Genomic DNA, 72089 nt, shown 5'->3' on the forward strand with positions numbered 1-72089 from the left:
ATCTTTTAGGTAGATTGTGTAAATTCAGCCTCTTATAGATTTAAAAAGAAAACAATTTTGAGGTTTCTTATCACCATGGGCAGCTGTTAAACCTCCAAATGGAATTTCCTAATGAGTGTGGAAACAAAGCCTGTTTTTTTTTTTTTTTTTAATTTCCCAGATATTCTGCGTTTGCCTAGCTACTAACCAACACTGACCAGCTGCTTCTCTCTATTCTGCAGCGACCTGGTCTTATTGCTGACATTTGAGTTTGGAAGCAGTACCCGCTTCTAAGTATTCAAATATCGTCCCTTATCTATTGTGACTGACTTCTGGATGGACCATAATAGAAAATGTCAAAATCTTCCAGGCCTTTCCACAAGACACATTGAAGTGCTTGGAGGGTCTCATTGAAGTGATTATTTCTTGCTGTGTATCCTATTCCACTTTCCATGTAGAGGTTGACAAGCTTGAAGTTATATTTCCCAGACTTTCTTGCAGTGAGGGTTATGGAGGTGATGATACAGTTTGTCTAATTAGATGGGAACATTGAAGAAAGCAGAACCATACCTTTTGCACCTTCTGCTGTGTCTACTGGCAAGCAAGATCCAGAAGGCTCTGGGATTTTCTGCAGCTACTTTAGCAGTTTCCGTAATTAGGCATCAGGTTTGTGAACTGAGAGACAAGTAAGGTAGTTAAATGTTGGCTTCCTGATTCCTGAATGGAATTTGTGGAGCCAATAGTTCCTGAGGTGACCTCCCACTTCCTAGTCTTTATTTTTGTAGGCTCCACTAGTAGGTTCAGTGTACAGTGTTGCTGTGAGCCTCATTCCCAGAGACTTAGGTTCCTGGTCTTCCAATGATTTTGTAAGCCTCTAATTCCCATCATTAAATGCCATCGTGTTTAAAATATCTGTATTTCTTTCTGTTATTTGCAACTGAATTCTGACTGATACAATCATGCTCAAACCAGAGATATTGAGTGAATTATTTCCTTGCTTGGATACCAGAAATTAACTATAAAATATAAAGGCATGCTATTAATACTTTTAAAAAATATTTTTTCTTTATGTTTTTACTGCCTTGCACAATTATAAAATATTTCTGGTATAAACAAAGCATATGAAAAATAAGGTAACAGATCTTTGTGTATTCACTGTCAGATTGATCAAATGTTGACATTTGGATATATTTGTTTTAAATCTTTTTTTACTAAAATATTACAGATATATCTAAATCCCTTTCCTATTTCAATTGTTTCCATATCCTCAAAGGTAACCAATGTCTTGTGTGTGTGTGTGTGTGTGTGTATACACATACATACATTGCTGTTTTTGTTAGGTGCTATTGAGTCGGTTCCGACTCATAGCGACCCTATAGGATATCACCTGCATATTTTTATAGTTTTACTACACACACATATATAAATTTGTACCTGTATATATTGTTTTTTTATTATTGTATTGTATATAAATGATTTCAATTGTATAAATCATTCTATAATTTTCACATTTAATTCAACACAGTGTTCTTGATATTTTTCTATTTTTATGCATATTGATCTAGCTAATTTATTTGACCTGATGTCTGATTTTCCATTGTCCAATTATACCATTTCCCTCCTGAGGTTGCTTCCAAGGATTTATTTTCTAATAACATCTCAAAATCAATTTGTTAATAATTGAATTTGAATTTTCCTGACCCTTCACATTTCCTCCTATAATTGGTTTCCTTGTTTTTGTTAATGGCATTTACACCCCGAATTCTTTCAGCTTCAAAACTTTGGTAACATCTTGACACATTATTTTCACTGTTGGTGAACTCATTGAATGCTGGGTCCTTGTCAACCTTTAAATCTCAGCTGAAATGTCATCTTCTGTGAGAAACCTTGAGTTCCTGGGTGGTACAAATGGTTAGCATGCTTGGCTGCCAACTGACAGGTTGGCTTTTAAATCTACTCAGGGGTGCCTTAGAAGAAAACCTGTTGATCTACTTCTGGAAAAAAAATCAGCAATTGAAAACTCTACTGAGCACAGTTCTAATCTGAGGCACGCGGGATCACCATGAGTCAGATTCAACTTGACAGCAATGGATTTTTGTTTGTTGTTTTTTAAAAGAAGTCCCCCCACCTTGGGTCACCTTACCCCAGCAACCTGCTCGTCCTTCCTATCAAACCATTTATCACAATGTGTAATTATTGTTTACTTATACGCTGGTTGGTTTATTTCTTGTCGTTTTCATTTGGCTACTATTGCTGCTAGCTGCCGTGGCGTTGGGTCTGACTCATGGTGACCTTACGTATCACAAAACAAAACTTTGCCCTATTCTGTGCCATCGTCATGATCTTTGATATGTTTGAGTCCATTGTTGTGGCTCTTGCGTCACTCCATCTCACTGAGGGTTTCCCTTGTTTTTACTTTCCCTCTACTTTACCAGACATGATGTCCTTTTCTAGATTGGCCTTTCTTGATGACATGTCCAAAGCAAGGTGAAGTTTCTCTGTAAGCTCTATAAAGTCTGAGATTAGGTCTTTATCTCCAGTGCTAACTCCGGAGTGTGATAGCAGCTTAGTAAGATATTTGATAAATAAATGCATTGCACCACCCACCCACGGCATCCTAAATTAAGCCAGGCAAGTTCTGCAATTTTTTTTTCTTCAAAACATCAATAATGTTAGTATAAGCAAAGGGAATTTAGAAACAAAAGAAATATAAAAATAAGCTAATACTTTTAGAGCCTGTTGCCTAGTATTAAAAATAGTAAATATTTTATGCATATAAAATGTTGTTTCTTTTTATTTAGTATACAAATAAAAAAAATCCATGGAGTTGATTCCAACTCATCACCCAAAATAAGATCTCATCTTATCAAATATGTGATCACTTAATTATAATAGTTTAAATTTTTACAAGAATAGTTTCCTATTAATAGCATGATTTTTAAAATTTTAATTATATAACAGTTCATATCATTTCAAATATGCACAAAAGTGCAAAAATAATATACAGACACCTATGTACACACCACCAAAATTAAACAGATGTTAACATTTTGCCATATGTGTATCAAATCTGTCTTTAAAAATAGGAAATAAAATGTTACAAATCAGGCTAAATTCTCCTCCTTCTCTCTCCTTCCCCCCTACAAGTAACCAACATCTTAAAGTGGTTGCACATCTTTCTTGTGCCTGGCATGTCCTGCATCTCAATACAGTATCATTATGTTTTATGTGTGCATCCTGGGGCCTTAAGGAAAAAAAAATTAAAATATTAAACTAGGTGCAAAGGTAAATATTTGTTTAGAACCAGAAAAGGAATCATGACACATTTAAAAATGTAAAAAGCTTCTATTTAAAAATGTAAAAAATGCCACAAGCATCATAAAATCCACTAAAGGAGAATATTTTTTAAATAAATTGCCTGACTGGCCTAACTCTATATTTTCTCTATATTTGTGACTGCATACTCTTTGATCGCCTCTTCCCATCACATTTTTAAATATTCATTTCTATAGAAAGACTAGAAAGAAAATTGTTTTTCCTCTAGTGTCAAAAAACCAAAACCAAGCTGGTTGCCATGGAGTTGATTCTGACTCATAGCGACCCTTTGGACAGAGTAGAACTGTCCCATACGGTTTCCAAGGAGCAGCTAGTGGGTTCGAACTGCCAGTCTTTCAGTTAGCAGCCAAGTTCTTAACCACTGTGCCATCAGGGCTCCAATTTAGATGATCTAAATTTATTTATTATTTATGCTTGAGATGCTTCAAACTTACAAATTCACACATGGGCTTTCTTACTTGTACTCTTAATATAGGTTTATGTCCAACATACACAGGGATTTGTAATAAAGTAACTCTTGCTAGCAGAAGTCATTAGCACACTAAAGGTCAGCATTAAATGAGGCAGAGACTGACCTGTCTCAATAAGGTATTCCATGCCTATAGCCCACTACCATATTTCCTACTTAGCTTGTTAAAAGAAATAATGTGAATGTTGTGTGTACAATCAGTAATCTCTCTCCATATTGCCTATCCTTTAACACCCTGAAATTAAGGATTTTTTTGGTTAACCTCAAGTTAATATGTAGAAAAAAAAAATCATCCCTGGGAATAGGCCTATGCAAGTGGAAATTCCTGAAGTTTAAGGTGCAATAGCTCCCACTCAGCTACTAACTGAAAGGTCAGTGGTCTGAACCTACCGGCTACTCAATGGGAGAAAGAAATGGCAGCCTGCTGGTCTGCTTACATAAGGACTACAGACTTGGAAACCCTGTGGGGTAGTTCTACCCTGTCCTATGGGGTCTCTATGAGTCAGAATGACCCAATGGCAATGAGTTTATATATATATATATACACACACACACACATTTAATTTAGAATTCTACTCAAGGCATCTATGGGTGGCACAAATGCCTAACATGCTAGCTGCTAACCGAAAGAAAGGTTGGAGGTTCAAGTCCACCCCCAGAATCCTAGGTAGAAAGGCCTGGTGATCTATTTCCCCCAAATCAGCCATTGAAAACCCTGTGGAACACAATTCTACTCTGTGTCACATGAGGTTGCTATGAGTCAGAAATGTCTCCATGGCAACTGGTTTTCAGATTAGTTCACTCAAATTTTGCTTTTGAGAAATCATGTTGATGTATACTGATGTAATTTACTTACTTTAACTGCTATCAAGAACCCCACTGTGCTAATCAACTGCATTTAATTTTTTCCATTCCTATTTCAAGGGATATTTAGATTTATTCAATTTGTTTGCTGTAGGAAAAGCCTTATACGTGTCTCCTTGAACATGTGTAGCACAATCTCAAAAGTGGCCAATTAGAGTGAAATTTGGGTTTTAAGATGCACCTACCTCAAGGAAATTAATAATTGAAATGGTGCTAATACTTTATATTCCACTAAAAATGTGTCTGTTACAATTTCTTGAATAGTAGGTCTTTTCATTCTTATTAATTTTAAAAGTCAGTTGTGTGTGACCAACGTTCTTCTTCTTGTTCTTTGGTGCCATTGGGTCATTTCTGACTCATAGAGAACCCATGTACAACAGAGCAAAATGCTATTTAGTCCTGTACCGCCCTCACAATCATTGCTATGTTTGAGCCTGTTGCTGCACCTGCTGTGTCAGTCTATCCTGTTGAGGTCCTTCCTCTTTTTCACTGACCTTCTGCTTTACCAAGCATGATGTCCTTCTCCAGGAACTAGTCCCTCCTGATAACATGTCTAAAATACATAAGATGAAGTCTTGCCATCCTTGCTTCCAAGGAGCATTCTGGCTGTACTTCTTCCCAGACAGATTTGTTTGTTCTTCTGGCAGTCGGTGGTATACTCAATATTCTTTGCCAACACCGCAGTTCAAATGCATCAATTCTTCTTTGATCTTTCTTATTCATTGTCTAGCTTTCACATGCGTATGAGTGATTGAAAATACCACAGCTTGGGTCAGGTGCACCTTAGTCCTCAAAGTGACGTCTTCGCTTTTCAACACGTTAAAGAGGTCTTTTGCAGCAGAATTGCCCAATGTAATGTGTCCTTTGATTTCTTGGCTGCTATTCCTGTGGGCATTGATTGTGGATCCAAGTAAAATGAAATTGTTGACACCTTCGATACTTTTTCTGTTTACTATGACGTGAAGGAGCCTTGGTGATCTATTGGACGTTGTAGAAATGCCCCATTGTATTCCCGAGTCTGTCAATCTTTACAGAAGCAGACTGCCACATCTTCTCCTACTGAGTGGTTGGTGGGTTCGAATCCCCCATCTTTAAGTTAGCAGCCAAGTGATTTAACCACTGTACCACCAGTACTCCTTTCCACATAATTAAACAACAACAACAACAAAAATCCAAACCCGTTGCCATTGAGTCAATTCTGACTTATAGAGACCCTATAAACCGAAACCAAAACCCAAACAAAAACAAACCCACTGCTGTCGAGTCGATTCCGACTCATAGCAACCCTACAGGACAGAGTAGAACTGCCCGATAGAATTTCCAAGGAGGGCCTGGCGGATTCGAACTGCTGACCTTTTTGGTTAGCAGCCGTAGGACTTAACCACTATGCCACCAGGGTTTCCATAGAGACCCTACAGGACAGAGTAAAACTGCCCCCTAGGGTTTCCAAGGCTTTATTCTTTATGGAAGTGAACTGCCATATCTTTCTCCCATGGAGCAGGTGGTGGGTTTGAACATCTGACATTTCAGTTAGTAGGTGAGTGCTTTAACCACTGTGCCACCAGGGCTCCTTTTCACCCATATAATTAGAGCTCTGTTATTTAATATTCCTTCCTTTGGCCACTGATTTATAAAGGCAATTCATTCCTTCCATCAGGATTTAAATCCCGACTCCACGCTTACTAGCTGTATGATCTTGTGCAAGGTACTTAACATTTGGCATTCCTCAGTTTTTACAGCTACAAATAATGCACACATCCTAGGGACACTGCAGAAATTAAGTGAGTTAACAAGTGTAAAAAAACTTAGGTAAGCTCTCGGCATGTATTAAACACTCATAATTGCACTTCAGTAAATTACTTCCTTCTTCCTTTCCCCTGCTCAAGTTCTATGTACTTTTGACAACTAAAAGAGTAAAGATGGAGGCAAAATATTTTTTATTGTTAAAGTTAAAGGGGATACAGCTTGCAGGTGGAGGCTACAACATCTGCTTATAGCGAATGTGAGCGTTAGGCAGGACTATTCACTTATTTATGGGCAAGGCTACAGTAGGGCAGACTTACTATGTGGAAGGACTACCTAGGTTATATATATATGTACATATATATATAACCTATATGTATATATATTACCTATATGTATATATTATCTATATGCATAGATCATCTATATGTATGTACATGTATATATATATATACATTGTGTGTGTGTGTGAGTGTGTTTTAGGTGCTGTTGTACACCCTGTGTACAAGAGAATGAAACACTGCCGGGTCCTGCACCATGCTCACCATTATTGATATGTTTAAGTCCATTGTTGCCAATCTTTTCTCCATTTATTATATATATATATGTATTACCTGTATGTACATATTACCTATAATGGGCTCAAAGGTAAGAATGATTATGGGGCTAGCACAGGACCACAGGACCCGGCAGTGAGTGTTTCATCCTGTTGTACATAGGGTCACTATGAGTCAGAACTGACTTGACAGCAGCTAACAACGACAGCAAACATATCTACCTATACGTATATATGTATATGGAAACCCTGGTGGCGTAGTGGTTAAGTGCTACGGCTGCTAACCAAAAAGGTCGGCAGTTCGATTCCGCCAGGTGCTCTTTGGAAACTCTATTGGGCAGCTCTACTCTGTCCTATAGGGTCGCTATGAGTCGGGATCGACTCGACGGCGCTGGGTTTGGTTTTTGGTATGTATGTATATATTACCTATGGTGCACAGGTTAAAATCTCAGGCTGCTAACCAAAAGGTCAACAGTTCAAACCCACAAGCCATTTCTTGGAAACACTTTACAACAGTTATATTCTGTCGTATAGAGTCGCTATGAGTCAGATTGACTCGTCGGCAATGGGTTTTGTTTTGTTTTTTTTTTGTATGCATAGGTATAAGGAGTCCTGGTGGTACAATGGTTAACTGCTTGGCTGCTAACCTGAAGACTGGGGGTTCAAACCCACCCGTCAATCCAGGAAAGAAAAGACTTGATGATCTGCTCCCATAAAGATAATAGCCTAGGAAACCCTATGGAGCAGTTCTACCCTGGTCTATAGGGTCTCTGTGAGTCAGAATTAACTTTGCAGCACATGACAACATCATATATTACATATATGTATATATATTTATATATATATATTACCTATACGTATGTATTACTAACTTTTTTGCTAGTATTTTCTTTGAAAATTTTCATTCATGTTCATAAATAATATTGAGCTATTTATTTCTTACATTACCATTGTCAATTTTAGTTATTAAGTTTATACAAAGATTTTCTTTTTTATTCAACTAAAAGGGGAGTTTTAGTTATCTTTTTAAAATTTATATCATTGTATTTGATTATAGAACAATATTTGGTTGAAAATTTTTCTTGTAATTTTTTAGACTTTCTCTGTATCCTAGTACATGCTCATTTTAGGTAAACATTCCACAATTACTTGAAATGGAAATATATTCTCTGTCAGTTACAAGGCTTTATATATCCAAATATATGTCATTTCCAACCTATTAATTGTATTTTTAAAATCTATTCCTTCATTAAACAAGTGTTGAGTCCCTTCTATGAGCTCGTCATTTTTTCTAAGCATTGGGGATGCATCCGTAAGCAAAATAGACAAAATACATTCTCTCATGGGGCTTACATTCTATGGGGAAAGAGAGACAATAAACAAGTGAATAAGTAAATACATTTGTAGGTTATATGATAATAAAGGCTATGCAGAAAAATAAAACAGTGAGGGTTGGGATGGAGAGGGTGGTTGTTATTTTTTAAGGATTTTTTTTCTTCAGGTAAAAGGAAGAGCCCGGAACTGAGGAAGAACTAACAAATGAGTCTTAGAAAGAGTCGGCAATGAGGAATGAAACTATTATTTTCCTATAAGCCAAGCAGAGTTGGACCAAGAGTTAGGAGATCCCAAGTTCTTTATCTTGGGTTTTATTGCTAACAATCTGGGTAAATTTGGAAAGTTTATTTAATATCTTTGATCCTGAAACTTCTTACCCAGGGGTCTTCCCAACTCAAAATTTTTTAACTAATAGGGCTGCATTATGATAACTGTGGGATAGAAAATTATAGGTAGTCTCTGACTTTCTATGGGGTTCTGTTATAATGATGCTGTCAAAAGTCAGTTGCGACATAAGTTGTATACCTTGTTTTTTCTAAATTTTCATTATTATTCCTTTTTATTATAAGTATATTTATAACTTCAATCTTTATTTGCCTTGGGAGGTTAGAAACATTACATAGAAACTTACAGACATATTTTAATACATACATACATAAAAAATACACCAATCTTAAAAAGAAGATGGTTTTAAGTGTGGTTTGTTGTTAACTTGAATACCTTGTAAATCAGGGACTACCTGTAATTCACCTTGGAGAGACTGATTTTTGGACAATTTTTAAAGTTTCTCTGCTGTTCTAAGAAACTGAGGAAGAAGGTGGCCTGTTAGGTGGCTGCTTTTAATTTGCTAACACTTGAGTACTCAGAATCGACTTGACGACGAGTCTGTTTGTTTGCTTTTGAGTACATAACAATAGAGCAAATTTTATGGTTTTGTTATTGTTTGTTTAGAGACTATTTGAGATAGTAAAGTCTTGGAGTTTTCTCAGAGATGTTTGAGACTGAGAGTATATTCTCACACCTGAATTCACTGTGCTGCAATTGTATAGTCCAATGGAAAACCCCAATCCAGTACACGATACTGACTGTGCAAACAGTTGAAAAGAAGAGGTATAGGTCCAAATTTGAGGCCCAAACAGTTGATTCAGGTGCCCAAACTTACTAGGCTGTGTACAAAATGACTATGAAGGAGAGTTGGAGAATCATCTGGGTGTGTCGGCAAAGTGCGTTTCACTGGCATTTCCATTCAGGGTTAACAGGATTCAGTTTCAACTCAGATTTGTACTAAAACCTATACTTTTATGTATGTTATTCTAACAATTACAATGAAAAACAACAGTAACCTGACACTGTATGTTTTCCCTGATTTCTGTCACATAGGAAATGAGTTTTGTTTTTTAAGCTTTTTGTGATATTTAACTGTAAACAACATACATACACTGATATTCTTCATTTTTCTATTTTAGATACTTTCCCATTTCCTCTTCTCGTGGGTGGTTCCTAGCAGCATACAAACATGCAAGAACACTCCAGATTTAAAGAAACAACAGCACCAAAACACCTCATATTGATCCCAAGTTTTCCACCAGCCACAACGCTCTTTCTTCATTTCCCATGGTAGCAAAACTTTTTACTTGCTGTTTCCAATTCCTCACTCCTATTCTCTCTAAAACAGAGCTTTTGTTCTTACCATTCCACTAACATTAGTGAAAGTTATCAATAGCGTCCATTCATAAACCCAGTGTTCAACGTTCAGTCCTTGTATTTCTTGATCTGAGAGTAATATTAACAGATCACTTGGGGGCTCTCTGATACATTTTTTTTTTTTTTTTACTTAGTTTCTAACTTACCATAGTTTCGTATTTTTTCCTCCTGACTTTCTTATGGCTGTTTGTATTCTTGTTTCCTTCTCTTCTCCTTTACTTGTCAACTTTGGATTGCCTCAGGGCTAAATCCTCAAACCACTTCTCTCTCCCCAGTGAACTCCAGTTTTATGGCTTTAAATACCATGTATATACTTCCAAAAAAAAGCCCCCAAATGAAATTTATATATCTATATATTCATATGTGTATATATACATGAAAATATGAGTGTCTATGTGTTCGTAAACATGCATATGCTCACATTTTTAAATATATAGAGTGAATGCTTCTGTCCATCTATCTGTCATTGCCTCAAATATATCCAACTGCTTACTTAACATCTCTACTTGCATGGAAAATAGACTTCTCAAATTAAAAATATCTAAAACTGAACAACTAGTGTTTTCCTAAAAATCTGCTCCATTTGTTAGTCTTCACAAAGTTAGTTGATGATAACTCCATCCTTTCCTTTATAGTTAGCAGCAAGAAGAATGAACTACTGACACATGCAACAACTTGGATGGATCTCAAAGTGCTGGGAGAAAGAGGTCACCTTCAAAAGGTTACAAAATATATGATTCTATTTATCTGACATTTACAAAAAGATAGGATTATAGTGTTGTTGTTTGGTGGTGTTGAGTTGGTTCGGACTCATAGCGACCCTATGTATCATAGAACAAAACACCGCCCGGTTCTGTACCATGCTCACCATCGTTGTTATGCTGGAGCTCGTTGTTGCAGGCACTGTGTCAATCCATTTCATTGAGGGCCTTCCTCTTTTCTGCTAACCCTGTACTTTACCAAGCATGATATCCTTCTCCAGGGACTGATCCCTCCTGAAACATGTCCAAAGTATGTAAGACGCAGCCTTGCCATCCTTGCTTCTAAGGAGCATTCTAGTTGTACTTCTTCCAAGACAGATTTGTTCATTCTTTTGGCAGCCCATGGTGTATTCAATATTCTTCGCCAACACCACAATTCAAAGGCATCAATTCTTCTTTGGTCTTCCTTATTCATCATCCAGCTTTCGAATGCGTTATGATGTGATTGAAAGTACCATGGCTTGCGTCAGGCACACGTGAGTCTTCAAGGTGACATCTTTGCTTTCCAACATTTTAAAAAGTTTCATTGCAGCAGATTTGCCCAATGCAATGCGTCTTTTGGTTTCTTGACTGCTGCTTCTATGGGTGTTGATTGTGGATTCAAGTAATGGAGAACAAATCAGTAGTTACCAGGGGTTGGAAATAGGGGGAGTGTGGGACAATACAGGAATATGATGTGGGAATATTCTTAGGGTGATGGAACTGTTCATATCCAACTGTGGTGGTTATTACATGAATATATGTTTTAAATTTCATAGACTTACATACACGTGCAAAAGTCAATTTTATTGCATGTTAACTTAAAAATTGTAATTAAAAAACTTATGAGATGCAGCTAAATCAGTTCTAAGAGGGAAAATTGTAGAACTAAATAATTATATTAGAAAAAGAGAAAAGCTTAAAATCAATGATTTAAGCATCTACCTTATGAAGTTAGGAAAAAAAAGAGAAAATTAAAACTAAAGTGAAAAGAGTATCTATTGATTTTCTGCTATGGGAAGCTCTTTTACATTCACGTGCACAACCCCGTTTACCCCAATTTGTTCTGGCATGACAAGATTCTCTAGGCTCATCGTATGTATTTCCTGTCCCAATCCTAATCCAGCTATTTCTCCAAGGAGCCCTGATTCCTTTTATTGAAGAATGGTATTAGAAACCAAGATGTGGGCACTAGGTATGCTCAATACTACCAGGACCACCACTGTTTCGTAATTGTTGTTATTGTCATTAGGTGCCATCATGTCGGTTCTGACTCATAGCGACCCTATGCATGACAGAATGAAACATTGCCCAGTCCTGCAACATCCTCACAATCGTTGTTATGCTTGAGCCCATTGTTGTAGCCACTGTGTCAATCCATCTCCTTGAGGGTCTTCCTCTGTTTCCCTGACCCTCTACTTTACCAAGCATAATGTCCTGCTCCAGGGAGCAGTCCCTCCTAATAGTATGTCCAAAGTATGAGAGAGGTGGTCTCAACATCCTTGGTTCTAAGGAGAATTCTGGCTGCACTTCTTCCAAGATGGATTTGTTCGTTCTTTTGGCAGTCCATGGTATGTTTCACATTTTTCACCGACACCACAATTCAAAGGCATCAATTTTTCTTCTTCTTCGGTCTTCCTTATTCATTGTTTAGATTTCACATGCAAATTGGTGATTGAAAATACCATGGCTTGGGTCAGGTGCACCTTATTCTTCAAGGTGACGTCTTTGCTTTTCAACAATTTAAAGATATTTTTTGCAGCAGTTTTACCCAATGCAATGCATCTTTTGATTTCTTGACTCCCACTTCCATGGATGTTGATTGTGGATCTAAGTAAAATGAAATCCTTCAGGCTTTTCTCTATTTATCATGATGTTGCTCATTGGTCCAGTTGTGAGGATTTTTGTTTTCTTTATGTTGAGGTGTAATCCATACTGAAGGCTGTGATGTTCTATCTTCATCGGTAAGTGCTTCAAGTCCTCTTCACTTTCAGCAAGCAAGGTTGTGTCATCCACATAACAAAAGTTGTTTATAAGTCTTCCTCCAATCTTGATGCCCCATTCTTCTTCATGGAATCCAGCTTCTCGGATTATTTGCTCAGCATACAGATTGGATAGGTATGGTGAAAAGATACAACCTTGACACATGCCCTTCCTGACTTTAAAACACACAGTATCCCCTTGTTCTGTTCAACCACCTGCCTCTTGATCTATGTACAGTTTCCTCATGAGCACAATTAAGTGTTCAGGAATTCCCATTCTTTGCAATATTATCCAAAATTTGTTATGATCCACATAGTCGAATGCCTTTGCACAGTCAATGAAACACAAATGAACATCTTTCTGGTATTCTTTGCTTTCAGCCAGAAAGCCAGCTGAAACCTGTCTGCCATGGATGACCCTGCTGGTGTTTGAATACCGGTGGCATAGCTTCCTGCATCACAGCAACACAAGAGCCCCTACAGTATGACAAACTGACAGACCTGTGTCAGCGACTCTAAAGTGTTGTATCCTTATTTTTTCTTATTATGATATTAGAAAATACAGAATTATGTATACAGGGTTTTTATGCATATATATAGACACAATATACAGTTTTATACCTTGTTCTTTTTTCTTACTTTCAAATAATAACATCATTTATAATGGCAATATCATACTCTATGAACATACCCAATATATTTAATTACATTTGTGAGTCTTAAATACTTAGATTCTTTTAGTTTTTAACGTTTTAAATGGAAAGACCATCCTTTTTAAATTTATAATTGTTGTTTAGGATAGAATTTTCTGATCAAATGAAATGTAATATTTAGTGCAAAATATATTTTGTAAATTTATTTTTCAAAGGACAGCAATGTTTACTTCCAATACCAACGTATGAGACAGCTTATCTTTCTTTACGCTAGATGTCAATGCACTATAATAGTTTTTAAATGTTAATTGGATACCTGTTGCCAGAGAGTTGGCTTTGACTCATAAATACCCTGTAGGACAGAGTAGAACTTCCCCATAGGGTTTCCAAGGAGTGGCCGCTAGATTGGAACGGCTGAACTTTTTGTTAGCAGCTGAGCTCTTAACCGCTGTGCTACCAGGACTCTAGGTATTAATTGGATAGACAGAAATATTATCTAATTATAGTTTTAAATTGCATGTGTTTTCTTTTTTAGAAGTGTGGATACTGTTTCATTCTTTGTTATATACAAATGAGTAATTCAAATATTAGTTGTACCCTCCACCTGTTATTCTTTCACTGGCTTCCAAAAAATTTCACCTGGACATTTCATCAGCTCAGAAACTATACTGGAGATTCCGATGATCCTAAGAAGAGGACATATTGCATAGGTAGACTGTACTATTGTTGTCTCCACATCTACACTTACCAGTCCTCATCCTTGTCCTCCATCTCCTTCTTACTCTTCTCCCAGGATTGGTTTAGACCACATCCAGGTTTTTTGGGGGTCTCATCTTGGGCTATAAGTTCCTTTCAGGATATTTTCTACGTGAAATTCTAGTGAATAAAGTTCTTCCATTTCATAACGTCTATAGATTCTCTTTTTTGAATTTTGTGTTGGGCCTTTTAGTGTATAATATTTCGAAAATGAATAAGTACTACTTATTTATTTAATACTAGCATATTAATTTATTAGACATCACCTATATGTCAGGCACAAAACTCAGCACCGGGGACAGAAATAAAAAACTACATGTGCTTACCTTCAAGTTGTTTACAGCCTTATAGGAGACAGTTACAGCTTTGTGACCATTTTGAAGAAAATTAATTAACTTAATCACAAGAAGCCATGAAGTTTATGTTAGAAGTGCCTCTAGAAAGGGAATGTGGGTTTTGCTTTAATAACTCCCCATGGAAACCAAGTGAGAACACACTCAAAATGTCAAAAAGACTAGGAATGAAAAAGGCCTATAAATAGAAAGGGACAGAGAAGTGGGAAAAGGAATGGAGGAAAGAAAAGGAAATACCAGCAGAGACAGGAAAAGACATGTGTAATCTTAAAATACATTATTTTGATAAACTGGGACATTCAAGAAAGAACTAGAAAGACCAGAATACTTATATATTTCAGACCTCTGCAATATCTTTATTTTTCTGTTTTGCATTTTTTTTTTTTTTTTTTTTGTCTTAAATATAGGAGTATTTCCAAATCCTGGTTACAATTCCCTGGAAAGTTTCTTAAATTTATTATCTCATTTTCCAGCAATAACCCACACAACCTAGACTCAGCCCTTTACTCCTCCTTTGTGGGCAATAAACATCCAGGGCTACACTGGGCACCCATTTTTGTCTTCCCTCAGGCCTCAGACGTTCACCTGACTGCTCCCTCCCGGCTGCCACCATCAACTCTTCCATCTGCATTATATTCCACTTGGCTCTCCCTGAAGCAATGTTCCAGTCCCTAATTTCTCCCCATGCTGCTGTCTTTGAGATAGCCACACAGATCCTTCTGAGCTTCCTAAATATTTCTTTGTTTTCTTGTTTTGCTTTGTTATTAATAGTAACTAAACGAAAGCAAGTGGCAATAAACCATTAATAAACTATATCACTACCTCGTAATGGTAATCATTATTAAATTCTAGGTTTCAGGCTTTGGAATAAGACCCTTGTATTTAACATCCAGTTTAATGCTAACAACAATCTTACGGGGTAGGTGTTTTGTTTTATCTCACTCTGGAGAGGAGCAACTTAAGTCATAGTGTCATAGAAAGTGACAGAACCAGAGTTCCAGAACTACAGAAACCTTAAAAGAGTAAAAAATTCTGTTTTCACTGTTTTCATTCAAGTTTAAATAGCACTTGAGCTAGTTTCTTTTACTCTCATTCTATTATGTTTGCTTTTTGAAGTAGAACTTATTCTGCCCCTCCATCCTTTATTTTTTTTTAATTTTTTGAGATGTTACACTAAAATCTTCCCTTTTTTACTGTTGCTATTGACTTCATTCATTCAATTTATCCATTTAACAAATCTATTGAGTTCCATTGAGAGCTACGGGCTGTTTTAGCTGCTGTGGGTACAACACTAAACAAGATGCTATCCTGACCTTTCAGAAACTAGACTCTAGTAAGAAGAAAAGGAGAAGCCCTAGTGGTGCAATGATTAAAGCACTCGTCAGCTAAGTGAAAGGTCAGCAGTTCAAACCCACCAGCAGCGCCTTGGGAGAAAGACGTGGCAATCTGCTTCTGTAAAGATTACAACCACGGAGACCCTATGAGGCAGTTCTACTCTGTCCTATGAGGTTGCTTTCAGTCGGAGTTGACTTGATGGCTGTGAGTTTTATTTTTGAACAAGAAAGCCCTAGAGGCACAGTGGTTAAAAAGCTCAGCTACTAACCAAAATCAGCAGTTCGAACCCACTAGTGGCTTCATGGGAGAAAAGACTTGGCAATATGCCTTCGTACAGATAACAGCTTGGAAGCACTATGGGGCAGGTCTACTCTGTCCCATAGGGTCGCCGTGAGTTGGAGTCTACTTGGCCGCAATGAGTTTTTTTTTTTTTTTTTTAAACAAGATAGCCCTTGTGGCACAGTGGTTAAAGTGCTTAGCTGGCAACATGCCTCTGTAAAGATCGCAGATTTGGAAACCCTCGGGGGTAGTTCTACTCTGTCCTATAGGGTCACTATGAGTCAGAATCGACTCAATGCCACACAACAACAAGATGAAAAAGTTAATCAGAAAATAATGCTTCAACTAAATTATCATTTATTTATCTTATTAGTGTCATGAAGGAAATAAATGAGTGATCCTGGTAAGTAATCATAGGTGTGACTTTCTCTGAAGAGAACAATCTTCTTTTTTTGAGGAGGTGGTATTTTTACTAAAGCCTGAATAAATAATCGGAAGGCACTAAACATGAAATTTTCTGGTGGAAGAGCATTTCTTCTAGAGGGAAGAGTAAGTGCAAATCCCTGGGATAGAGAAAGAGTTAGAGAAAAGGTCAGAGAGCTGAGAAGAGCCAGATCCAAAGGGCTCTTGCAGGCACTGATAAAAGAATTCAGGATTTGATTGGGATTGCAAAAGAGAAGCCATTGGTGGGCTTAAGCAGGGAAATGATATGATCTGATTACCTTTTTTTTTTTTTTTTTTAATGTTTTAAACACACTACAGATGCTGTGAGACCAAGTGAAATTTTAGGTGCCAAAGAGTGGGTGATTCAAATTCTACAAGGCTCATATGAGTTTTATTTATAACCCAGAAGAAAACTCCATATTCTCAGAGTTCTTTTGTTTCTTGCAAGAAACTTAAGAAAACTCGTGACTATCCCTTTCTCCTAAAAACAGATCACTTTGTTTTTATGCATTTTAAATTTCCAGGGAAGGCAGACGATATTCCATGAAGGGAATTAGTGATCATGTTGGTAGATTCCTAGATTCCATGTGCCACTTGAATTCCTGTCAGAACTGCTTTCTTCCTAAAGTTCGGACCCAATAGCTTGCTTGATTTTAGGGCTTTTAGGAGCATAACCTGTCGTGCACATGAGGCAAAGAGTTGCAATCCCACTTCTCTCCAGCCATGTGGCTTTGGTTCATGCACAATGTCTTAGTCATCTGGTGCTGTTATAACAGAAATACCACAAGCGGATGGCTTTAACAAAGAGAAGTTAATTTTCTCACAATAAAGTAGGCTGGAAGTCCAAATTTAGGGTGTCAGCAACAGAAGGAGGCTTTTTCTCTCTGTTGGCCTTCTTATCAATCTTCCCTGGGACTAGGAGCTTCTCAACACAGGAACTCTGGGTCTAAAGGACTCACTCTGCTCCCAGCACTGCTTTCTTGGTGGTATGAGGTCTCTCTGTCTCTCTGCTTGCTTCTCTCTTTTATATCTCAAGAGATTGCCTCAAGACACAATCCAGTCCTGTAGGTTGAGTCCTGCCTCACTAACACAACTGCCGCCCATTCTCCCTCATTAACATCATAGAGGCAGGATTTACAGCATGTAGGAAAATCATACAATACTGGGAATCATGGCCCAGTCCAATTGATACAGACGTTTTTGGGGGTACATAATTCAATCTATGACACATACCATCTCCCTCGGCCTTAGATTAATCAGATGTGAATTGTGGAAGTTGGTCTAGAACAGAGCTTTTCAAACACAGCACTATTGACATTTTGAGTCAAATAATTTTTTTTTTTTTTTTACTATGGGGGGTTCCATGTGCATTGTGAGATACTTAGCAGCACCCCTAGCTTCTATTCATTAGATGCAAATAGCATCTTCTAAATAATCAAAACTGTTTCCAGATATTGCCACATGTCCACTTGGGGGACAGGCAGAATTACCAGCAATTAAGAAACACAGGTCTAAAAGGAGTTTTTAGCTCTCTTTAAGCTTAAATTTTAAATGCATCAAAAGGCTTGGCAATAGTCAGAGACTCTGCTGTACCTTTGATATTTTAAGTTATTTAGGAAGACATTTTCTGGTGAGAAATGTTAAGATTTATTTTTTCCATTCTTCTTCATCACTATGACACCAAATTACTGCTCTGAAGTGACTCTTGCTACAAAGAACACCATGCTAAAGTCAAAGTGGATAGAATATAGTGTGCCAAAGGTTGCTTGTTCTTCAGGTATGTACATTTTTATTGTCTCTTTAAATGCCACCATCATTCATCTGTCAGTTTGTCATACTGCAGTGGCTTGTGTGTTGCTGTGATGCTGGAAGCTATGCTATCAGTATTTCAAATTCTAACAGGATCACCATTTTGAACAGGTTTCAGCAAAGCTTCTAGACCAAGACAAACTAGAAGAAGAACCTGGCAATCTACTTCTAAAAAAATTGGCCAATGAAAACCTTATGAATAGCAGTAGAACATTGTCTGGTATATGCTGGATGATGAGCCCCTCAGGTTGGAAGACACTAGAATATGAGTGAGGAAGAGCTGCCTCCTCAAAGTAAAGTCTACCTTAATGACATGGATGGGGTAAAGCTTTCAAGACCTTCATTTGCTGATGTGGCATGACTCAAAATGAGAAGAAACAACTGCAAACATCAATGAAATATGAATCTAGGAAAATTGGAAGTCATCAAAAATTAAATGGAATGAATAAAGACCTATATCCTGGGCTAAAATGGACAGGTATTGGCCATTTGAATAGGATAATAATCTGGTCTACTATGCTGGGAATGACAAAATGAAGAGAAATGGCATCACATTCATCATTAAAAAGCACAGTTCAAGATCTATCCTGAAGTACAATGCTGTCAGTGATAAGATAATATCCATAAGCCTACCAGGAAGATCGGTTAATACAACTATTCAAATTTACACAGAAACCACTAATGACAAAGGTGAAGAAATTGAAGATTTTTACCAACTTCTGCAACCTAAAATTGATCAAACACGGCAGTGCAATTGATTAATTGTGTTGGCCTTTCTAGCCTTGGTCTTGTAACTCCCACCCAGGTGACTGGGCAGGACCATGTGATAGGGTAATTATGGCCCACAAAAGGGATTAGTTAGTTTTGCTATCCTGTTGGGCTTGAAATGGGCAAGCCAGAGACAGGAAAGGGAGAAGAGCCCACCACCACCAAGAAAAGAGGGACCGGCAGCAAAGACCCAGCAGCAGAGACCTGGCGGCAAGGAGATGGCGTGGTGGGCTTCCCAGCCCATGGAGAGAGAAAGCTCAGTGCCTTTGAGGAGAGTTCTAGGGCCAGGGAAAGTTGTTCCTATGAGCATGGCTAAGAAGAGGCTGTCCTGATGAAAAAACTATCCTTGAGTGTTTCTGAGCCTGAATTACAACCTTTTTTTTTTTACTCCTCTAATAAGCCCTATAATCATGAGTGTTGTCTGTGAGTTCTGTGTGGCCATAGCAATGAATTATCAAACCAAACAGAAAAGAAGATAGTGCTGTGGGAGGGACAGTTGGTGTCAGAATTGGTAAGAATGGCAGAGAGGGGAGGCATATATGACCCTCGTCTCATAGGAATCAGCCTTGGGCTGTTGATCTTGATTCTCCTTCCCCTTTGTGAAGAAAGAGGTCAGAACTGTCCCCGCACTATTGTTACAAACATGCAATCAAGATGCATTGATAATTACTGGTGATTGGAATGAGAATGTTGGAAACAAAGAAGAATCATTTGTAGTTGGAAAATATGGCCTTGGTGATAAAATGATGCCAGAGATTGCATGATAGAATATTGTAAGGCCAATGACATTCATTGTAAATACCTTTTTTCCACAACATAAATGGAATAGGAACTACATACGTGGACCTCGGCAGATGGAATATACAGAAATCAAATCAACTACACCTGTGGAAAAAGATGATGGAGAAACCCAACATCATCAGTCAGAAAAGGCCAGGGGCTGACTGCAGAACAAACCATCAATTGCTCATTTGCAAGCTCAAGTTGAAGCTGAAGAAGATTAAAACAAGTCCACGAGAGCCAAAGTATGACCTTGAGTATATCCCACCTGAATTTAGAGACCATCTCAAGAATGGATTTAACACATTACACACTAATGGCCAAAGACCAGACTAGTTATGGGATGGCATCAACAACATCACACATGAAGAAAGTAAAATGTCGTTAAAAAGAAAAAAAAAAGACCAAAGTGGATGTCAGAGCAGACGCTGAAACTTGCTCTAGAACATAGAGTAACTAAAGCAAATGGAAGAAATGATGAAGTAAAAGCTGAACAGAAAATTTCAAAGGGTGGCTTGAGAAAACAAAGTAAAGTATTATAATGAAATGTCCAAAGATCTGGACAGTTAGAAAACCAAAAAAGAAGAACCCTTGGTATTTCTCAAGCTGAAAGAACTGAAGACAAAATTCAAGCTTCAAGTTGCAAATGAAGGATTCTGTATTGAAAATATTGAAAGACAAAGGAACCATGAAAAGAAGATGGAAAGAACACAGAGTTGCTGTAAAAAAAAAAAAAAAAGATTTGGTTGATATTCAACCATTTTAGGAGAAAACACCTGATCAAGAACTGATGGTATTGATAGAAGAAGTCCAGGCTACACTGAGGGCCTTAGCAAAAAAAAAAAAAAAAAAAAAGGCTCCAGGAATTGAATGGAATACCAGTAGAGATGTTTCAACAAACGGATGTAAAGCTGGGAATACTCTCTCACCTATGCCAAGAAATTTGGAAGACAGGTACTTGGCCAATCACTGGAAAAGATCCATATTTATGCCTATTCCAAGGTAAGGTAATCCAACAGAATGCAGAAATTATCCAACAATATCATTAATATCAAATGCAAGTAAAATTTTGCTGAAGATAATTTAAAAATAGTTGCAGCAGTACATCAACAGGGAACTTCTAGAAATTCTAGCCAGATTCAGAAGAGAATGTGAAAGGAAGGATATAATTGCTGATTTCAGATGGATCTTGGCTGAAAGCAGAGAATACCAGAAAGATGGTTACTTTACTTCATTGGCTATGCAAAAGCATTTGACTGGGTAGACCACAACAAATTATGGATAACATTGCGAAGAATGGAATTCCAGAACGCTTAATTATGCTCACGAGGAACCTACACAGAGACCAAGAGGCAGTCGTTTGAACAGAACAAGGGGATACTGTTGTTGTAGGTGCCGTCGACTCGGTTCTGACTCATAGTAACCCTATGTACAACAGAATGAAACACTACCCATTTCTGCACCATCCTCACAATCATTGCTATACTGGAGCCCATTGTTACGGCCACGGTGTCAATTCAATTCATCGAGGGTCTTCCTCTTTTTCATTGACCCTCTACTTTACCAAGCAAGATGTCCTTCTCCAGGGACTGGTCCCTCCTGAAAACATGTCCAAAGTATGTGAGATGAAATCTCACTATCCTTGCTTCTAATGAGCAGTCCGGCTATACTTCTTCCAAGACAGATTTGTTCATTCCTCTCGCAGTCCATGTGTGGTTTAAAATCAGGAAAGCACGCCAATCTTCTCTAGAGAAGAGCATCATGCTTGGTGAAATGGAGAGTCAGTGAAAAAGAGGACAACCCTCAATGAGATGGATTGACCAGGTGGCTGCAACAATGGGCTCAAACATAGCAATGATTGTGAGGATAATGCATGACCAGGCAGTGTTTTGTTCTGTTGTACATAGGTTCTCTAGGAGTAGGAACTGACTCGACGGCACCTAAGAACAACAACAGCAATTTAAATGACAATAATTCACTAAGAGAAGAAGAAAAAGTTGTTTGTACATTTGAGTCATAGAAATAAAAAGCAAATCTAAATGAGGAAAGTTAACATTTCTAAATAGCTACAATTTTATTCAAATTGAACTTTTCTATTTATTATTCTTCCAACAGTGTGGAAAAATATGCCAACTAGGGTAACTCAGTCTTCACAATATTGTGTTTCATACTTGGGCCAAATTTCTGAATTTTCTATAATACTTCTCTAAGTATCCCAGATGGGTCACTACCCACACAGTCCTTTAAATCCCATCTGGCCACTCTCACCTTATGCCTTGTTACCTGGGAGTCTTTGCTCACACTACTCTTTCTTGGAAGGCTTTTCATCCATTCTCTGGATCAGCAAATCCTACTCATCCTTCAAAATTTAAATTAACCACCAACTTCTGGGAGTCCTTCCTAACCCCAACATTTTGGCATGATTTTGATATTAGTGCTTTGTGCTCACAAATATGTTGTGTCTAGCAAGAGAAGTTGAAGAGCTCAGTTTAGGGACTATAAAATTTTCAAGCAAAAAATAATGAATTGGATTAGGGATGTGTTAAAAGTATTGGTAATAAGCATATCAATTCAAGATACAGTGAATATGTAGAGCCAAGTTGGTAAAACTTGGTTGGGGATTGAGTATGGGGTTAGGGAAAGGAAATATGTCCTTGTATTTTTTTTTTTCTTTTTATGGAGACTTAACTGATTTTTTAAATTTCCCTTTGCTTTGATGCACCAGAAAAATAGAATACAAATATTTCCCTCTACTCTTAGGAGTAGAATTAATAGTTATTGCAAATCTAATACATTGGTCTGTGTTTAATCATCTGTAAAGGTATAGAGTGAAATAAAAACAGGTTTTCCAGGAAGGAATAGGAAGTCAGAATTGCTGTGGAAAATACAGAGGCTGGAGTCAGGGGGCAGGAGGAATATGAAGCAAGAGGACTATTAAGTCATCCCATGAGTCCAGAATCTGATATCAGAATATTTGCCATATAAAAGGGCACTTTGGCTTGAAAGCATTAGTAGAATGGCCTTGCAGAAACTCACTGTAAGGAGCATTGTTATAGTGTCCTGGAGCCTTGCATAGCCACATCATGATCCAAAAGCAAGCCAGACTTCCTCTGAGAAGAAACATACTGTCATATGCACCAAGAAACCATACCAGGTGCACCCCCAATAGGCACCTGGTGAGGGCTTCTTTCTCTCTGTTACCATTCAGTATTCTCCTGCTTAATTTCCTAATAGGAGAATGATGAATATTTGCACACAAATCTTTGCTCAGAGCACATTTGACTACTTTGAGTAAACACTCTTTCTCACAATGACCTAATCCTCACCTGTAATCCTACAAAAAATGAGTAGGGTCATGTACTATAGTGAGAAATTGTTGGAAATTCCTCCATTTTTTCTTGGAAATGGTTGAGCTGAAAATGCTGGAGGACTCCTGAGCTGGGGCAGTGGTTAATTAGAACAAAAAGGAAAAACCAGGAAAACCAAACCCATTGCCGTTGAGTTGATTCTGTCTCAATGACCCTAAAGGACAGAATGGAACTGCCCTGTAGGGTTTCCAAGGCTATAAATATTTACGGAAGCAGACTGCCACATCTTTCTCCCACAGGGCAGCTGGTGGGTTCAATCACCAACCTTTTGGTTAGCAGCCAAGAACTTAACCACTGTGCCACCAGGGCTCTGATTATTTGGTGATGCCTTCACTAAATGGAGTTTACACTGGTTGAAATGGGGAAACTTGAAAGGACAAGGCTTGGGGGAGAAAACTGTGTAAATATTGATTTATTTTTTTCCCCTTTTCACTAGACTGTGAACCTTTTGCAAGTAAAGAACGTATCTTATTCAAGTTTATGTCACTGGCACCTGAAACTCCACCTGGGATTGAGTAAAATCAGTAAATATTTGTTGAATATTTCATATATTAATAAAGTTATTTGTTCTTTCATTCAATAGCTGTATGTTGACTGCCTACCATGTGCCAGGCATTGTTTTGGACATCACACTGAGATAATGTAGTAAACAAGGCAGACTGCACTCTCCCACGTAGCTTACAAAGCAGCAAAATCTCTGGTCAAAGAAAGTATATTGAAGCAGTGCTGCCTGAACTTCTCCTACTCCACCAACTTTAATGGCCACATTTTTTTATGGCATTTTAGAGGTTCAAAAAATAACATCTCTCTTCCTTATTGTCCCTTGAGCGCAGAAGCACCTAACTGCCCCAAGACCCTTGCTCTAGAACTCTCTTCACCCCTGAAACTATTGCCCTTAAATAATCTTTAAACCTTAAACTGAAAACATCCCCTGAAGTCTTCTTTATGTCAAACAATACTTTAGCTTAATTAGTTAAAAATGTCCATCTTGAGCGTTGCGCTCTTTCAAGGAATTATCTACATAGGATGAAATTGACAACAGAAACTCGAAAGGTTAGATAAGAAGCTCAGGGGGCAGTGAGTTTACATTAATGCCAGAGAAATAATTTGAAGGGGGACTAGTGAGAATGACTGCACAACTTGAAGAATGTAGTCGTTGTAAATGAATAGTACTTGTAGAGGTTGTTGTTGCATTGGTATATGCTTTGCTGTGTATATTTTCACCAAAAAAAAAAAAAAAAAAATTTTTGTTAAAAAAAAGAACACTTCTCAGAACTCTCGTCCTCCAGAGATCCAGATGGCTTGCTGCCACCTTCTCAGAACAGCCTACACTGACCACCTCTGCCATTTTCCATAAACCCTATCTGCTTTATTTTTCCCCATAGTACTTTTCACTTTCGAACATACTATACTTTTAATTATGTTAACTATCTATCTAATATACTATATAATTTACTTTTAATCATGTTAAATTCCTTTCCCCACACCATATATTCTGCATGGATGCTTGGATTTTCTACATTATTTTTGTCACGGTTGTATCCTTAGCACATAAAATATTATTTCTTACATAGGAGGAATTCAATAAATGTTTGTTGAATGAATGAAAGCACTCCTTGTCTAAGTGATTTAGATGGAGACCAAATCCTTTTTATTGCTGAAGAAGATAGTGCTATTATGTTGCTTAAATATGCTGTCAGATGTATTTGCTTCTACTTTTCCCCTGGATTAGGGAGACCTACACACCCTGCTTTAGGCAAGACTGGGCAATTTCTGGCCTCCCCTAGGTATAAAGTTGGCCTGATAACACTGGCTTAGGGAGCAAAACAAAGCGCATACCTCTGTTCAGGAAGGCAGGTATTGGAGAGGAAGAGAATAAAACAAATCTTATCCAGTTTATTGTTCCAAATGTGCTATTTAGATAATTCACTCACCAAGGCCAACCAGAAATGTGACTCTGCCTCTGTCAAAAGGAAATCAGGAGTCATCCCAGCAGTCTCACTCTGTCTTAGCCAGGGTTCTCCAGAGAAACAGAACCAAACAGAAGTAAATAAAATATTTTTAGAGAGAGAGAGATTGATTTTAAGGAATTAGCTCACACGAATGTGGGGCTGGTAAGTTCACACTCTCTACGTCAGATGACAAGCTGGAAACTCTGAAAGTCTTGAGTCTGGAAGCAGTAGACAAGCATGAGAGGCTGGAAATTCCAGCAGGATGTCTATTTACAGTATTGAGGCAGAGTTCTGCTCCCTTAGCAAACCTCATTTTTTGTTCTTAAGGTTTTCAATTCACCAACTATATTTGAATGTTTTGTGATGATTATCCTATCTTTCATTTTAAATCTGCCCAGATTTTTTGTAAACAACTGACAAAACTGTGCTAATCGTAATCTCTGTTTACTGGCTACCACAGAGCCTTCCAACAGTTGTAATATGAAATGGGTGGTAGCATGAGGCCTAAATTTGATTCCTTTAGCCCTTAAGTTTCCTGGGAGAAATCTGAGGTGGCCAGAGTTCTTGGGTTTGTTGAGTCTCACATGAGAAGCTTTGTCCCTTTATGCCAACATGTTGTACAAATAGTGTGTGCTATGATTTGAATAAGGTTGGGAAGTACTGCTTTAGTATTTTCTGGATCTTAGTTCAATCTAGTGAAGTCAGAGTTAGGTCTCTGAGACCTTGCCATTGTTGAGACCTATCACTGAGTGATTGGCAACACTTAGAAGTGTTCCTCTCTTTCCTATCATTTTCTTCTAAAAAATTTAGACCTGGCTTCATCTTCTCCCTTTTCGATCTTCCTATCCAGGCTTTCAAGATTCATTATCTCCTTCATTTCTATAATTTCTATCCTCTAATATATGAATTTTCTCCTCCAGAAAATGCTTTCTTTCTCTGGTTTAAATAGCTTATCATTCTTTATTTTTTCTAATTCTCTCACTGTTTCCATTTTAAAGTAAAAATGTAAGCATAAGGACTTATAATGTGAGCCACATTTTTCATTCTGCATCTGCGTCTACTTGTTTTTCTGAGTTGTCCTGCTTCTTAGATTTGGAATATTTTAGACATGAGCCTTTTAAGTTTCCATTTTAGTCTGTGGATTTGCAATGATTTTATTATTTCTGGGCCTCAACCATTACCCAAGAAAATGGCAATTTTAAAAATAAAAGTCTTTCCTTTCTTTAAAATTTATTCAATTATGAAGTACAACATCTTCCTGTTGGTGAAACCAAAGTCTGGGTCTCTGATAGCTAAAGCCAATTGTTTAAGTAATTAAACAAACCCAGACATGATTTGAGACTACATGGTAGGAAGTTACTTTCAAGACTACGTATATGTCCTTTCCCTCCAAGAGTTAACTCCTCCTTGCCAGATGCAATTCAAACAACACGAAGAGCAGTGGAATATGGGCAGACAGTCTTGGCCTAGCACAAATAATTTGTAACCGGAATGTCAATCATTAGCACTTCCTAGTCCGTGTGAAATATACCTGATTTTTAATTTTTCAGTCTTTACCTGCCCAAGTGAATAATATACACTATAAAATGACGACTATGTTTCCTCTCCCTGGACTAAAAATATTTAATCCTTGACCCAACCTTGTCTGCAATACCAAGTCATACTGGGTAGTTTAAGGTCAAGCTCTGGTATCCCATGTGCTAAAGCCAACATAGCTTATATTGCTAAGGTTTAAAGTCAGCATTTTCTAATTTCTTAAAATTTCATGTTTGGTAAGGACTTAGAGCTCATTTGCTAGAGCCTGAGCATCTTGTATTTGCCAAAGTCTATGCCTATTTTTAAAAACCCTGCCTGTATAAAATAGCCCTTCACCTGTGGACACAGTCACCAGAGGCTACACTGACTCTCCAAGGTCCAAGCCAGAAATGATCCTAATTTACTAGCGTGGTCCCCGTTTAATAAAACCATCCACCTCACACCAGAATCTTTGCTTTCTGAAGGTTTTATATTGGCCCTGGAAATCCATCACTCATATGCTTCTCAAGGTTTCTGGAAATTAAAAAAAAAAAAAGTTGAAGTTTAGGGGAGTTGATAAATAATATGCCTTTCCTGCCTGAGCTCTGAACCAATTAAAAGACTGAAATGGGAGACAGAAAGATAGATGCCAAAGCGTCGGTTTATTAAGGATGAAAGCATTACTGGAGGATGAGTTTTAGAGGAACATACTAATACTCCTCTCCTGAGCTAAGCGGATTTAGCCTGAGTTAAAGTGACTTAGCCTTAGATTGTCATTGTAGTAGCTCCTGTCAGGTAGATCCCAGCTCATGGAGACCTCACACACAACAGAATGAAATGCTGCCCAGTCCATTGTTCTGATAATGAACAATGTTCAATCGTGTCCATAATTGATTGAATTAGACAATATTCTCTTGTGATACATAGGGTTTTCATTGATTGGTTTTCAGAATTAAATAGCTAGGCCTTTCTTCTTAGTCTGTTGTAGCCTGGAAGCTCTATGAAATCTGTTCAGCACCATAGCAAGCCACCACTGACAGACAGGCGGTGGCTGTGCGCGAGGTGCATTGTCTGAAAGTTGAAACCAAGTCTCCCACATGGAAGACAAGAATTCTACTATTGAGCCTCCAATATTTCAAGCTTTAGGTAGCACTTGACAACTCTAGGTCTACTTGGCTATACTTTCCACATCGTTGAGAGGGCAGATCAGAAAGCATCTTCTTAGCATTCTGGCAGATCCAAAAAGAAGAGAAGGCTGGAGGCTGAGCCAAGATTGTGTAGTTTCTTTTCCCATTTTCACATCATACACTTCACTTCTCCTTCTTCCAGGTAAGGGGAGATGTTAGACATAACAAACATAACCTAATACTCCTTACCATAACCTAATCCTGCCTCATTAACATAACAAACACAACCCGTTCAAAAATGGGATTATAACCACAGGCAGAGTTTAGGATTTACAACATATTTTTGGCAGACGTGATTCAATCCATAACATTCCACCCTCTGGTCCCCCCAGATTCATGTCTTTTCCACATGCAAAACAAATTCACCCCATCATACCATCTCAAAAGTCAAAAATCAACTCCAGGTCTGAAATCTCATCGTCTGAATTATCTAAATCAAATATGGGTGAGACTTTAGGTGTATTTCATCCTGGGGCAAAATTGTTCTTCATCTGTGAATCTGTGAAATCTAGAATACTAGTTACTTGCTTCCAAAGTACAATGGTAGAATAGGCATACAGTAGACATTTCCATTACAAATGGAAAAAATTGGAGGGAAAGAAGGAGTAACAGGCAGTAAACAAAGCCGAAACCCAGAAGAACAAATTTCGTTAGCTCTCAAGCCTGAAAATAATCATCTTTTCTTTGAGACCATCTAGGCAATGGCCCTGCCCTTCAGACCCTGGATGTTGGCCATGATTCCTGGTTTCAGGATGGAGGACCCTCAGCTCTGCCTTCCAGGCCTATTGAGATGGCAACTCTGTTCCCTTGACTTTGGGTGACCCATTCTCCTAGTCCATCTGAGTGGTGACCCCCACCCCCTCAGCCCTGACCTGTCCCATTCTTCTGCCCCTTGGGCATGGCAGCCCCACCCCTTCGGTTCTGGGTGGTGGCCCCATCCCCCTCGCACACCTTAACATCAGCCCCATACTCCAGAACCCAGTTGGGAAAGATCCAATTCTTTAAAACTTAAAAGGCTATGCCCCCACCCTTAGAGATTAAGGAGACTGTGAACCCATCTTTTGAAACCGAAAAGGCCGTGCTTCCAATGCTCCTTCCAACAGTTCTGCTGATCTCCAAGCCGCTCCAGGGAAGATCCTTTTCTTTTCTTGGAGGACAACAGACCTAGCTACTTTGGCCTGTTTCCTGCCTGTAGAATTCCAAGAGGCAGCCAGTAGTCTTTCCTTTTGTTCTTTCTCTACCTTCTTTGGCCTAAGCTGTTGAATTTTCTGCTGTGGTAGTTTGTTAGATTGATCAGTCACAGGCTTCATCTCTTTAACAAAAGATTGGGTAGCCACCTCTTCGGTGAACATTCTAGGACATGTGTCCTTAGATTGTACAACATAATTTCCCAATTCCTTAAGTTCTGTTTTCATTTTGAACAGTTCATTTATAAGTCCATCTCCTTCCTCTCCAATTTTACTGTAAGTGGCAAGGAGAAACCATGTGGCCCCTTTACAATCTGGTGTAGAAATCTCATCAGCCAAATATTCAAGATCATCACTTACAAGTTCTATCTTCCATCAAACATTTGAAAATAGTCCAGAGTTTGTTGCCACAGCATAAAAAACATCACCCTTCTTCCATTGTCTATGCGCATGTTCATCATTTTTTTAAAGCTTCACCAGAAACACATTAAACCTACACATGTCCAGTAACAGTCTGTTGCGGGCACCATCTGTATTTTCTAAGACAATAGAGACTTTCTCTATAGCTTTCTTTGCTCCCTCTAAGCCCTCATCAGAATTACCTTTGATGCTCATAATTCCACCAACAGTCTTTTCAAGGCAATCTGTTGTTGTTTTTAGATACCATTGACTTGGTTCTAAGTCACAGCAACCCTATGTACAACAAGAAAACACTGCCCAGTTCTGTGCCATCATCACAATCATTGCTATGTTTGAGCCCATTGTTGCAGCCACTGTGTCAATTCATCTTGTTGAGGGTCTTCTTCTTTTTCACTCACCCTCTATTTTACCAAGCATGATGTCTTTCTCCAGGGACTGGTCCTTGCTGATAACATGCCCAAAGTATATGAGACAAACTCTCCTCATCTTCACTTCTAAGGGGCACCTGGTTGTATTTCTTCCAAGACAGGTTTATTTGTTTTTCTGGGCAAAACCAAAAAACCTAACTCATTGCTGTCCAGTCAAATTCCTACTCATAGCAATCCTATAGGACAGGGTAGAACTGCCACATCAGATTTCCAAGGAGTGGCTGGATTCAAACAGCCTACCTTTTGATTAGCAGCCATAGCTCTTAACCACTTCATCACCAGGGCTCCGTTCTTCTGGCAATCCATGGTATATTCAATATTGTTCATCAACACCGTAATTCACATGCATGAATTCTTCTTCAGTCTTCCTTGCTAACTGTCCAGGTTTCGCATGCCTATGAGGTGATTGAAACTACCATGGCTTAGGTCAGGTGCATTTCAGTCCTCAAGGTGAAATCTTCTATTTTTAATACTTTAAAGAGGTCTTTTGCAGATTTGCCCAATGCAATACATCCTTTGATTTCTTGACATCTGTTTCCATGAGCATTGATTGTGGATCCAAATAAAATGAAATCCTTGACAACCTCAATATTTTCTTCACTTACCATGATTTTGCTTTTTGGTCCAGTTGTGGAAATTTTTGTTTTCTTTTTGTTGAAGTGTAGCCCATAATGAAGCCTGTATCTTTGATCTTCATCAGCAAGTACTTTAAGACCTTTTCACTTTCAGCAAGTAAGGCCGTATCATCTGCATATAGCAGGTTGTTAATGAGTCTTCCTTCAATCCTGATGTTCTGTTCTTCTTCATACAGTTCAGCTTCTCTGATTATTTGCTCAGTATGCAGATTGAATAAATATGGTGAAAGCATACAACACTAAAGCACACATTTCCTGATTTTAAACCATGTGGTATCTCTTTGTTCTGCTCAAACAACTGCCTCTTGGTCTATGTACTAGTTCCTCATGAGCACAATTAAGTGTTCTGAAATTCCCATTCTTCACACTGTTATCCATAATTCGTTTTGATCTACATAGTTGAATGCCTTTATATAATCAACAAAACACAGAAAACATCTTCCTGGTATTCTCTGCTTTCAGCTAAGATCCATCTAACATCAGCGATGATATCCCTTGTTGCACGTCCTCTTCTGAATCAAGCTTGAATTTCTGGCAGTTCCCTGTCGACATACTGCTGCAGACACTTTTGAATGATCTTCAGCAAAATTTTACTTGAGTGTGATATTAATGATATTGTTCAATAATTTCTGCATCTGTTGAATCGCTTTTCTTTGGAATGGGCACAAACATGGACCTCTTCCAGTCGATTGGCCAGGTAGCTGTCTTCCAAATTTCTTGGCATGGATGAGTTGGCCTTTCCTGTGTTGCATCTGTTTGTTAAAACATCTCAAGTGGTATTCCATCAAGGCAATCTAGGCTTTTATTATCAGGCACCTTATAACTCTTCCAACCTCTAGCCATTATCCAATTCTAAAAACTGTTTCCACATTTTAGGTATCTGTTAGAGGAGCACCTCACTTTTGGTACCAAATTCTATCTTAGTTATATAGTGCTGCTATATCAGAAGTACTACAAATGGGTGACTTTAAGAGTCGGAAATTTATTTTATCACAGTTTAGGAGTCTAGGAGTCTGAATTCAGGGTGCCAGCTCTAGGGGAAGGCCTTCTCTCTCTGTGGACTCTAGAGGAAGATCCTTATTTCTTTTGAGATCCTGTTCCTGAGCAATCTTCACGTGGTTTGCCATCTCTCTTCCTCTGCCTCTGCCTCTGCTTGCTGGCTTGCTTAATTTCTTTTATAGCTCATAAGAGACTGACTCAAAATAATCCCGTCTCATTAACATAATAAATGTAACCTAATCCTCATTAATATAAACACAATCCATTCATAGATGGGATTATAACTAGAGGCTTAAGATTTACAACACATTTTGGGGGACACAATTTGTCCCAGAGAAGAGTCTCCAGATCTTAAACCAGTGAAAATATAGAGGATTTATTAAGCATTCAAGAGTACACTTGAAAAGGGAGCTGCAGGTCCGCTAGAGTGAAACCAAACGGGTCCAAAATGGAGGAGCAATGAACACATTATTTTTTTCTTCTTTTTATTATTGCACTTTAGATGAAGATTTACAGAACAAACTAGCTTCTCATTAAATAATTAGTGCACATGTTGTTTTGTGACATTGGTTATCAACCCCACGACATGTCAGCACTCTCTTTTCTCGACCTTGGGTTCCCTATTATTAACTTTTGTGCTCCTCCTACCTTCTAGTCCTTTCCCCTAGGCTGGTGTGTCCCTTTAGTCTTGTTTTGTTTTATGGGCCTGTCCAATCTTTGGCTGAAGGGTGAACCTCAGGAGTGTCTTCATTACTGAGTTGAAAGGGTGTCCAGGGGCCATTGAAATGGTGTCTCTGTCAGGCCAGTAAGTCTAGTCTTTTTTTACAAGTTAGAATTTTGTTCTATATTTTTCTCCATCTCTGTCTGGAACCCTGTATTGTGATCCCTGTTAGAGTAGTCAGTGGTGGTAGCTGGGTACCATCTAGTTGTGCCAAACTCAGTGTGGTGGAGGCTGTGGTAGTTGTGGTCCCATTAGTCTTTTGGACTAATCTTTCCCTTGTGTCTTTGGTTGTCTTTATTTTCCCTTGCTCCAGATGTGGGTGAGACCAGTGGAGTATCTTAGATGGCCCCTCACAAGCTCCAAAGACCCCAGACATTACTCACCAAAGTATAATGCAGAACATTTTCTTTATAAACTATGTTATGCCAATTGAGCTAGATGATCCCCAACACCATGGTCCCCACAGCCCTCAGCCCAGTAATTCGATCCCTCTGGATGTGTCTACGGAGCTTCCATGGACAAGATGTGCTTGCTTCCCCAATATTGAGTACTGTCTTATCCTTCACCAAAGTTACCACTTATCTATTGTCTACTGTTTGATGGTTATAAGGGAGGGAAGGGATGAGGATGGAAAAGCAACGGACACATATTTAAGGAGTTGGAAAAAAGAACCTAAGTTTCATCATTTGATTGGAGGCTATAAACTTTGATCAAAATAAGTCATGGTTACTGGAATCAGGGTCTAGGATACGACTGATCTAGAGTACATATGTGCTCCCCAGGAAACCCTGGTGGTGTAGTGGTTAAGTGCTACTACTGCTAACCAAAGTAGTCAGCAGTTTGAATCTGCCAGGCACTCCTGGGAAACTCTATGCGGTAGTTCTACTCTGTCCTATTGGGTCGCTATGAGTCAGAATCGACTCGAGGGCACTGGGCTGGGTTTTGCTGGGTATGTGTTCACCATAGATTGGCTACAGGTGATGACTGTAGGGGTATATCATAGGAAGGGCCTATGGGAGCAGGGTGGTTTACAGAATATTCCTCTCTTAGGAACAGCTTGCACCAAGTAAAACCTTTCTTGTAAGCGGTTGCCAGGGAGACTCAGATAAGAGTGGTGCCAAAGAATTTTCCTGAGACATTATTTCTGTGTCTTTATCACCGTAGAAAGATTTCTTGAGACCATTTGGTAGAAATGATTTTAGTAGACCTTGAGGAATAGTTTATCAACATTCTTCCAGCTTGCCCGCAGAGAAAATATCTCCTTAATTACCCATGGTTGCTGACCAGACAAAGGAATCAAAGGTGTACATTGTTAAAAGTCTCAATTTGATTTTGCTGAATGTATTGGGGATTTGGGCTAGTTCACACATCTTACTTTGGTCAAAAGGGATTCGGGGTTTCTCCTTTACAAATTCAGTCCGTAATACTCACTTTTACAAATTCTGCTTAGGATTCACATTTATGTTCAAGAGCAAAGAAAGTATCTGTTGTTGATGTTTAACTACAGAAGAAGTTAATGTTACCCCTTAAACCACCGCCCTATGGGACAGTTTTATTCTGTCGTATATGGTTGCTATGAGTCAGAATTGACTCAATGGCAAGGGGTTTGGTTTTTTGGAAGCCACCAAACCTAAGAGTTGTAATAGTTAATACTGAAGTCAGAAATGGTAGAAATTTCTCCTGGTCTCATTTGGGAAATGGGCAAGGAAATAAGTTTGAATAGTAATTTATACAGATAGATATAATCTAATAGAAAGACGTACTAAGCCAGGGCCTGCCTTATATTAGAACTTATAGGCCGGGCCTGCCTTATATTAGAACTGCCGGTCCAAAAGTTGAAAAATCCTAAAAGCCAGAAGGCTTCTTTTGCTTTTCTAAGTTCTTCAAGGCCCTTCTAGATGAGATCCTGGATATCAAGTAAATGAGATAAATTATACAACCCTTAAATCTAACGTATCAGAGCAAAGCCTCTAAGCTTTGTTTGGAAATTGAATCACTTTGAAAGAAAACTTTACTTCTCCAGGGCTTACTAAACTTTCGGGCCACAGAATCATGAATTTCCACCCATATCTTATTCTCAGGTTAATGCCTGCCACATGAACTGTAGGAAATACTTGATCAAAATAACATTTACTTATACAGGAACCATTCCCAAAGCCAACTCTTTAGACAGCGATTGGACTGGACTATGGGATAGATAATGATACTGGTGAAGAGTGAGCTTTTTGGATCAAGTAGACACATGATACTCTGTTGGCATCTCCTCCCTGAAGGGGAGCTGAGAGGGCAGAGGAGAAGAAGGTGGCTGAATGGACACGAAGAGAGAGTGGAGGGAAGGAGTGCACTGCCTTATTGGGGGAGAGCAACTAGGAGTATATAGTAAGGTGTTTATAAATTTTTGTATGAGAGTCCGACTTGATTTGTAAACTTTCACTTAAAGCACAATAAAATTAAAAAAAAAATAACATCTAAAATTTATCAAAATCACTATTGGTTTTTCTTTGGAAAAAATTTTTGTTTGCAAGTGAGTTGCTATAAATGGTGACAATTGATTTCATTTTATTATTCCCTTGGTTGTTGAAACACGCTTCTGAGAAGATTTCAATTCAATTTTTCAAAATTCATTTACTATATTGACGAAGATAAACACAAAAAAAGAGTAATGGATGTGAATGTCATGCAAGCAGATAATTTGGTCTTAAAGGAAAAGCAGATAGATAGATAGATATAGAGGTACATAGATATAGCCTTTCTTCTTTTAAATGTATACCTGTTAGCCAACCAAGCAGATGCCTCCTCTTTGTTCAGGTGATCACAGCAACTCTTCACTTAGACTCTCAGTGTCTGGTGTTTTTGTGATTGTTTTCTTTCTTCTGTGAGTTTCAAAAAATACTGATATTATTTTTCATACTATATGAATATCCATATGTTTCACAATGTGCCAGCATTATTTTTTATGATACAATGACTTCCTTACTTCAGCTTCTAAGATCCTATCATGTTTGTATATGTGTACTCTGTGTACAGTTATATAATTATATTCTAAGACATACCTGTGGCTCTCTTTCTTCTAGTTATTTAATTATTCATCTCAAACATACTATCTACATTAGCAAAGCCTCCCTCTTTGGCCTTTAATAAACTGTATCTCATTTACTAAATTATTCTCTCTTATTAAGTTAATGAGTTGGGAAGATGAAGATATTTTCCCGACCTGTTTTATTTTTGTAACTTTATTTTCCCAAGGCACAATAGTAGAGTAAAATTCATAAATATAGTGTGTTAGGTACCATCGATATTTTCTTCTGTCTGCTCACTATCACACATAATTTCATTTTTCCTAAAACAAATAAAAACTCTCACACTGCTAAATGCAATTTGCCTAAATTTTCATGTTAAATTTACTGAAATCCAGACTCAAGAGACTGAAAGCTGATCATCTCTTTAGCCATCATCTGAATTTTTTTCTAAATTTATTTCCAGGTGTATACAATAGAATCATCAACATAAAGAGCCTTCTGAGGGCCAGGTTGCCAGGGGCCAGCCAGGCTTCAATTGTAGTGCCAGGTTTACCTGAAGACATGCCAGGAGCGAGCAAACAGCCCTGCTGTGTTAACTATCTCCTTACAACACTCTTTTCACAACCAGGTGCTCTTTTTAAAAGATCTGACAAACACCTGATAAGACAGTTGTTCTTAATCAAACATATTCGATGAAGCGGTGGAGTATTTTTTCAGAAAAACGTGCATGCACTTGCACATGCCCACGTGCATATATGAGCACACATCCTTACCCACACACAAATTTGGTTTAAGCTATCAGGATTCAAGAGCAATTAGTTTATTTGGGAGGTAATCCCAGGAAGTGAAAGCAGAAGAGTGGAAGTAAGAGAGGTAAAGGAAAAAAAAGTCAACAAACAGTTCATGACCAAGTCAGCTATCACTGTGAGATTCGGGAAAGAGTGTACTACACCCGCAGCGTTATCCCTACCAGGGGCAGAGAAAAAGAAATATTTGCCCACTAGCTTCCCTTTGGTCATTTGGCCAGGGATGCTTCCAGAGCATTAGCTCCCTAGCACTTCAGGTAAGTCACGTGTGCACCCACAGATAAAGTTGCAATTTTTCAAGTAAACAATCAGGTGTGTAGGACATGAATACCAAAAAGATATGGGCAGAGAACTGAAAATATTGGCTATATACACCCCCCCCCCCAAAAAAAATTGCCAGTGAGTCAATTCTGACTCATAGCGATCCCATAGAACAGAGTAAGTGGAACAGCCCCGTAGGGTTTTCTAGGCAGTGATCTCTACGGAAGCAGACTGCCACACCTTTTTCCCACGAAGTGGCTGGTGATTTTGAGCTACCAACCTTTCAGTTAGCAGCTGAGCACTTAACAACTGTGCCACCAGGGTTCCAATACTAGATATACGTGTACACCAAATTTTATTAGCACACAAAATTTCAAAGGATGTATGTGGTTGTGAATCATAACCATGGGCTCCCAGACTCTAAAATATTTCAAGGTATTGCTAAATAAGATTTCATATAAAATAGAACTTCAGGTGAAAAAAAAAAGCTCTTGAGTTTAAAGACTGGGCTAATCAGGGTAGTGTGTCAGACATCAAGTTTGAAACCAGGGAATCCATTTTGAACAGTCGAAGCTGTGTAATGCCCCTGAATCATGCAATGTAAGCTGCTGTTTTTCATGAGTAACTTAAAATTAGTACTGCCTCCTTTAACCTCTTCAATAAATAAAAAGAATGTCATTAAATCAAAAATATCACTGATTATAAGATGCTTTATTATGTTATGTTCCCCCAAGAAAGAAAAAAAAAAAAAACTGACAATTCAACAGTGATATGATATCGATTGCAGAATTTGTTTCTGTTTCAGAGATGGTAAAATTCAAAAAACTCAAGTGTCTCAGAATCGATAAAATATGATAGTAACAATTAACCCAAATGTTGCTAGCGTAACAAACAAAAAGATGTGAGTTAGGAACTGAAGTACTGAATATTTGTTAAATAATTTTGATAACATGTTTAATATTAATAAGAGATTTTTTCAAGAGTGCTCATTCTTTCTTTTGTGCTAGGTGACTTTCACCTCTGAATATTAAAACCTCTTCTAAGAACATTACTTACCGTGTGGTCAAAGAGAACTAAGTGTTCTTATCAATACCAGTCATGAAACTACTCATTACTTTTCCAAATGTGTCTTTCTTTCCAAAATTCTCTGTTCCTAAGAAAAGGGAAGAGAACAAAGCTTCATTTCTTCTTTCATTCTGCTCATTTCCCTAGTCCATCCCCTTTTTAAACATATTTAATAAAATATAATTTACCTAACATAAGATTTGCTCACTGTGAGTATACCTTCAATGATTCTTAATAAATTTATTTGATTGTAAAATGATCACTACACACCAGTGTTAGAACATTTCAGTCAGCCAATATCTATTTGTAGTCAATCTCTGGTCCCAACTCCAGTCTCCAGCAACCATTAATCTGCTTTGTGTCTCCAGAGATTTGCCTTTTATAGACATTTCATATAAATGGAATCATACAATATATAGTCTTTTGTATCAGGCTCCTTTCACTTAACATAATGTTTCTGAGGTTCATTCAGGCCCTAGCAAGTATCAGTAGCTCATTATTTTTATGACTAAATAGTATTCCATTGCACGGATATACTATTTTTCCTTTATTCATTCATCAGTTGAAAGACATTTGGTTATTTCCAGTTTTTGGTTATTATGAATATTGCTGCTATGAACACTCACACACAAAGAGAAAAATGGTTGGGTTGTATGATATGTTTAAGAAGCCCTGGTGGCACGAAGGTTAAGTGCTCAGCTGCTAACTGAAAGACTGGCAGTTTGAACACATGCAGTGGCTCCCCAGGGAGAAAGACTGGGCTATCTGCTTCAGTAAAGATCATAGACAACAAAACCCCATGAAGCAGTTCTGCTCTGTCACATAGGGTTACTATGAGTAGGAATTGACCCAACAACAACAACATGATATTTTGTATTTAAGTTTTTAAGATACTGTCTCAGGAGAACAGTTTCCAAAATGGCTCCCAGTGACGTCCATCCCCTGCCCTTGTGTAATAATACCCTGCCCTTGAGTGTGGGCTCGACTTGATTCAAATGAACAATATATGGCAAATATCATGGTATGTCACTTCCCAATGTTAGGTTATAAAAAGTGTGACTTCACCTTTGCTCACACTTTCTCTGGTTCATCTTACTTGTTCACTCTCAGGATGCAGGCTGTCATCTTGTGAGCTGCCCTATGGAGAAGACCATGTGGCAAGGAACTGAAGGCAGCATATTTACTGCCAACAGCAACAAGGAACTAAGGCCTCTCAATCCAACAGGCCTTGAAGAACTAAATCCCACCCACATCCACATAAGTGAGCTTAGAAGCAGATCCTTCCCCAATAGAGCCTTGAAATGACTGCACCTCAGCCCACGACTTCACTGAAGTCTTGTGAAAGACCCTAAAGCCACACTCAGATTTTTAATTCGCAGACACTACAAAATAATAAATGTAGATTTAAGCCACTAAATTTGGGATAATTTGTTATGCAGTAATAGACAACTAATGCACTGCCAAATTGTTTTCAATGTGGGAGCACCATACTATATCCCCACCAGCAATGTACGAGGTTCTCAGTTTCTCTATAATTCTTGCCAACACTCGTTACTGTCTCTCTTTTTGAAGATAGACATTAGTGAGCACAAAGTGCCATTTCATTGTTGTTTTAGTTTGCATTTCTCTAAAGGTCAATCATGTTTATTATCTTTTCATGTGCTTATTAGCCATTCATACAGATCTTTGGTGAAATGCATATTCATATATTTTGCCCACATCATTCCTAATTGTTTTGACCCACAAAATACTTGGTAGGGAGGGGTTTGGATAAGGATTAGCAATATTTTGGAAACCATTCCCTGTTTTGCAAATACATCGCAATAATGCTGTTGATGTTGTTAGGTGCCTTCGAGTCTGTTCTGACTCATAGCTACCCTATGTACAACAGAATGAAACACTGCCCAGTCCTGCACCATCCTCAAAATCCTTGTTATCCTTGAGCCCACTATTGCAGCCACTGTGTCAATCCATTTCATTGAGGGTTTTCCTCTTTCTTGCTGACCCTCTAATTTGCTGAGCATGATGCCATTCTAAAGGGACTTGTCCCTCCTGATGATATCTCTAAGGTATGCAAGAAGTAGTCTCCCCATCCTTGTTTCTAAGGAACATCCTGGTTGTACTTTTTCCAAGACAGATCTATTCGTTCCTTTGGCAGTCCACGGTATATCCAATATTCTTTGCTAACACCATAAATCAAAGGTATCAGTTCTTCTTTGGTCTTCCTTAGGCATCATTCAACTTTCACATGTATATGAGGCGATTGAAAACACATGGCTTCGGTCAGGTGCACCTTAGGCGTCAAGGTGACATCGTTGCTTTTCAACACTTTAAAGAGGTCTTTTGCAGCAGATTTGCCCAATGCAATGCATCTTTTGATTTCTTGACTGCTCCTTCCATGTGTGTTGATTGTGGATCCACGTAAAATGAAACTTCAGTCTTTTCTCCATTTATTATGATATTGCTTATTGGTCCAGTGAGGATTTTTGTTTTCTTTATGTTGAGGTATAATTCATAATGAAGGTTGTGGTCTTTGATTTTCATCAGTAAGTGCTTCAAGTCCTCTTTACTTTCATTCATCAAGCAAGTTTGTGTCATCTTCATACTGCAGGTTGTTAATGAGTCTTCGTCCAATCCTGAAGCCACGTTCTTCTTCATAGAGCCCAGCTTCTCAGATTATTTGCTCAGCATACAGACTGAATAAGTATGGTAAAAGGATCCAACCCTGACACACAACTTTTCTGACATTAAACCATGAAGTATCCCCTTGTTATGTTTGAATGATCTATGTACAAGTTCCTCATGAGCACAATTAAATGTTCTGGAAATGCCATTCGTCTCAATGTTATCCATAATTTGTTATGCTCCACAAAGTCTAATACCTTAGCATAGTCAATAAAACACAGGTAAACATCTTTCTGGTATTCTCTGCTTTCAGCCAGGATCCATCTAACATCAGCAATGATATTCCTGGTTCTATGTCCTCTTCTGAATCCAGCTTGAATTTCTGGCAGTTCCCTTTTGATACACTGCTGCAGCCACTTTTGAATGATTTTCAGGAAAATTTTACTTGCATGTGATATTAACGATATTGTTTGATAATTTCCACATTTGGTTGGATCATCTTTCTCGAGAACAGGCATAAATATAGATCTCTTCCTATTGGTTGGCCAGGGAGCTGTCTTCCAAATTTCTTGTCATAGGCTAGGGAGCACTGCAATTGGTATTCTGGCAATTCCCGGAGCCTTGTTTTTTGCCAATGCCTTCAGGGCAGCTTAAACTTCTTCCTTCAGTGCCCTTGGTTCCTGATCATATGCCACCCCCTGAAATGGTTGAATTTTGACCAATTCTTTTTGGTATAGTGACTCTGTATTCCTTCCACCTTCTTTTGATTCTTTCTATGTCATTTAATATCTTCCCCATAAAAAAAAACCCTTAAATATTGCAACTGGAGGCTTGAATTTTTTCTTCAATTCTTTCAGCTGAAGAAATGATGAGTGTGTTCTTCCCTTTTGATTTTCTATCTCCAGGTCTTTGTGCATGTCATTATAGTACTTTACTTTGTCTTCTCAAGTCGCCCTTTGAAATCTTCTGTTCAGCTGTTTTATTTCATCATTTCCTCCTTTTGCTTTAGTACTGAAACTTGAAGAGCAAGTTTCAGAGTGTCTTCTGACATCCAATTTGGTCCTTTCTTCCTTTCCTGTGTTTTTAATGACCTCTTGCTTTCTTCATGAATGATGTCCTTGATATCATTCCACAACTCATCGTGCCACATCAGGTCTTCAGTCATTAGTGTTCAACGCATCAAATCTATTCTTGAGATTGTCTCTAAATTCAGGCGGGATATACTCAAGGTCGTACTTTTGCTCTTGTAGACTTGTTCTAATTTTCTTCAGTTTCAACTTGAACTTTCCTCTGAGCAATTGATGGCCCATTCTGCAGTCTGCCTCTGGCCTTGTTCTGACTGATGATATTGAGCTTTTCAGTTGTCTCTTGCTACAGGTGTAGTCGATTTGATTCCTGAATATTCCATCTGGTGAGACCCACGTGTATAGACGCAACTTATGTAGGTGAAAAATGAAGTCACTGGTCTTGCAAAATTCTATCATGCAATCTGTGTTATCATTTCCATTGCCAAGGCTGTATTTTCCAACTCCTAATCCTTCTTTTTCATTTCCAACTTTCGAATTCCAATCATCAGTGATTATCAATGCATCCTGATTGCATGTTCAATCAATTTCGGACTGTAGAAGTTGGTAAAAATCTTCAGTTTCTTCCTTTTTGACCTTAGTGGTTGGTGTGTAAATTTGAATAATAGCTGTATTAACTGGTCTTCCTTGTAGGGGTATGGATATTATCCTATCACCGACAGCATTGTACTTTAGGATAGATCTTGAATTATTTTTTTGGATGATGAATGCAATGCCATTCCTCTACAATTTATCATTTCTGACATAGTAGACCATAAGATTGTCTGATTCAAAATGGCTAATACCAGTCCATTTCAGTTCACTAATGCCTAGGAGGATATCAACGTTCATGCTGTTTCATTTTTGATGATTTCCAATTTTCCTAGATTCATACTTCATGCATTTCATGTTCCAATTATTAGTTTGCAGCTGTTTCTCCTGATTTTGGGTGGTGCCATATCAGCAAATGAAGGTCCTGAAAGCTTGACTCCATCTATATCATTAAGGTTGACTCTTCTTTGAGGAGGCAGCTCTTCCCCAGTAGTCTTTTGAGTGCTTTCCAACCTGAGAGGCTCATCTTCTGGCACTATATCAGACAATGTTCAGCTGCTCTTCATAAGGTTTTTACTTGCTAATTCTTTTTGGAAGGGGACCACCAGGTCCTTCGTCCTATCTGTCTTAGCCTGGAAACTCAGCTGAAACCTGTCTTCCATGGGTGACCCTTCTGGTGTTTGAATACCGTGGCACAGCTTCCAGCATCACAGCAATACACAAGCCCCACAGTACAACAAACTGACAAATGTGTAGGGAGTAACAGGCTACTATGCATTTAAAATTAACCAGTTGCTGTTGAGTCAATTCTGACTCATGGTGACCCCATGTGTGCCCAAGTAGAACAGCCCTTGGTAGGGTTTTTAATGGCTGATTTCTCAGAAGTAGCTGCTTCTGGGTGGACCCAAGGCTCTAAACTTTCAGTTAGTAGCTGAGCAGGTTAACTGTTTCCACCACCCAAGGGCTCCATTAAAAATTAAATACAGGCATTTTTATGAATAAAGATGTTAGAAAAATACAAAATGGGAGTTTACTTGGATTATACAGGGAACCTAGAACAGAAAGAACATGAATGTTGTTGTTCAGTACCATCGAATGGATTATTGACTCATACCAACCCCATGTGACTGAGTAGCACTGCCCATTGGGTTTTCTAGGGCGTAATCTTTATGGGAGCAGATTGCCAGGTATTTCTCCCACGGAGCCACTGGGTGGGTTCAAAACATCAACTTTTGGTTAGCAGCCAAGTCCTTAACCATTGCTCCACCAGGGCACCTTAGAATATGGGTCCAAAAACCAAAAAACCTGTTGCTGTTAAGTCGGTTCTGACCCACAGCGACGCTATAGGACAGAGTAGAACTGTTTCCTAGGGTTTGCAAGGAACCACTGGTGGATTTGAACTGCCAACCTTTTGGTTAGCAGCCAAGCTCTTAGTTACTGCACTACCAGGGCATGGGTAGAAGTCTCAAAAAGACAAAGGGCAGAATAGGATTTATACCAAGATGGATGATTTGACAGCCAAGGCTAATAGACCAGGTCTTTTGCATTTACTTTGTGCACAACACCCCATTTTCCTCTAAGATTATCAAAGGCGGACCCCCTTCACTGCTACACATCTGCCAAAAAGCCCAGGAAGTTATTTGAAATTTTGCTGAAACCCTTAGATACTTTTTATCCTTTAATAAAGAAAAATCAGTCAAAAGCCGTAGAGAAAATCTCTTCCACAGTTTTGGGGATCAAATATCTGGGAAGGGGCAGGGTGAACAAATAACAAATGAATATAAGCTCTTAGGAATGATGGCAACTGTGACTATATGGAGACTTTATGTGCCCCATTAGAAGGACTTGTCCATTATTCAGCTCCAGTCAATTGTTGATATGTGGACATTTGTGCTAAATGTTTCCAGATTATACACTTTTTACAGAGAATCTGGAAATTGGAATTCATTTTAAAATTTCCCAGTGTGTCCACAAATGTAGACACTGAGAACTGATTGGGTGCATTTTCCTTTCCCCTATCCTGCGTTCATATTTTTTTTCTTTACTCTTTCTGCAGAAAGGGAGAGATTTTGGAGCATTTTTTTTGTTTTTAATAAGCCAAGAGTCTCTTCATATATTTGATTATTACATATGTGATACCACAGTGCAGAGAGGAAAATTTAACAAAAAATGGTGCTTGGTCAATTGCCTAGCTCAATGCAAAAAGATAAATCTTGACTTCTATCTCACTCCATTTTTAAAAAAGTCTTTTCTCTATGGATATAGATTTAAGTGCAATAATTAAAATAATAAAGCTTTTGGAGAAAGAGAGTGGAAAATATCTTCCTGATTTTGGAGTGTGTCCTTAAATAGGACGCACAAAATACCGTGAAAGTAAGTAAGATGATAAACATTGGACTATATTAAAATCAATAGTTTCTCTTTCTTTTTCCTCATCAAAAGATATTGTTAGTGGAGTCCAGAGGCAACAATACTTGCATTAGCCCCAAGCGGAAAACTACCCAACTGCCTAAAAGTAGTAGAATGAATAAACAAATAATTATATATTCACACAATAAAATACTACACAGCAATTAGAGTGAGCAATATGCAATTAAGTACAATAATATGAATATCACAAGCATAATTTCGAGTGAGCAAATACCACATTGTCTTTTATTGCATTTATATAAAGTACAATAGACAAAACTAATTCATGTGTTTGGAAGGTAAGGTAGTGGTTGCCCCTAAGAGTAATGACTGGAATAGAGATGAAAGTGACTTCTGGGGTTCTGGTATTATTCCATTTCTTCATCTGGTTGTGAAAATGTATCCAGCTGCACACATTTATGATTTGTTTGCTTATTGCATTTCAATAAAAAAGTTTAGAACAATAAATCAAGGGTCTTAGATTTAGTTCAAGCATTATATCTCAATAGCCTTAAAGCAGATTGGTCTTTAGGAAATAAACTAAAGAAGTTTAATCAGGATTTTGAAGTTCTAGACCAAAGCAGAGAACATTTTTCATAGTGTGTGCGGGAATGTATTGGGATTTCCCACCATCCTTTCTCAATCAACACCTTGGCTCAGCTCAGTGTGAATCACGAGGAAAGGAGGGATAAGCTGATCCCCCATTTTCTCTCTCTCTCTTTCTCAGTTTTATCTTCCTCCCCTTGTCTTTACTATTTCTACTTTTAAAGAAAAATTGTTTGCAGTCAGAGGTGAAATTTGAGTTCATTTGCGCACATGGAGTTTCCGAAAGACAGAACTTGCCATGGCTGTTGTGATTCTGTGAATTCTGCAATGAATGGAACATGTAACTGGGTGGAAAATGTTTAACGGATGACCAAGTTCTATAGGGTCTGCCTATTGTAAATGAGATGCTAAGGGACAGCACAGTATGGTGGTTATCAGTGTGCATTCTGGATCCCACTATCTGAATATGTTATGGTTCAGTGAGTCACTGAACCTCTTCAGTTTTTATTTCTTCATCTATAGAATGGGAATAATTGAGTATTTATGTTACAATGCTGTTGTGAAGACTGAATGAACTAATGCCCATAGAGCCCTGTGCATAAACAACTTCAGGGTAAAGGCTTACAAAATTCCATCGTAATTTTTGTTTTCAATACTGATGGAATTTAATAGTAAAAAAGAAGGATTGAATATGTAATCAGCAGTTTACACTCAACTTTCTGATCCCTAATCTTCTAGAAATGTAAACTTGGATCATTTAACTACACAAAGCTTCACATTTTTAATCTGTAAAATGGCAAAAATAAGCCAAAATAGATAAAGTATGTGAGCCCACATACCTCAGTTCTTGGTCACATAATAGGTCTGTTTTACATATTTGTTGTTGTATGCCGTTGAGTTGATTCTGACTCCTGGTGACCCAATGTGACAGAGTAGAACTGCCCCACAGGGTTTTCTTGACTGTAATCTTTATGGAAACCGATCCCCAGGTCTTTCTCCCACAGAGCCTCTGGGTGGGTTCGAAACACTAACTTTTTGGTTAGCAGCTAAGTGCTTAACTAATGTGCCACCAGGGCTCTTTGCATTTTATATTAAGGAAATATAAATTCAACTAAATTAGTGCTGGTCTTTCTGGCAAATATTTTCGTCACTTACTATAAATTTTAAAGCACTATTCAGACATTAGTCTGAGAGTTGTTATTGTTATGTACGACTGGAAAATTACTGAAAATTTATCCCACTTCCATTAAGCACTTGTGAAACAAGACTATCAATTACACCTGAAGAGCACGGCCTCTGAAAATATGAGTCATAGAAATGAAAATGCTATATAAAGACGTATGGCTAAAATAAATTTTCTCAGTTACATAGCAAGGTTAAAAAATGATTCAAAAAGTGAAGGAAAACATTCTAATATGGCAGAGATTTCAGAGGGTTTACTGTTGCTATAACATAATTGTTCTTTTGGGATTGTATTTACAGTGATACTTGCATTTAGTCTTATTCTAGACCATCCTCTTCTCCCCTAGATTCTGGCCATGTGTATTCAGAAGAAAACAGGGGGCTTCTGCTTACTGCAGTGGACTTGCCTTTGGGGAGGGTGTCAGAAAGAATGAGCCACTCTTAGGATTGATTCCAGATATTCTGTTGCCAAGCTGCATTTGCTAAGGCAGTCATCTCAATTCTGGTGAACACAGTGGAAGGAAAATTTGTCCTTGTCATTACCTGGCCAAAGCCTCTTTTAAAAGATAGCAGAAAATTAATTAGCCCGGATTCCATAAAATGAAAGTACAGGCTACCTGGGCAGAGGGATCTGGGAAAGGAGACTCAGGTTTATTAGGAAACTCTTGGTTTTCAGCTCAAGCAACATACATTCGTGTGGAAGAAATAATGATTTGTGGTTTTTATTTGCAATTCTGCTGTTAGTCAAGGAAGAACTAGAACAAATACTTCATCATTTCTAACTATGCGTATAATGTTTACCAGAACATCACTGGGTTCAGAGATCTTAAAAAGCTTAGGAAAGCATTTATATAAAGTAAAAATTGAGCCAGATAGAGTCTGGAAGATCTCAAAAAGTAAATATAATAGCTGCTGGGTAAAATGTATTGAAAACTAAATCAGTTAAGAAATATCTTACTCTTCTTACCATAATGTCAACCATAACAAAGCAAGTATGTATTATGTAGCTAAAAAGTGATTTGCCATTGATAATATTGAAAATTTCTATGTGATTTTGCTATTTTATAGCAAAAATAAAAATTTTAAGAGAACAGATCTGAAGACATTTCTTTTTACTTTAAAACTAGCCCTTATTCCTGACTATTGAGCAGTATGATTTTTCTAGAAATTATGAAAATCACTTTTATAAAGCAGACAGACTAGAGTGGCTTAAAGGTTCCCAAATAATTTGCCAGAGTGGGTGAAGGGCCCTTCTGGTATACACCATTTATAGAAGTTGTCCAACTGAAGAGAAGACACAACAGACATTAGCTCCTACTGGGATATAGGTTTAACGAAATATACTGGAGAGAAAACTAGATATAACTTATGGCAAGTAGCTTTATGGTTTTTAATTCATGACATGTAAATAGAATAAGGTGATAGAGACTGGATGCTGTATGGTTCATAGGCACCATTCCCTTCAATGCACCATAGAAATCTGGTGATTGCTTCGCATCTCTATTGTTGTTGTGTGCTGTGAAGTTGATTCCTACTCATAAAGACCCTACAGGACAGAGTAGAAATGCCCCATAGGGTTCCCCAGGCTGTAATCTTTAGGGGAGCACATCACCAGGTCTTTTCTCCTGCAGAGTAGCTTGTGGGCTCCAACCATTGACCTTTTCGTTAGCAGCTGAGCTCTTAACTATTAACATTGGTGGGGCTCTCCCTTTTTTCTATATTAATAAGTTTTAAATTTATACAGAACTGTTCAACGAATAAGGGAAATTTAATGTCTATCATGGCAAAAGTGTTTGAACAAGTTATGATTCAATCACACGAGAAGTACTGTGTCTGTATATGTGTGAAGGCATAATTATGTCTTATGATTAGCTATACCACCTTTTATACACTTCACCTCCACACCAAGGCTCCCAGATTCCACCTGATTATGAAAAAAGACTACAGACAAATATGTAGGAAAAATGGAGTCAGCTTGATGAACATAAAATGGTTCTATGGACACATCAAAAAAGAGATTATAAAAACTTTGCTTTGAGAAACTAAATCTCTGTAATTTAATGTTATTTATTTCCTCTTATTACATCCTCGAATTTTCAATATATTTCTCTATAGTCAGCATTTCTAATGTTTACAAAGAATACATTCAGTTTTTATTCACTTATAAAAACCCAGAAGTCAATACAATCAGTAGGTCTGTTCTTAAGGAAAATGAATTTGGCAGAAAAAGAAATAATGTTGTTAGACTGGGATGAATTTTGAAAACAGAATGGGGAAAGTATGAGGAAGAATAAAGCTAGATAAATCTAAGTGCTGAAAAAAATTATTAAATTTAAAATTTGCACTGTGTAAGGCACCTAGCACTGTATAAAGCACTGTGGTGAATACAAATAAAATGTAAGTGATTTTGCTTTAATGAGTTTTAAACCTAGTTTGCTTTAATGAATTTTAAGCCTAATTTAATGAATTTTAAACCTAAGACAAACTAAAATGGTATGACTTTAATATCATAAAGAGCAAGGAATTGTCATGATTAATAACTCATATTTTCTACCTCAGTGTTTTAAAGTTATTGCAAAAAATAGTCGAAAGCATCAAGGACTATTAGGAAAACTTGGGGAATGAGAATTAAGAAAAGACCAGTTTTATCAACAGAGTTCTCTAAAACTACTCTCTGAATTTCCAACACATGAAGACACTGGTTAGTTCCTTCTTTAATGTCAAATAATGGATCTGATGGCATAAAAAATGGAGAAAAACAAACTCAGCATTTTACACTTACTTTCATAGAAGGCTTTTGTGTGAATCCTTTAGAATTTAGGATAAAGCCATATGCATAGCTTGTATCTCCCAGTTAAGCAATGCCTTCAATAAAGCCATCAGTGCCTTATTAGTTGAATTAATGAGATCAGCTGCTGTCCCTTCATTCTATTGTTGCTGTTGTTGTTGGGTGTTTGGAGTTGTTTCCAACTTGTAGGGACCCTATTTACAACAGAATGAAACACTGCCTGGTCCTGTGTCATTCTCACAACCTTTGCTATGTTTGAGCCCATTGTTGTAGCCACTGTGTCAACCCATCTTGTAGAGGGTCTTCCTCTTCTTCGCTGCTGACCCTCCATTTTACAAGCATGACATCCTTCTCCAGGGACTGGTTCATACTGTTAACATGTCCAAAGTACATGAGATGAAGTCTTGAGGTCTTCGCTTCTAAGGAGCATTCTGGCTAAACTTCTTCCAAGACAGTTGTGTTCTTTCTTCTGGAAGTCCATGGTATATTCAATATTCTTCGCTGACACCATGTTTCAAATGCATCGATTCTTCCTTGGTCTTTCTTACTCATTGTCCGGCTTCCAACTGCATGTGAGGTGATTCAAAATACCAAGACTACAGTCAGGTGCGCCTTAATCCTCACAATGACATCTTTGCTCTTTAATACTTTTTTATTTTTTGACTGCTGCTTTCATGGGCATTGATTGTGGGTCCAAGTAAAATGAAATCCTTGACAACTTCAATATTTTCTCGGTTTATCTTGATGTTGTTTATTGGTCCAGTTCCGAGCATTTTTGTTTCATGTTGAGATATGTGGGATACTGGTTAAGAGCCACAGCTGCTAACTAACAGGTTGGCAGTTTGAATACACCTGTGGTTAAGAGCCACAGCTGCTAACTAACAGGTTGGCAGTTTGAAACTCTGTGGGGCAGTTCCACTCTGTCCTACACGGTCGCTATGGGTTGGAATTGACTTGATGGCAACTGGTTTGGGTTTTTTGGTTATGTTGAGGTATAATCCATACTGAAGGCTGTAGTCTTTGATCTTCATCAGTAAGTGCTTCAAGTCCTCTTCACTTTCATCAAGCAAGCTTGTGTCATCTGTATAATGCAGGTTGCTAATTAGTCTTCCTCCAATCCTGATGCCCCATTCTTCTTCATAGCGTCCAGCATACAGATTGAAAAAGTATGATGAAAGGATACAACCCTGACACATACTTTTTCTGACTCTAAACCGTGTAGAATCCCCTTGTTCTATTCAAACAACTGGTTCTTGGTCTATGTGAAGGTTCTGCAGAGCATAGTTAAGTGTTCTGGAATTTCCATTTCTTGCAATGTTATGAATAATTTGTTATGATCCATGCAATTGAATGCCTTTGCATAGTCAGTAAAACACAGGTAGACATTTTTCTTGTATTCTCTGCTTTTAGCCAAGATCTATCTGACATCAGCAAGGTTATCCCTCATTCCACATCCTTTTCTGAATCCAGCTTGAATTTCTGTCAGTTCCCTGTGGATGTACTGCTGTAACCATTTTTTAATTATCTTCAGCAAAAATTTATTTGTTTGTGACTAAAAAAAAAAAAAACCCTAATCTGTTGCCATTCAGTCGATTCTGACGCATAGCAACCCTATAGGGCACGTTGTGATTAGAATTCTGACACATAGCAACCCTATAGGGCACGTTGTGATTAGAATATGATATTCATTCTATCAGATGTTAAAATAAAAATTCTCCATGGGCTTAATGGGTCATATGAACAATGAACCAAAATAAAATATATCATTAAATAACTATAATTTTTCTATATTGTTTAAGTGTCAGCAGAGAAATACTCTGTATATGTAAGAACTTCTGTAGTTGTTTACAAAACAAAAAATTTTTTGATCCTATAGGTATGGCAACTTTCCAGGGGACTTAATTAACTTTTAAATTATGGAAAAAACATTAAATTTTATTTAGGAGATTTAAAAAATCAAAGTTTTTAAACTGTTTGTTGTTGTTAGATGCTGTCCAGTCGATTCTGACTCATAGAGACCCTATGTACAGCAAAATGAATGCCCGGTGTTGCCCCATCCTCACAATTGCTGCTATGTTTGAGCCCATTGTTACAGCTACCATGTCAATCCATTTCATTGAGGGTCTTCCTCTTTTTCACAGACCCTGTATTTTAGCAAGCATGATCTCCTTCTCCAGGGATTTGTCTCTCCTGATAACATGTCCAAAGTATATGAGACAAAGTCTCATCATCCTTGCCTCTAAGGAGTATTCTGGCTGCACTTCTTCCTAAACAGATTTGTTTGTTCTACTGGCAGTCCGTGGTATATTCAATATTCTTCTCCAACACCTTCATTCAAAGGCATCAATTCTTTTTTGTCTTCCTTATTCATCGTCCAGCTTTCACATGCATACGAGATGACTGAAAATACCATGGCTCGGATCATGTGCACCTTAGTCCTGAAAGTGATATTTTTGCTTTTAACACTTTAAATAGAACTTTTGTAGCAGATTTACCCAACGCAAAGCATTGCTTGATTTCTTGACTGCTGCTTTCATGGGTGTTGCTTGTAGATCCAAATAAAATGAAACCCTTGATGACTTCAATCTTTTCTCAGTTTATCATGATATTTTTTATTGGTCCAGTTGTGAGGATTTTTGTTTTCTTTATGTTAAGTTGTAGTCCATAATGTTAGTCCACTTTATTAGTGTTTTAGATGGGTTTTTCCAATACTCATTACCATATTATTAACATTTAGAATTTGATTTAACAAACTAAATTTAATATTACTACATGTAAAATTCTGAATTAATTCCTGTGTGGGAATACCAAAATGAATAAGACATGGTCTCAGATCTAAAAAAAAAATGTTCATTAGGATGAAATCAAGGCAACTTAGAAGGGTCAAAGTAAAATTTTTGGAGTGCTTCAATGTGTAGAGGCCTGGTCCAAAAATATGGATATGAAAATTGCAGCAGTAGTGAAAATTTATTGCATTCATACAATTTCTTTTATTCTGAAATATATACAATGTAGTTATTGGAAAGTAGTTTTAGGAAGTTACAGAAAGGCTATACATATTTAAGTCTTTAAAGAAACTTTCGTACTGTAGTCGCAGAATGTTTTCAAAGCTACTGGCCTCCACCTTAAATCAGCCTTGGTGATTCAGCCTGTTGTTGTTGTTCGGTGCTACTGAGTCTATTTTTGACACATAGTGGCCCCATGTGATAGAGTAGAACTGCCCATAGGATTTTCTTGCCTGTAATTTTTATGGATGCAAATCACCTGGTCTTTCTCTCCCAGAACCACTGTGTAGGTTTGAACCACCAACATTTCTGTTAATGCTTAACTGTTAAGCAGCCAGGGTTCCAGGATGGGCTCCATTCTTATCACTTTTCCTGAAATGATTATTGCCTTTACATCTCTAATATTCTTTTTTTTTAAGAATTTCGTTCTGTTTTTTTTTCTTGTTGGGATTGCTATTTACATTTAGTTTACCCTTTTCCACTCACTTCAATTTTATCAGTAAAAGAAAATATCTAGTTGTGCTACACTAACTGATATTCCATTTGCTATTTTTTTATGTATAAAACATTATTCCAATATTACATGACTTAGGCATTAATCCTAAGGTAAATTTTGATGGTTCCTTTAATGTTTGAAAACAATTTTTTTCATTAGCCTATTAAATATATATCTGGTAATATGTGATCAAGCTATGCTTGCTAATAGAAAATATTTGTTGTGAAAAGTTTCTGATGTCTTTAAATATTCTTTCCATAAGGAATAGCATTTAGACATAGTCCATAAAATGTCCATTAATTTTATATTTAAATTAATTGCTTAGGTCTTCTCTGGAAAAGATTGGTTATCAAAGGAAAAAAAAAGGCTTGACACCAAAAAGATCTAATTTCATCAGATTTGGAGAAGAAAGAAACCAATAAACCAAAGAAGGATGCAGAATACCGTACTTTCTCTCATGGATTGAATTCACTCAAAAATATGTGTTGACTTGGCGAGGTTATGATTCCTAATAGTATATAATTATCTTCTATTTTGTGAACTGATGTAATTATACTCCATTCTGTGATCTGCTGTAATTATTCTTCATTTTGTGAAATTATGTAACTATCTTCCATTATATGTGTTATAAATCCTGAAACCTCTATAACACAGGATTAGAGTGGGACATATCTTGAGTCTCACCATCTTGTTGAAGTCCTGCCCTTCTTCAAGTCACACCCTTGCTTGAGTCACACCTTTTGTCTCTTAAGACATAAAAAGAGAAAGAAGTGGGCAGAGGGAGAGAGACCTTACTATTACCGAGAAATAAGAGCCAGGGATGGACCATGTCCTTTAGACCCAGGGTCCCTGCATTGAGAAACTCCTAGACCTGGGAGAAAATTGATGCCAAGACACAGGGAGATCTCCAAGGAATGCAGGGCCACACATGTTGAAAGGAGACAAGGACATTTCTCCATCATTGTCAGAAAGTCTTCCCCTATGGTTGGCACCTTGAATTCGGACTTCAAGCCTCCGACACTTTTTTTTTTTAATTAATTTTTATTAAGCTTCAAGTGAACATTTACCATTCCAATCAGTCTGTCACATGTAGGTTTACATACATCTTACTCCCTTCTCCCTCTTGCTCTCCCCCTATTGAGTCAGCCCTTTCAGTCTCTCGTTTCATGGCAATTTTGCCATCTTCCCTCTCTATCTTCCCATCCCCCCTCCAGTCAAGAGTTGCCAACACACTCTCCAGTGTCCACCTGATTTAATTAGCTCACTCTTCATCAGCATCTCTCTCCCCCCCGCTGACCAGTCCTTTTCATGCCTGATGAGTTGTCTTCCGGGATGGTTCCTGTCCTGTGCCATCAGAAGTTCTGGGGAGCATTGTCTCTGGGATTCCTCTAGTCGCAGTCATACCATTAGGTATGGTCTTTTTATGAGCATTTGGGGTCTGTATCCCATTGGTCTCCTGCTCCCTCAGGAGTTGTCTGTTGTGCTCCCTAACAGGGCAGACATCGATTGTGGCCAGGCACCAACTAGTTCTTCTGGTCTCAGGATAATGTAGGTCTCTGGTTCATGTGGCCCTTTCTGTCTCTTGGGTTCTTAGTTGTCATGTGACCTTGGTGTTCTTCCTTTGCCTTTGCTCCAGGTGGGTTGAGACCAATTGATGTATCTCAGATGGCCGCTTGTTGGCATTTAGGACCCCAGGCGCCACAATTCAAAGTGGGATGCAGAATGTTTTCATAATAGAATTATTTTGCCCATTGACTTTGAAGTCCCCTCAAACCATGTTCCCCAGACCCCAGCCCCTGCTCCGCTGACCTTTGAAGCTTTCATTTTATCCCGGAAACCTCTTTGCTTTTAGTCCAGTCCAATTAGGCTGACCTTCCTTGTATTGAGTGTTGTCTTTCCCTTCACCCAAAGCAGTTCTTATATACTGATTGATCAATAAAAAGCCCTCTCCCTCCCTCCCTCCCTCCCCCCTTTGTAACCACAAAAGTATGTGTTCTTCTCTGTTTTTTCTATTTCTCAAGATCTTATAATAGTGGTCTTATACAATATTTGTCCTTTTGCCTCTGACTCATTTCACTCAGCATAATGCCTTCCAGATTCCTCCATGTTTTGAAATGTTTCAGAGATTCGTCACTGTTCTTTATCGATGTGTAGTATTCCATTGTGTGAATATACCATAACTTATTTAACCATTCATCCGTTGACGGACATCTGGGTTGCTTCCAGCTTTTTGCTATTGTAAACAGAGCTGCAATAAACATGGGTGTGCATATATCTGTTTGTGTGAAGGCTCTTGTATCTCTAGGGTATATTCCCAGGAGTGGGATTTCTGGGTTGTATGGTAGTTCTATTTCTAACTGTTTAAGATAATGCCAGATGGATTTCCAAAGTGGTTGTACCATTTTACAATCCCACCAGCAGTGTATGAGAGTTCCAATCTCTCCGCAGCCGCTCCAACATTTATTATTTTGTGTTTTTTGGATTAATGCCAGTCTAGTTAGTGTGAGATGGAATCTCATTGTAGTTTTAATTTGCATTTCTCTAATGGCTAATGATCGGGAGCATTTTCTCATGTATCTGTTGGCTGCCTGAATATCTTCTTTAGTGAAATGTGTGTTCATATCCTTTGCCCACTTCTTGAGTGGGTTGTTTGTCTTTTTGTGGTTGAGTTTTGAGAGAATCATGTAGATTTTAGAGATCAGGCGCTGGTCTGAGATGTCATAGCTGAATATTCTTTCCCAGTCTGTAGGTGGTCTTTTTACTCTTTTGGTGAAGTCTTTAGATGAGCATAGGTGTTTGATTTTTAGGAGCTCCCAGGTATCTGGTTTCTCTTCATCATTTTTGGTAAAGTTTTGTATTCTGCTTATGCCCTATATTAGGGCTCCTAGGGTTGTCCCTATTTTTTCTTCCATGATCTTTATCATTTTAGTCTTTATGTTTAGGTCTTTGATCCACTTGGAGTTAGTTTTTGTGCATGGTGTGAGGTACGGGTCCTGTTTCATTCTTTTGCAAATGGATATCCAGGCCTCCGACACTTTGAAAGAATAAATTTCTGTTTGTTAAACCTAGCCACTTGTGGTATTTCTGTTATAGCAGCACTAGATGACTAAAGCAATTTCTCTGAAACTTATAGTGTTGTTTTTAAACATGAAGAAAAGGTAGTGTTGAAAGAATCAAGGTCTTAGGTGTAAGGAATATGAGTTTTATAAAAATAAGATAATTTTCAGCAATAAGAAAAGTCACTTTTTCGTGACTTGCTACAAAAAAAAAAAAAACACACCCTGAAATAGATTCTTCTAAATAAGTGGTGCAAAGGGATTTCTAACTCTGAGAACACTTTTCAGTAATTTATATCCAAGCTTTTTCTTTTATATTTTCTTTATGTCTAAAACGTGAAAGAACCCCTGCTGGCACGGTGGTTAAGCAGCTCAGTTGTTAACCAAAAGGTCAAACCCACTAGCTGCTCCACAAGAGAAAGATGTGGCAGTCTGCTTCCATAAAGATTTACAGCCTTGGAAACCCTATGGGGCAGTTCTACTCTGTCCTATAGGGACACTATGAGCCAGAATCGGCTCAACGGCAATAGTTTGGTTTAGTTTTATAAAATGGGAGTGATCTTTTTTCAAAGGTATTACCAAAAGTTTTGTAAAATTTCCCAGGCTATATTACCAATTGAATATGGTTGTTTTTAAATATGTCCACACATTCTTTGATACTCCTCTCCTCAAGAAGCAAAGCTGAATCCCTCTTCATTTGAATGTAGGCTGGAGTTGATGGCATGCTTTAGAGAATAGAATACAGCAGAAATTACGAGATGTTACTTCTGAAGTTAAGTTTTTAAAAACATGGTTCCTGAATAATATTTATGTATAAATTACATGCTTCTGTTGTTGTTACTTGCCATTGATTCAGCTCTGACTCATAGTGGCCTTAGGTATAACAGAACAAAATGTCCTGCCCTGTGCTACTGTCATGATCTTGGTATATTTGACTCCATTGTTCCTGCTATCTTGTCAAACAACCCCATTAAGGGTTTCCCTTGTTTTCCCTGACCCTCAACAAAACATGGTATCCTTTTTCTAGCAATTGGTCTTTCCTGATGACATGTCCAAAGTAAGCAAAACCTTGCTTATAAGGAGAATTCTGATTATCTTTCTTCTAAGACTGATTTGTTTGTCCTTCTGGGAGCCTATGGTATACTCAGTATTCTTCACCAACTTCATGATCCAAATGAATGAATTCTTCTTCTATCTTCCTTATTCATTGTCCAGCTTTCACATGCATATGAGGTGACTGAAAATACCATGGCTTGGGTCAGGCTCACTTTGGTCATCAAAGTGACATCTTTGCTTTTTAAAATTTTAAAGAGGTCTTTTGCAGCAGATTTTCCCAATGTAATACTTTGTTTGATTTCTTGATTGCTGCATCTGTGGACCTTGATTGTTGATCCATTGTTATATAATTACTTATTATTCTATTATATTTTATGAAGTCAGACATTTTCAAAACCATTACCTGATATTTACTTGATATTTAGTATTTCATTAACATTAACTACGAGTATCTTTTGCACAATTAACTTTTGAGGAAAATCACACCTGACATTCAGTGGTAGTTTCTGAATTATAGGCATGAACCTCTTAGTTAACTAAACTCTAAGGAGCATATATAATCCATTATCTTATTTTATTTGATCCAAATGTAACTTTATTTTGTAAATGTGTGAGGATTATCAAAGAAAACTGGAAATCATATTGAAAAAGGGGGACATTTAAGTTCAAATTTCCTGCCAAATGTGACTTGATGTAGGCCTGCATTAACAACCAGCAGGATTTAATTTTGATAAATGTTACTTATGTGATTTTTCTATACAAAGATCGGAGGGTGGGGGAAGTGACTTTAAGTGAACTTTCTTTGTAAAGCAAAAAGTATTGCAAATTGCAAAAATGAGTAGACTCTAGGTACTAAACGAACAAATACGCCACATCAGTCAAAGGAATCTTGATACAATTTAAGAAACATATATGTATGGGTAGCGAATTAAAGAAGTTATGTAGCTATTGGTCATTTAGATACAAGGGACATTGAGTGAATTCCTTAACTTTCCTTTAATTAATTTAAAAGACCATAAAGTGATGTGGAAATTCAATTAAATACACTTTCAATAATTAAGTTGAAAAATAATGCAATTAAAACAATGCATTTATGTTAAAATCATGCACTGTTTTGCTTACTATGATTTTGATTCTAGTTAAGCCTACTTCCATCCTATATAACACACCATATTATAAAGGAATTTTTAATCATTAGGAGACATAACTGAGGATACGATCATATGGCCTGACACAGAGTAAGTGGTCATAGTTGTCACTAATCTGCATATATTTCTTAGATAATGCTTCACAGATTTTGTGTGCAATAAAATATATGCAATTTTATGTTTCTAGTAGTTTCATTCATATCTTTGTCTTCCCCCAAACAACTGTGGCAATATTAAGAACAAGGACTTTGTTTTTTCCTTCATTTTTATCTCTGTGCAATGGTTGCTACATTGCTGAGATGATGAACGACATTAAATTGGATTTGGTTGATAGAATGCTTGATTGTGAAAGTGAAGGGCTTTAAAGAGTTTTTAAGAGAGATCGTGCTTCTCTGACTTGGGCTCATTGAAATACTTGAAAAGAAAAAAATCAAGCTCCTATGACTGAAAAAATTTTTTTTTTTTTTTTTTTATGACTGAGGTTTCAGTAGAACAATTTTCTACTTTATTTGCCTTCCTGTTAGACATAAAATAAAAACAGAAGTGGTGACCTGTCATGAGTAACTTATCATGCCCAGTGACTATATTAATTTCAAATCTTTGTATTGATAAAAATATAGCTCTTGTTAATGTAATAGTAAAAATAAATAAATAAATAAGATCCCAATATTCTGTGCTCTAAAAATATGTATTTTAAGCAACAGAAAGTGGCCAAAGATAAACCACTTAACCTTAAGAGACATTCTATGTTTAGAAACATTTCCAGGAAAAGGGGTATAAAATAATCTCACTCTGATCGATAATATTCGGATAATTTTATTTAGCACCAGGAATTAAAATGTAAAATGGTAGATTATTAGCAATCTAGTAGGCACTAGGAGGAGAGTGATCAGATGGGAACAGATTCATATCATGCCATTTGGACCTCACTGAATGAAATGAAGATGTTATCCTGGAGAGGAGGAATCATAAGTGAGAAGCAAAAATGACTATGAAGTATTCATGTACTGTCACAGTAGTTAAAACTATGGCTGCTAATCAAAATGTCAGCAGTTCGAATCCACCAATTGCTCCTTGGAAACCCTTTTGGGGCAGTTCTACTCTGTCCTATAGGGTCGCTATGAGCTGGAATCCACTCAATGGCAACAGTTAGTCATTAGAAATAGATATTATATTTAGTATGTGTGGTTTCAGAAAGCATAATTATGTTAAAGGATAGAAGTTTCTAAGAAGACAAGTTCAATCTAGTATAAGGAATAACTTTTAGACCATTACAAATGTCCTGAAACAGAATTTGGGAAACCATTTGTTGGGACTGAACTAAGAGCCTTTTCAAGACTGAGTTTTTTCCTGTTGTGAATTTTTTATTGATGGTATAGGTTTTCAGTAGTGGGATGCATGAAGATTAATGGACTGTGTTTAAAAATTTTGGTTGGTAATACAGATTTTGAGAAATATTATCTGGGAGTGCATGTTCCCATCAGTTGCTGGTGGCACTCTGGCACCATAATTTGTGGGATGATAATGTCCCAACGATCATGGGAGGCACAATTTATTGTGGGAACCTTCCATCTTGGGCATCTCTGTTTTTCCGAATATGACACACACACACACAAAAAAAACCCAGTAGATCTCACTATCACACCTCCCCCAGAGTCATTGAGTTGGTTCCAACTCATAGTGACCCTATAGGGTTTCCAAGGCTGTAAATCTTTATGGAAGCTGACTGCCACATCTTTTTCCTATGGAGTGACTGGTGGGTTTGAACTGCCAACCTTATGGTTTGCAAATGAGCACTTTAACATTGCGCCACCAGGACTTCTTAAACTATAACACAGGAAATGATAAATATGCTTACAAGTGTCATCCAGCTGTACAAAAGCCAAAAGAGACAAAATTTTGACCCATTCACACTTCCTGGATGTACTGCCTCATACATAAAACTTTGTGAATTTTCACCAAAGAACATTTCTTTTGTTTTGCACCATTACACAAGCCCTCACTGGAGAGCAGCATATACTTTTAGTGGGACAAGCAGCCTCCCAAGAAACCTGAGAACCTGAAAATGTTTGTGGGTGCTTTCTGTCTCAAGAATCATGAAACGGTTGAGGGAATTAAACTAGGTAGCATGTATGGTACCTTCTAAGTCTTCAGTTCTATAGCTCCATGATCTGTAAGGCAGTCTCAACAATTTTGTAATTCTCCAAATCTACATAAAGGTAGGAAAACTACCTATCCATCATGTATCTATATCTCTCTATATATCCTTCTGTCCTCTGTCTTCCATCTGAGCTGTGTACCTATATAACTACATACAGTGAAACTTGTGAGAGCCAGAACTTTATGGGACTGCCTTGTTTTCTGGGTCTCACAAGTTTTCTGCCTTTGACAGGATGCAATCTTACCACTTTTCTACCATTCTTTATTAGTGGAAAATATTTGAGTTTTCCTTCTCTGACAGGTTGCTGCGTTACACAAATACCAGCTCTCACAGGGTTTACTGTATATTCATTATTTTACCATCAATTTAGTAAGCTCTTGCAGAAGTGAAAATAAATATGTATAGTCAATCTGCCACACCCATAATATATTTTCTATTAAATTCTGCCTAGAAAGTAATAATTGCATCTTAATTTGTCACAATACAACTAATTACTCCATTATACAAACATTTTGCTCTAATTTCCCAGTCCTAATTTCAACTCTGATCTCGTCATTATCCTACTCAAAACCTTCAACAATTAATTACTTACATGGAAACATCTTGCTTAAAATCATGGGTCTTAAATCACCAGTGTCATTTGTGAATATTTTTTCCATGTACTCTACAATACTATTGCTTGCCTTCTTTTATCTCTAAATGGATTTCTAACTCTCATTTCTCAATTACTTTATCCGTGTTTTTCATTCCACCTAAGATTATGTTGTTCCCGCTCACCTGTTCAAAAGGAAAAAGAAAAAGGATAAAAATTCTTCAGTTCATTTGACATTGAAATATTGCCTAATCCATGAAAAATTTTCTGCTTTCTTAGTTCTCCATACTTGTTAAAATTCTCATTTGAAACTGAAAATATTTTTGGAAAGAGCAGTGTCATTCTTCAGAAATTTGTGTCTTTTTTAATAATCTTCTTTGTGTTCTAGAATTATATGATTTTTTTATCCCTTTTTTTTTTTTTGGTATTTTTAGCATCACTCTGCTCAGAGTAGGAATTCAATGCCTATTTGTTGAATTAGACCAAAATGGCAACATTCCATACATAAAATGATTTTTTTTCTTGAATTTTCACTTTGTCAAATATATTGTTAATCCAAGTCCCTCGTGATAAACTATTTGATTCAGTAGGGTATTTATTTAAACTATATTAGTCAACAAAAGTCACTTCTCTTTCCATAGGATGTTTGCATAAATCACTCTCACCACCCACCCCATGAGGACTATTCAGAAGCTATTATACTAAAAATAGTGTCACTAATAACTGCACCTACCAGGTATTATGGTTTCAAATAAGTTTAAACAGAGAAGAAAATATTCTTTGATGGTTACAAGACAGAGGAGGGGAGGATGGAGAGAGAGGGATTTTCACTAATTAGATTAAAAAAAAAAAAAAAACCCAGTGCCATCAAGTCAATTCCGACTCATAGCGACCCTATAGGACAGAGTAGAACTGCCCCATAGAGTTTCCAAGGAGCACCTGGCAGATTTGAACTGTCAACCTTTTGGTTAGCAGCCATAGCACTTAACCACTATGCCGCCATGGTTATAGTAGATAAGTTTTATTTCAGGTGAAGGGAAAGACAACACACAATACAGGAGAGGTTGACACAACTGGATTAAACTAAAGGTAACGAAATTTCCTGAATAAACTGAATGCTTTGAAGGCCAACGTAGCAGGGATAGGGGTTTGGGGACCATGGTTTCAGGGGACACCTAGGTCAATTGGCATAATAAAATCTATTAAGAAAACATTCTGCATCCCACTTTGGAGAGTAGCGCCTGGGCTCTTAAACGCTAGCAAGCAGCCATCTAAGATGCATCAATTGGTCTCAACTCACCTGGAACAAAGGAGAATGAAGAACACTGAAAACACAAGGTAATTATGAGCCCAAGAGACAGAAAGGACCACATAAATCAGAGACTATATCAGCCTGAGACCAGAAGAACTAGACCGTGCCCAGCCACAACCGATGACTGCCCTGGCAGGGAGCACAACAGAGAACCTCTGAGGGAGCAGGAGAGCAGTGGGATACAGACCCCAAATTCTCATAAAAAGACCAGACTTAATGGTCAGACTGGGACTAGAAGGACCCTGGACACCATGGTTCCCAGACCTTCTGTTAGCCCAAGACATGAACCATTCCCAAAGCCAACTCTTCAGACAGGGGTTGGACTGGAATATGGTATGGAAAATGATATTGGATCAAGCAGACACATGAGGCTATGTTGGCATCTCCTGTCTGGAGGGGAGATGAGAGGGTAGATGGGGCCAGAAGCTGCCTGAATGGACAGGAGGAGAAAGAGTGGAGGGAAGGACTGTGCTGTCTCATTAGGGAGAGAGTAGTTAGGAGTGTATAGCAAGGTGTATGTAAATTTTTGTATGAGAGACTGACCTGATTTGTAAACTTTCACTTAAAGCACAATAAAAAATAACTAAAAAAAAAAAAGATAAACATAAATAACTTTCTAGGATTTATTAGACTAAATACAAATTAATTCCAATTTTGATTTATAGGGACTATTGGAGATTGTGAAATATTACAATACATTTCCCTACTTATCCTGGAAATCAAGAAAAACAACAAGGAGAACGATGAAAATAATAATAATAAGCAAATGAATTTTGTAAACTCTAAGTCTAAAGCAGCTGAGATTGTCCAAGCCATGTAGGAAGAGAAGTAAGGAATGTCAAAGATTCTTACAGGCAATAACTCTTAGCAAATGATCTCACAATTTGCTCCCTGAACATGAAAGGTTTTACTTTGAAGAGCTAAAGCAACATCCTGAATTTATAATAACCACAGAAAGAGTTGAGTTGAGCAAGGATGAGATGGAGCAGAAACAGAGTGTGAATGATGTGGAGGTAGAAGTTCAAAGGCTATGCAGAGATACCAATATCAACAGTGTTCTGTGTGCTTTTTATAATGCTCTTAAATCACATAAAGCATGTCACTATTATGCTTTCAAAATACATATATAGAAGCACTCATAATATGAACTTTGAAGTAGAAATATGTCTACCTTTGCAAGGTTCTCTAACTGTTAACTATGGCATTAGAAACTTGTAATTTATTAGAAAGTTATTTAGAAAATTTCTTAGCCATAGAAACAGATAAGTAACTGAAGGATGTGGTAAACAACTTTTAAATTGACTTTGACCAGCATGTTGTCATAAAAGAAAATGTACCATAGTTAATCTTTGTAAACTAGCCTTGAGACGTAAGTCTAAACAACCTCCCTAATTTCGAACCTTGAAGAAAAGATGCAACATTCAGCTAATCTCTAACCTTGGAGAGAAGTTGTAACATATTAGTCTTTGAGGTCACACTGGCCCTTATCATGTGAGGCCAAGGTGAGGAATTCACATATAAAACCTGAATTTTTGCTCACTCATTGAAAGAAGGCAGAGATGGAATCTCCTTCTAGAGTCTGACTCTCCCAAGACTGAGATTCTTGTAGTATCCTTAGGGACATAAAATGATTGCTAATAAGGGGCAGCTATATGGCCTTTAAGCACTTTACGAGGCCACTACACTATGTGTTCCTAGGATGCACAAGAGAGATAGAACACTGAAACTGTAAACTCCTCAGAAAAGAACAGGTTGCTCTGGTGACAAGCAGAGAGACTTTCCAGAAAAGGTAACTTAAGAACAGATTACCATGGTAACTACAGAGGGACGTACCAGGAGCACAGCAGATATAATTTCCCAGAGGATTAAAATAATGCTTACCGTTACAAGATTAAGCTCAAAGTAAAATAATTAAAAATAACTCCTTGGCAAAACTCAGGTGTAAGAAAAGGACCAAGTAATACAACAGATTGAGATCTGTCCTCGGAAGGACAACCTCCCAGGCAAGTGGTTGCATGATGCCCTGGCTGTAAAGTGCCTTGTCATAGGCATCATAGCTGTTTTGTCTTGTAAGAGCACTGCTTAATAAACTACGAAGTCAAGTCTGAGCCTCCTTTGTTCCAGATCGAACCAGTGGGGGAATAAGTTGCCCCAGGGAGAACTCCTGTGTCATCTGGAGGTCCTGAACATGACAACCCTGGACTAAGATTCTGTCCAGCCTTGGACCCTAGGTAAGGGGGACCTCTGTCAAGTTCAAGCCTGGTCAAGTCTTCCTCCAGAGACCACTCGTAAAAGGTAAAAGCCCAAAGTCTAAAGATTTGGACTCTAACTATTGAACTAAATCCTAGTTGTAAGAGTTAATTCTGAATTTTGAGTTCTAAATAAGTGTTGCGGGGTCTTACTTGCATGCCTTGCCATGACTACCTTGCAGTGAACTAAATTAATTTATGCATGACAAACCAGAGTATCTCTTTATTAATTTCTAAGATCTAAATCCTACATGGCAAGTAGACATCCAAAAGCTACACAAGAGATACATATATGCCTTGGAGTACAAGGATTCACTTCATGGGGCTTAGTCTGTATCCTTTCTTTACTGAGGTTGTTGTGAGACTTGGGGATGACAGGGCTAGTGGCAAAAACTATCCTGGTTGTGGTTCAGATTATAGAATTGAGAGGTAGCTTAAACATTGCATCTGAGGCAGCAAGGAAGACTAAAGCCCTAGTTTAGGAAACCTGGAAGATTAAGCAGAGCTATTCCCCACTGATACATAGTATGTCCTGTAAATAGCTGGTCCAGGGAAATCTAATTTATTCAAAAGTGAGTAGTAAAAAAGAAACTAGCACCTTGTCTTAGGCTGGTTCTTACTGCTGGCTCACAGGCTGCAGAGGCCTATGAGTCCCAAGATCAGCAGGCAATACAGCAGGCTGCTGGCTCAAGTCCCAAGAACCAGAGGTCAGGTGATGATGAACCAGATGCAGGATCCAGAGCAAGCAAAAGCCAGTGAGCTTTGCCAGAACATCCACATATATTGGATATAGGACACACCCCTGAAGAAACTCCCCTTACAACTGATTGGGTAATCACATCACATCAGGAGGAGATTACATTATATTGCAAAATGGAAGGTGACTACATCATTACATAACTGCCAAACTACATCATTACATAATTGCCAAACCACTGAAAATCAAGACCCAGACAAGTTGATGTGCAATCTTAACCATTACATGCCTCATCCATAGAAACAATAGAAATCTTTCAGAAAGAAGCAAAATGTATAAACAGATTAAAAAGCAGCAACAACAAACACCAGAATATATGTTGTTCAAAATAGGAAAAAAAAATGAACGTTCTTCCATAAATTAAAAAAAAAAGAAACAATTGCTTCTATGAAGAAAGAGCACAAAACACAAATTCAAGATTTCAGGGAAGAAATAATGAGACAAAGAGATATGAATACAGATGTCAGAATGCAGAAAAGAAATACCTAGAGAAAGTAGTAAATAACTACCAACCTCAAAATCCTCATTGGGGCCAGAAGATTTTCTAACAGTATTCTACTAAACATTTAAAGGACAGCTAATACTGGTTTTTTAGCAAAGTGAACTTAAAAAATATTTTTTAATCTGGAAATGTTAAAACAAAATATAAAACTACACTCCGATTTCACCAACCCTGCTTAAATAAAATATTAGAACACTAAGTCCACTACTATGTTGATGATTAGTACATTATGAAAAAAAAAAAAGAAATTCATTGTAGAAATGCAAAGATGGTCCAATATTAGGAAATATATTAAAATAGTTTACTATATTAATGAATCTACAGAGAAAAAAATCATACTTTTATGCTCATTGCTGATCAGAGAATTATTGCATACTTCCAACAACTTGGACAAAGATGGACAAACCTCTATAGCTTGTTAAAATATATCTATATCAGCCCAAAGGTAGAGAAGCATTAGAGTTATTACCAGAAAAGTCAGGAATAAGACAATAAAATCCAGTATCATCTTGATCTTTAATATTTTATTATAGATCATTGTATTAGATGCATAGATGATGCAATTAGACTAGAGAAACAAAGACATAAAAATTAGAAAGAGTGAATGAAATTATCATTTGTCAATACTATGAATAAAAAATTGAAAAAAACAAGAAACAACCAAAAGTTAACATTCAAAGAATTAAGTAAGTTAGCAAGGCTAGAAATATACATATATACACATATATATACATATATATACACCACCATTTAGAAGTTATAGGTATATATACTTGTTGTTGTTTTGGTTAGGTGCCCTTGAGTGAGTTCTGACTGATAGTGACCCTATGTACAACAGAACAAAACACTGCCCAGTTCTGTGCCATCCTCACAATCATTGTTATGCTTGACCCCATTGTTGCAGCCACTGTGTCAATCCATCATGTTGAGGGTCTTCCTCTTTTTCCCTGATCCTCTACTCTACCAAGTATAATATCCTTCTCCAGGGACTGATCCCTCCTGACAGGTCCAAAGTATGTGAAATGAAGTGTCACCATTCTTGCCTCTAAGGACCGTTCTGGCTGTATTTCTTCCAAGACAGATTTGTTCGTTCTTTTGGCAATCCATGGCATATTCAACATTCTTCTCAAACACTATAATTCAAAGGCATCAATTCTTCTTCAGTCTGCCTTATTCATTGTCCAGATTTCACATGCATATGAGGCTATTTAAAACACCACACCTTGGGTCAGGCACACCTTAGGCTTCAAGGTGACATCTTTGCTTTTTAGCACTTTGAAGAGGTCTTTTGCAGCAGGTTTGTCCAATGCAATGTGTCTTTTGATTTCTTGACTGCTGCTTCCATGGGTGTTAATTGTGGATCCAACTAAAATGAAATCCTTGACAACTTCAATATTTTCCCCATTTTTCCTGATGTTGCTTATTGGTCCAGTTGTGAAGATTTTTGTTTTCGTTATGTTGAGGTGTAATCAGTACTGAAGGCTGTGGTCTTTGATCTTCATTAGTAAGTGCTTCAAGTCCTCTTCATTTTGAGCAAGAAAGGTTGTGTTATCTGCATAATGCAGGTTATTAATGAGTCTTCCTCCAATTCTGATGCCCTGTTCTTCTTCATATAGTCTAGCTTCTCAGATTATTTGCTCAGAATACAGATTGAATAAGTGTGATGAAAAGATAACAACTCTGACTCACACCTTTCCTGACTTTAAACCATGCAGTATTCCCTTGTTCTGTTTGAATGACTGCCTCTTGATCTATGTAAAGGTCCCTCATGAGCACAATTAAGTGTTCTGGAATTCCCATTCTTCTCAATGTTATCCATAATTCGTTATGATTCACACAGTCGAATGTCTTTGCATAGTCAATAAAACACAGGTAAACATCTTTCTGGTATTCTCTGCTTTCAGCCAGGATCCATTTGACATCAGCAATGATATCCCTGGTTCCATGTCCTCTTCTGAATCGCTTGAATTTCTGGCAGTTCCCTGTCAATGTACTGCTGCAGCCACTTTTGAATGATCTTCAGGAAAACTTTACTTGCATGTGATATTAATGATATTGTTCAATAATTTCTGCATTGGAGTGGGTCACCTTTCTTTGGGATAAGCATAAATATGGATCTCTTCCAGTCAGTTGACCAGGTAGCTCTCTTCCAAATTTCCTAGCATAGATGACTAAGCACTTACAGAGCTACATCAGTTTGTTGAAATGTCTCAGTTGATATTCTGTCAATTCCTGAAGTCTTGTTTTTCACCAATGCCTTCAGTATAGCTTGGACCTCTTCCTTCAGTTGCTGGTCATATGCTACCTTCTGAAATTGTTGAACGTCAATCAATTCTTTGCGGTATAGTAACTCTGTGTATTCCTTCCAGTTATAAAGAGTAAGATTGATATATTTGATTATATATATATATGTATATAACTTCTGCATTGCAAAATATTAAAAATATTATTTTCAAAATCAAAACACAGAAGATAAACTGAGAAAAATTATTTAAAACTCATAGTACAAATGGCAATATATAAAGGACATAGAAATTAGCAAAAAAAAAATCAAAAATCCAAATAATATGACCAGACATTTCACAGAGAGTGAAATACAAATGGCTCCTAAAACTATGAAAAAGTGTTCAACTCTGTTCTAAGAAGAAAAATAGAAATTAAAATTACACTGAGATATTTTTTTGACCTATCAAATTGGAAAAATTAAGTCAAAGTTTGACAACACTCCTTGCTGATAAGACTTGGAGAAAGAGAAACTTTCAATCACTTGATGATGTTTTTGTAGGTTTGTATTTGTTCTATGGGGCTATAGCCAGCAGTATATAAAATTTATAAACATATAAATTCTTTTACACAGCAACCACAGTTGAAGGAATTAATTTTTCCTAAAGATCTACTTGCACATATGTGAAATGATTTATGTTGAAGCACAAATAATTAAATTTTCCTATAAGTCTACTTAAAGAAACCTGGTTGCTTGGTAGTTAAGCCCTCAGCTGCTAACTGAAAGATTGCCAGTTCAAACCCGCCAGCTACTCCATGGGAGAAAGACATGGCAGTCTGCTTCCATAAAGATTTACAGCCTTGGATATTCTATGGGGCAGTTTTACTCTGTCACATATGGTCTCTATGAGTGGGTTTTTTGCAGATTTTTATAAGTCTATTTAAGGAGACTTGGTGGCTTAACGATTAAGCACTAGGCTGCTAACTAAATGATTGCCAATTCAAACCCACTCAGTGGCTCTGTGGGAGAAAAACTTGTCAATTTGCTCGCAAAAAGATTTCAGCCTAGAAAAACCCTATGGGGCAGTTCTCCTCTGTCATATGGGTTGCTATGAGCTGAAATCCACTCAAGGGCAACAGAAGCGTGGAAGCAAGCATGAGCCAAAATTGACTTGATGGTACCTAAAAACCACAAGTCTACTTGCACATATGTGAATTCATTTATGTCTAAGATTATTGAAGAATGGAAGCATTGTTTATCATATCAATAGAATGAAAACACCTTAGATGTTTACCAATGTGGGGTTTGGTTAAATAAATTAGAATATATTCATATAATGGAGTATTTTGCAACTGTAAAAGAAAGAATGAAGAAGGACTCTATAGACTGGTATGACAAGATGCTCAAGATACACGTGAAAAATGTAAATAAGCTCCAGATAAGTATGTATGCTATACTTTTCATAAAAGAGGGAAAAAATAAGTTATATTCATAATTTTTGGTGTGTGTATAAAGAAACTCTGGAGAAATATGCAAGGAACTAATAAAAGTAGTTACGTATCTGGGTGACTAGGAAAGAGGAATGACCAACAGAAGAAGAGTGTGACTTATCATTGTATACCTTAATATTCTCTTAGACTTTTAAGCCATGAAAATTTACTTCATATTTCGTTAAAAGGTGTTGAATGCCACTAAAAAGGAAGGAAAGATTTGAGAGGGATGTGACTTAGTCTGTTTGACAGAGTGTGGCAGAAGTGAAGATGTGCCTCGACAGCACCTAACAACAACAACAACAAGTAAAACATAATAAACATCCCATAATTTTTACTTTTTAATCAGGAATAGAAGATTAGAAGCCAAAGTATGAGACTACAGAGACAATGTTTGTCAGAAGGAAATTGTAAATATAGACTGCGTCATCGAAATGCCAAAACAAATCAGGCAACTCAATTAAAGTTTCAGTCACCTGGACATCCTTCCAGTTTACTGTCAAATATCCAGATTTACTGATGTTTTCACTGACAGGAGTATCTTGTAACTGAATTTACCAGATTTTTGGCATTGCAGATGTACCGGCATAATCAGCAGCCTGCTATATGCAGACTCAAACGAATTTAGAATCACACTTCTCAGAGAAAGGAGTGAAATTGACTATCACCAGATCTTAAATTAGGGATTCAAAATAATCTCCTGTGATTCATCAATGTTAATTAATGAAACTATTCTCTTAGCAACAAAAATCTCTTCCATTAGAAAATTAACTTTTTTTTTCCAGAAAATATAAGACAGTATCAGATTATTGGGATATTTTCCCCAAATCCATTTAACTCTTATCAAAATTTTCAGTTTAATTTTGGTAAATATTTTATTTTGGACAGATAATAAGCAAATTTGTTGTTCGTTGCCGCGGAGTAGGCTCCAACTCCTGGCGACTTTACATATTACAGAATGAGCTGTCGCCTGGTCCTGTGCCATCTGCATGATTGTTGGTATGTTTGAATCCACTGGTGCAGCTGCTATGTTAATTCATCTCATTGAGGGTTTCCAAATAAACAAACAAACAAACAAAAAACCCTCAAATCTATAGCTGTAGGGTCGATTCCAACTCATAGCGACCCTATAGGACAGAATAGAACTGCCCATAGGGTTTCCAAGACTGTAAATTTTTACAGAAACAAACTGCCACATCTTTCACCCATGGAGCCGCTGGTGGGTTTAAACCACTGGCCTTTCAGTTAGCAGCTGATTGCTTAACCACTGCACCACTGGGGCTCCTCAGTTTCTAAAGAACACCCAATAAATTGTTACAGGAATATAAAGAAGTGTATGCCTGATAGCACTTTTTAAAAAAAATAATATTGTGTTTTCAGTGAATGTCTACACAGCAAATTAGGTTACCATTTGACAGTTTCTACAGCAATTGTCCAGTGATGCCTGATAACACTCTGTGAGAGATCTTCTTTCTATCCCTCAGCACTAAAGTTTCAGAAACTACTCCTACATTATCAGAAATTACCGCTACATTAATTTTTGAAGTAAACAACTTTGTATAACATAAAAACAAAATGAGAATGCAATATATTCCTACCACGCAACCAGGCCTCACAATTCTTTTATTACATGCATATTTAGGAGTACTTTGGATCTGGAGCACGTTGGATCTTCAGCACTTAACTGTACTTCCCTTTTTCCATGCCTTGTGCAGCAAGGCACATTCTACTACAGCAGAGACACTCAACATCAGCACAGTTGGCCTTATGGGCTGCATAATTCCTTCTGAAGGTGTCCTGTGTACTGTAGGATGTTAAACAGCGTCCCCAGTCTCTACCCCCCAGATACCAGTAGCAAACCACTCCAACCTAGTGGTAACAATTAAAAATTTCTCCACCATTGCCGAATGTCCTCTAGGGAGCACATTCACCCTGGTTGGGAACCTCTGCACTACAGTGATACAGAATAAAGTGCAGCCCCAAGCTTTACTGGACTCATTGCCCCAATATGTGTTAACCCTCTCAGCCCGTTTTTTAACACACAAAGAATTCTGAATCCAGTGCTGTGATCTCAATTCAATATGCAATGTCTGAAAATGGTTCTGTAAAAGTTAATATCAACAGATGAATGTTAGCAAGATCCTTTAGATCTTCGATTTATGACAGATGTTTTATTGTATTAATTCATCTTGTCTGTATTACAATCAACTAAGACCCTTCCTTGATAAATGAGTCTATTCCAGTTTTTATGCATATTAAGAAAATATCAGGGTATAATAAAAAAAAGGTGGTAGGTTTGGGGTACATACACTCTAAATTGAATACAAAAAACCCTCCAGTTCTATATAACCTGAACATATTAGGTGAGTATACATGTATGTGTGTGTGCACATACATACACCAACACATACACATACAAACACATTGGTTATTGCCAAGACAACAAAACTTTTGTAACTAGCAGAAATGTTTTAAAGTGATAAAATGAGCAGCATGGGGTATATAGAAAAAATCTTGTGATTTGTTTACTTTCTGCAAAAATGGTCTTCAGTATATGGCATATGTCTTAGTTATCTTTGTCTTCAGAAAATGAGACCCTCAGGTTGGAAGTCACTTAAAATATGACTGAGAAAGAGCTGCCTCCTCAAAGTAAGGTTGACCTTAATGACATGGATGGAGTCAAGCTTTTGGGACCTTCATTCACTGATGTGGCACAACTCAAAATGAGAAGAAACAGCTGCAAACATCCATTAATAATCAGAATGTGGAATGTACAAATTATGAATCTAAAAAAATTGGAAGTTGTCAAAAATGTAAGATATTATAATGACACATGCAAAGACCTGGAGATAGAAAACAAAAGGTAAGAACATGCTCTGCATTTCTCAAGCTGAAAGAATTGAAGAAAAATTCCAAACCTTGATTTGCAATATTTAAAGATTCTACAGTGAAAATATTAAATGATGTGGGAAGCATCAAACGAAGATGAAAAGAACGCACACAGTAACTGTAGCAAAAAGAATTGCTTGACAGTCAACCATTTCATGAGGTTGCGTATGATCAAAAACCGATGGTGTTGATGGAAGAAGTCCAAGCTGCATTGAAGGCATTGGCAAAACACAAGGTTCCAGAAATTGATGGACTACCAACTGAGATGTTTCAACAAATGGATGCAGTGCTGAAGGTGCTCACTAGTTTATGCCAAGAAATTTGGAAGGTGGATACCTGGCCAACTGACTGAAAGAGATCCATATTTGTACCCATTCCAAAGAAAGGTGATACAACTGAATGTGGAAATATAGAATAATAACACACGCAAGTAAAATTTTCCTGAAGACCATTCAAAAGTGGCTGCAGCAGCCCATCAACAGGGGACTATCAGAAATTCAAGCCAGATTCAGAAGAGGGTGTGGAACAAGGGATATC

Source organism: Elephas maximus, chromosome 5 (assembly GCF_024166365.1).
Source record: "Elephas maximus indicus isolate mEleMax1 chromosome 5, mEleMax1 primary haplotype, whole genome shotgun sequence".
Taxonomy (NCBI): Eukaryota; Metazoa; Chordata; class Mammalia; order Proboscidea; family Elephantidae; genus Elephas; species Elephas maximus.